Raw genomic sequence first — 72,089 nt, forward strand, 5'->3', positions numbered from 1 at the left:
TCTTTCCTGAAGTTGTGCTTTGGATTACTTGTAGCCCAAGCCCTGAGCACCATCTGCACTGAAGATTGTGGGCCTACACTCCACGAGTGTTCCGTGAGCCGGCTTCTTGCATTTCCGCTTGAGGCTCCTTTGCGATCCCTGGTCTGTCAACTGGTTGTCCCCTTGAAGGTAACTATACTTTTTCTTGAGCTTTTCTGGTTGCTCCAGATGTGCCCTGACTCTTCACCACGTGGTGGGTCCCTCAGACCTTGCTCGTCTGCACCGAAGCATTTCTTTTATTCCTACGTGGGTTGCTGTTGCCAAGGCTTGTTGGGTCCAATCCGGGCACCAACACTGCAACACTCGACATCCTTTGTGGGACATCTCAAATCCAGATCCTGGTCATCATTGACACCTCCTGGTCCGCGTGGCTCAAGTCAAGCTTCACCTTCACCTGAAATCACCCGACATCGGAGGGCTTTCACCTTTCGTTCCCCTGGTCACTGGAAAGTGACCCAAACTCTGTTGCCTCTGCTTTCAGGTTCTTCTCATCTTCGATCCAGGCTTCAATCACAAAGGACACTTTCCACTTGGACGCCAGCAGCACTTTGCAGCAGATCGCCATTGAAAACGACAACAAAACCCAACACCAAAAGACACCTAAGCACCCGGCTTCCCTGGGTGAGGTGACTTGAGTACTCCTGTGCCCCTATGGGTGTTGGCTCTAGAACCCCCTAGTTCTAAAGGGATTTGCTCCAAGTCCTCTTCTAAGTGTCCTTTATCTTTAAAATTCCAACCGCGACTTTCCCCATAGAAGTTAATGGTGATTCGCGGCTGTGTTCACACACTGCACTCGTCCCCCGTGGGTCCCCTGTGTCACTACCTTGGGTGGTTTCTGGTGACCCCAGTGGTTCTGCAGACTCTATGCAAGTCGTGGTTCTTATACCACTTTCATAATATATGGTTTTGTACACCCCCAGGGCTCAACGTATATTGTGCTAATTTACTCTGTGACATTAAGTTTACTGAATGTACTTTTGCCTCTAGCCTCATAAAGAGATTAGAGAGATGTGTTTAGAATAAATACATATATTTTATATATATACCTGGTGTGGTTCTTCTTTTTTTGATCAGTCACGAGATTATAGACTGGTATAACAAGCTGCTTTACATTCCTCCAAGACTTAGCCTGAAGGCTGCTCTCCACAGCTACCACCAGGATGTGTTTCTATTAAGGTTGTCTTTAACCTAGCATCAATAAGGGTCGTTTGGACTGGTGCAAGGTGCCCACTAGAATAGTGGACAGCATATGCCAGGCTACTCATGCATGCTGATGTATCAGATCCCTCCTCTTTTCCTCTTTATTGGAGGAAAGAGGATGTGGTGCAGACACCCCAAGGATGCCCAGCTCTGCCCATGGTCCTGGTGTTCTTGTCTAGTCGGTCCCCTGAAATAGAAGGCAAACCAATATAAGGTTGGTATACACGTCACTGTACGATTTCTCCCTGGCTACTCCCTTCCTCCCCATATTACACTCTGTATTATGTCCCAGATTCATAAATCATTTTTTCAATGTTCCAGTAAAAAAATTGCTACACAAAAAAAAGTAATTACAAAGCATAGAACTACATGGATCTAGGGCAGACTTTGTTCTACTTGCCAAAATTATGCATACTATCACTGTGATGTCCTAAATGTACTCACACATTGACATCTTTCACAATTTTTGGAAGTATACACTTCTGTACCGACCAACCCTCACCATCAGCATTATTGTAATCAGTGTTTCCTGACAATTAAACATAGTCATCTTAAAATGTCGGTCTACAAGTGGAGACAGGGTATATTCTGGATGACTATCGGATGGATCAATGACTATCCTTTAATGTGTTACACTTACTATCAAATGTCATCTGTTGTTTAGCATTATCTAACACCACAAAAATGCTGGATTCTTAGTATGAATTTGTAGAGCGCACGTTCACCGCAGGGCTTCTTGGCGCTGTGTGCCGCTGGGGAACCCGTCCTGGCTTTTCCTGTGAGATGGTCCCTGTTGGGCATCCCCAAGGTAAAGCCAGGCATCCCCGGCAGCGAGGGGGCCGTTGTGGAGATTAAGCAAGCTATTGCCCACAGTTGCAGCGTGGGACCCATGGTTAGAGAGGCACCGAGGCATGATTTATAAAGCCCGCTGACATTGGTTCCGTACCCTGCCGCGTCCGGAATTGAACCCTGGTCCCGGGCCGACCTCTGCTTCTGGGTTGGTATACACGTCACTGTATGATTTCTCCCTGGCTACTCCCTCCCTCCCCATATTACACTCTGTATTATGTCCCAGATTCATAAATCGGGCCAACCTCTGCTTCTGGGTCTGCCGACTCTATCCGGTGAGCCACACTTCTCCACGAGAAGGGTGGGTGGGTGTACATACACATACAGGGCCTTAGATATGACTTTTGCTAACATGTGAACACAATTATTTGCATATCCCTTGACAGCATCAGGCCCTCTGCATGGCAAGTTCCACATTATGGTGTCATTTTAGCTTTGCTGGTGCTGTACACTGGTTAGCACAGGTGCATAGCTGGTATAGCTACCTATAGATTACAAATGACACACAAGTCATTATTTTGATTGAGACAAGTATCATAAAGTCAGCCTTTGCTTGATGCCACACAGTAATATACTTTTCTCTAAAACAACACACTCAAAAGGCATGTATGATGCAGCATCCAACATCCAAAGGCCTCTCGTCCCCACACTGGACATAGTCTGGAACATTTCTTCCCCATTGCGTACAGCAGTCATAAGGCCACTGGTTCAGCAGTCATGGTCTTGCCTGTACATTTATTCCTTCAAATGAACCTGAAAGGGCCATTTACCCATATGTGTTCAGAACACCACAAGTTCCAGAATGCACTCTGGTCAGTGCATTCAATATGCTCCAATGAGGCATTGGCATTATAACTGCAGCAGCAATCTCTCAGATTACGTGGAAGGAGACATAAGACACACAAATGGCATGCATGAATTAGATCCCGCACCCTTAGGCCTCTTGCCTAAACACTGAAAACCGTCTGGCCCACATCTACCCCATTGCAAACAGTAGTCATAAGGCCCTTGGTTTCCCGACATGGTGTTGACTGGGCATTTATTCAATCAAATGCAACATGTGAGTGTAATTTTCCCAGTTTTGCTCAGAACACTAGAAGGCCCAGAATGCACTGGGTCATTGCATTCAACGTGCTCCAATGAGAAATTGGACTTATCACTACTGCAGCTATCATTCAGGTTATGGAAATGGTGACATGAGACACATGATGGTACAGCTTTGTCACCACCCACATCATATTACCACACACATAATGCAGTTAATGAGCTTACCAGGTCTGTGCTGCTCATACACCTCCAGCTGAGCATGGAGGGTCGGCCAGGCTGTCCTCATGACCCTCCTTTATGGTTTGTAGGGAGGGTGAGCAACCAAATATACCCTTGCGGGCTTGGGCAATTAGTACGTTCAAGAAGATTGGGCCAGCAAGGGGTATTATTTGAAGTTCTTAGTATCAGCAAGTAAGGGTCTCTGGTTGATGGGGCACCCACACTACTACCAGTTAGTTGCTGAATATAATTTCTCTACAACAAATAAATAATGTTACCACACTAACAAAATGAAAATATGAAAAAAATACAATAACACAGCTGTGTTTTCCGAATACGCTGTTGCTGCCGACGTCGTCAACGCTGTTGCTTCGTATCTTCTAGCACACAAATCGTAACTTTCCACCAGCTGCCCCTGAAGTCATATTCACTATAGAAATCTGAATCTCTTCTGCTGCGTGGTTGTAATTTAGGCATAAGCATTTTTGTTGCCCTGAAAGCTCCTGACCCAATAACTGGCAGAGTTTTGTTGTTTTTTCGATTCATCTCACCTAACATCACTAACCCTCAAGGGAAGTGTATGTATCATAACTTAAATTTTCTCTTAGGGTCATCTATTATAGTGCACAAAGCATATGTCCTGATGATGGTCTTATGAAACAATCTCCTAAAGACCGAAACGTCGACTACTGAGTCTAATTCTGCTCGCTATTCATCAACCACCACTGATTTTCATGCTCGTTTTGATCTGAAATCATCGTGTTACTACTTGTTTGCAGTTTAGACTTATTTTGTGATGTATCATAGGAGTATATAGGAGACTCCTTTTATATCTCAAATGCATTTTTCTGTACCCTATTTTTATCATTGATTTAATTTCTCTGTCGTAAAGATAATAACAATCTTTTGACTCAAAAAACCTTTTTATTGTATTTTTTTCATATTTTCATTTTGTTAGTGTGGTAACATTATTGATTTGTTGTAGAGAAATTATATTCAGCAACTAACTGGTAGTAATGTGGGTGCCCCATCAACCAGAGCCCCTTACTTGCTGATACTGAGAACTTCAAATAAAACCCCTTGCTGGCCCAATCTTCTTGCACCTCCTTTACGGTGGCATAAGGTGGAGCCTGTGCACGGTGGGCTGGGAGGACAGACCCAATATTTCCTGCCCCTTTATTCTAGAGTAGCATTTTAGGTCTTTGCAGAACGTGCACATGATCTAGCCCACTGTTGCAATACGCCCACTGCACTGCAGCGCACAGCAATGCCAGACCACAGTCTTGTGTGTTCTCCACTGCGCAGCTTGCCCTCTAGATCACCATAAAGCTCTGGGTACTTATCACACCCTCTCAGCTAATACACTCAATTTTTCCTAACTGAAAGGGGGCACCTTCTCATCAAGTCCCTGTCCATGTTGGGGCAGTTTGGATGAACAGAGCAGCAGGATGGTAGAGGATCCTATGTAGAGGAGAGGATGACTCAGAATTACATGAAATGGCTGCCGGTATCTTCCTGTTGTCAACTTCCTGTTGTGCATTTCCAGTTTGTCATTTCCTCTACTGAAACATTGGATTCTGGCCTGTGTTCGGAGTCACTAGGAGGACAGACCCAATATTTCCTGGGCCTTTATTCTAGAGTAGCATTTTAGGTCTTTGCAGCACGTGCACATGATCTAGCCCACTGTTGCAATACGCCCACTGCACTGCAGCGCACAGCAATGCCAGACCACAGTCTTGTGTGTTCTCCACTGCGCAGCTTGCCCTCTAGATCACCATAAAGCTCTGGGTACTTATCACACCCTCTCAGCTAATACACTCAATTTGTCCTAACTTAAAGGGGGCACCTTCTCATCAAGTCCCTCGGACATGTTGGGGCAGTTTGGATGAACAGAGCAGCAGGATGGTAGAGGATCCTATGTGGAGGAGAGGATGACTACATGAAATTGCTGCCGCTATCTTCCTGTTGTCAACTTCCTGTTGTGCAGTTCCAGTTTGTCATTTCCTCTACTGAAACATTGGATTCTGGCTTGTGTTCGGAGTCGCTGGCCCGACTGCTGAGTTTAGCCATCTGGGTCGACTCTCCACACTGGAGCCGGAGACTCTAGAAACACACCAAAAAATAATGTTTTTTTCAACAGAAAGAGAGAAAAAAGTGGTAAAGAACAGCATCAACTTTAATTTTGGAAGACAAGAGGGTTTGGTTACAATCTACATCACTGCTCAACACAGTTTGTCCGTTTGCATTATAGTACATTCTGTCCATATTTTGCACTTACATCAAAGTTCTTTTGCTCACCACAGTAACCCAATTAGTACCCAGCCATATGCAAATCAGTCTTGACCCTGTTCCTCATGTGAACAGTCCAGCTTGACCTGCCAAGCCAGGTTCTGCCTTGACCAGAAACAAGCATTGTAGGACCAGTTTCGGGGCACCACCCCTCATCAGCCAGGCTAGCTTGGAATCCAGTGGTGAAGTGAGCACGGGACACATGTCTGGGCATACCCTTCCCACTCAGGGCAACAAAAACAAAAGGAACAAATGATGTACAAAATGCTGAACAATACAAACATTCACCACTAGCCACAAAGATCTGGTTTTAATCCATCGTTCTTTTGCTCACCATGCCAGCCCAGTTTTGTCCCAGCCACACGTAAATCACTCTTGAACCTATTCCTCATGGGACCAGTCCAGCCCGAACTGCCAAGCCAGAACATCCCTGGACCGGAAACAAGCACCTGTACCTGTTTCAGGACATCACACTATATCAACCAGGCTAGCTTGAATCCAGTGGCGCAGTGAGCATGGGACCCACGCCTGGGCATACCCTTCCCACTTAAGGTGACAACAGCAAAGGAACAAATAATGGACGGAATGCTGAACAATGCAAAAATTCACGACTAGTCACAAATTCTGTACTATAAATTGTACTTTTGCTCAACACGCCACCCTAATTAGACCCTGTCATATGCAAATCAGTCTTGACCCTGTTCCTCATGGGAACAGTCCAGTTTGAACTGCCAAGCCAGGTCTTCCCTGGACCGGAAACAAGCATCCTGGAACTGATTTCAGGGTAACACCTTTCATCAGCCAGGCTAGCTTGAATCTATTTGCGTAGTGAGCTTGGGACCCACATCTGGGCACACCCCTTCAAATTATTGCAACAAAAGCCATACGAAAAAATTATTGACAGAATGCTGAGCAATGCAAACATTTACCCCCAGGCACAAAGATCTGGATTTTGTCCATTGTTCTTTTGCCCACCACACCAGTTTGAACCCAGCCATATGTACATCAGTCTTGACCCTGTCCAACATGAGAACCGTCCACTCTGAACTGTCAAGCCAACTCATCCCTGGGCTGGAAACAAGCATCTTGGGACCGGTTTCGGGGCATCACCCATTATCAGCCAGGCTAGCTTGAATCCATTGGCGTACTGAGCACAGGACCCATCTCTGGGCATACCCTTCGCACTTAGGGCGACAAAAGCAAAAGGTCCCACTGAATGCAAAGAAAACAGATTCAGAGGCCACATTACATATTGAACATACATGATCTTTTTCAGAGCCTCATCTAGCAATGAAAGTCTATAGAGGCAATGTACCTGTCCTGAACTGAAAATATAATTTCTTGTCTAAAGGTACAGTAGTTAAATCCCAGTATGGTTCCAGATGGAATGTAGATTTAAATTTGTAAAAGCCTCCAATCAGTGAGTGGTCAATACTCGATTTAACTGCATTTTCATCTAAACATTGGCAGTAATGCTCCTTGAGCAGCCTTGCTAGTAAGGACTGGGTTAGGAGTGGGTTAAGCCAATAAACCTCAAGACGAATGGCTACAAGCAACGTGTGGATCTGTCTCAGCCATGGGATTTTACTAAATGTATCCACAGTCATCACATCCCTTAAGGCATCACCATATATTGCCAGCTCTAGCTGAAACCACAGACTCCTCCATAATAACATCTCCCAATGTGTGTTGCCCCATGACCATCATCAAATGATTAAGAAGGGTACTATGCGGTAAGTGAACAAATTCCTCAAAAAGTGATTTTTCAGCTAGGAAGACCTGCGAGAAACCATAGCTCTGAGCTATAAAACCAGGTACCAATGGCTTTGGCATCATAGATTTGCAAAGTGGGAGCAACGGGTTTTGTTAGAGAAGTCCATGAGAGGTACTAGGGAATAGTTACACCCAAATAGCTAAATCTATCTACACTATCAAGTGACTAGACCACTAAATCAAGCGTCCCTTTGAAAGATCTATGCTTATTAAAGAACATTATCTTTGTCTTAGTGCAATTGATTTCCAAACCTTTGGAGAAGCAAAATTCTGAAAAATTATCTAACGCGTGTTGCAAACCACTCAGGGTTTTTTTAAATCATAACGTGTCATACATGAAGAGGAGGATCGGTGTCTTGATACCCACCAGAGATGGAGCATCAGTATAATGGGAAGACAGGCAAGGGAAAACATCATTTAGATAAAGGGAGCACAAGGCAGGTTCCAGCACACACCCCTGGTGAATAACCTTTGTGATGGAAAATCGGTCTGTCATCGGTCCTTGAGATCCCCAGCGGAGCTGCACAAAATTTCCCTTGTGGAGGTGAATCAGGATAGCAAACATTTGTCAGGAAAACCCAGCCACCTGCTCACGACCTGCCATAGCCGGTCATGAGGTACCAGATCGAAGGAGGGCTTATGGTTGACAGAAGAAACATATAGTGTACCTTGCTGACAATCAAAGTCTTCCAATAAAGTAAAAGGAAATTGAAGATTTGATCAATTGTAGACACTTTCTTCCAGAAACCAGCCTAAAAGGGGAGATTAAGGTCTTTTCTCAATCCATACCTCGAGTTTGTTTTAAATCGGTCAGACAAAGATCTTCTGTATGCAGTCAATAAAACTAATCAGCCTGTAGTTCCCAGGGATGGATCTATCCCGCTTTTTGTATACTGGAATGATCTTTGCTCCATTCCATGAGTCTGGGATCGAGGCGCCATGTGCGATTGCATTTGCCAACTGGAGAATATATTGTGCACATATATTTCTTTCATACAAAAAATGGCAGCCAGTATGTCATCCAAAACAGAGGCTCTGACTCTATTTATAACACTTAGCGCATACATACCCTCATTCATGGTGAAAAGCAGGTCCTTTGTGTCAATAAAATCTTAAATTGTCTCTATTCCATAACAAAACTCTGTACATTCAATGAGACAGTACCAGAATAAAGACTAGAAAAATGCTCAATCCATAATTGTGGGGCTATATTAATGTGCATGGGTTCCAAAGATACATCCCTCCCTCATTGAACAAGGGCCCAAAACCTAGTGGAGTTCTTATGAGAGGAGGCCTGTTTAAGACCCAGCCATCTAGCTTCATCCTGGGCCTTCTTAACCTTAAACTGAGCCCTTTTGTATCTTTTCCTGGCCAGGCAAATTTCTTCCACATCCTTAGTTCTTAATGCTCGTGTGAGATATCAGTGAGAATGTCTACATTCTCTGTTGAACCACTTGTGCTCTTTATAAGATTTTTTTCCATGATTGGTGAAAGGAACCAAAAGATAGGACAATATTTTCATGAAAAACACTATATGCAGGGCAATCGTGGTCATAAAACTACCTGATGACAAGGAGACCAGAAAGCTCAGTTCAGAGACAGATTCCTTTAGATAAATACTTATTTGATCTAAGACCAGCGGGGACTCTACTACCTGGGACAATTTGAGCATATCAGTCGTTTGTACCACAGACCTTGTTATAGCTGTAGACGAACAATCGTTTTTTTATTTAAAACAAAGGGAATTCAAGGAAAGGCTCAATGGATCATGATCTTTCTCAATCCTATTTATAATAGACAAGTCTATGAGAGATGACCAAAGACAGAGGTCTAAGAGGGTGTAATCATTCAACTAGACTGGAGTGTATTGTTATATGTGGCAGCACACAGTATATCAGAGGTCTCCAAATCATCATTGACTCAAAGTGGTTTGAAAAGTGGGATTAAAAGCAGTGAAGGCTTTCATTGATAAGCTAGCTGATAGCCAATAAATGTTTGAATAGGCTTAGGAATGGTTTATGGCTAATTTTCAGGAATACAGAGAGGCGTTGTAAAAAGTTATCCAGGCACAATCTCAACAATTAGATATAGTGACTCAGAACTAGGATATCACCTTAGGAAGACTTGCAGATAACAAAGGACAACAGAGGGGGCACAGCTTGCTGTCAATAGTGTTACAAAAATATACTCCAGAGGAGGATCTAGACTTTTTAGTAATCCAAGAACTAATTGCCTAAGCAGCTGCCTCACCAGTGGATCACTAGGGCCAGTATTTAGAGCCATTATTAACTGGTGAGCTATAAACTGTGTACCAAGAGGCCAAACTGAGAGGCTTCAACCCTTCTCTGGAGATAAAAATAACCATCTTTGAAATGTTGGGTATAGATGATGAAACTTATAAAAACCATATGAAACAAGTAAGGGTGGTTGTAGGAGGACCCACACCAGCGCTTTATTTTATAGAGTAAAGGACATAACAGATAGAAGAATAAGGACAGAAACAGGAGGAATTATTGTTTTAGAGCAATTCTTCAACTCTCTACATAACCCTGTACATAAATGGGTTAAGCGGCATAGCAATTTGACCCTAGAAACAGCAGAAGAAACTGTGGTGGCCTACAGAAGGGCACAATCAATAGAATTCTACAAAAAGCGTTGAGGGTTAAGGGGAAAATAAGTAGCATAGAACATTTTTCAAATCAATATTGTTGAGGAGAGGGGTAACACCAACTGCCAGTTGTGGTAATCTTATGACCTCCACAGGTCACCAATGTTATGGATGAGGGACCTGGTGCTATATAGCTCAGTTTTGTCCTCAAAAGAAGAAGTTGTAAACCATTAAAATTGGGGTAGAAAATGTTACTACTACCTCAAGGTTAATGGATCTCCAGTAACTGCTCATCTGAATTCCAGGTGTAGACAATCAGTTATGACACTCCAGCTAATGCAAGACAACCCTTTCCAATTACAAGGGAAAGTGAAAACTCATTGTGTATGTGGTGAACAATGAGAATATCCCATGGTAGAGGTGAATATTAAAAAAGAGGAAGAAAAAACTGCTTCTATGAAAGCAGAATTAATCCCACAATTACCTTAATCATTGATATTGGGAATCAATTATCCTGGACTGGGGTCTCTGGTAGAATACACATTCAAGGAAGAGGATGTATGGAGCACAGAGGCACATTATTCCAAGGACAGTATAGTAGAACTCCCTATTCCTAAGTAAATAAGTAAAAGTTCAAATAGAAGGGATACATATCTAGGTGTGCCTACCCTATCACTTTATGGCCAATAACGAGTTATGGGAAGAGATAGGATTTTTTGGGCAGCTAAAAGAGAGGCAACTCTGTTCTTCAAGAAGAATGGGCCAGAGCCGAAGAAAACGATATGGTGGAGGTAGGTAACAAGTAAGCATGGGCGTAAAATCCGTTCCGCTCGCGGATTTTGCGGATTTTTGGTAAATTCGCAATCCGCGAGATTTGCGAATTTCCCGCAAAATCCGCAAATTTGCACGCAGCAGATTTTTTTTTCTTGGTGATACGATTTTGCGGCGCGCGGCGTTTACTTACCGTCATTCATCGTTTGCCGAGTTATTTTTCTTGATATTTTGCGAGTGCTACGCCATTTTGGATCTTGCTGCGGGATCCCGCAGAATTTTGCAAGCGCGATTACGTAATTGCGGCTTGCCGACTTGTACAGTGGGAGTTTGTCAACGCGAGTACGCCGTGATCACGTATCGCGGTAATTCGCAATTGCGAGCTTGGAGATGCGGCGAGCAGCAACAATCTCGCACTCGCGAAAATACAAAATTTGCAATTCTGCACAAGAAATCCACCAGCAAGCAGCATAGACCTTCTGGAAATGATGATTTTTATCTGAATAACTCCTCAGGTTGACATTTGCCTGCACTTTTTTTGCGAGGAGTCCATTTTGGGGAGGGGGGGGGGGTTGGGAGGAAGGAAGTGCCCCACAGTCTTCAACTTCCTGTTCCTGTCCAGCAGGCTCCTCCCAGTGCTTTGTCCATCTCCTGGTCACTTTTCATTTGAATCTGGAGCTGGAAGGATTACTTTTTGTGGATGCTGCTGGATATTTGGATTTGAGGCCTTTTTGACTTTCTTTGGATCACTTTTGGATTAGAAATTTCACAAGTAAGTTTGTTTGGGGCATTACAGTTGCTGCAACTACAATTTTGGAATTTTCGATTTTTGGGCTGTTTTGGGGCCTTTTGCCCAGGGGTACTCAGTGGTGAGTGCACTGAGTCTTTCTGTGGGGTGTTTTGAATTTAAACATCATGGAGGGGCTGGATGGCTTGGGATTGTGCTGATTTTTCTGTGATTTCCGTTTTTTTGGCCTGTTGTGGCCTTTTCACCAGGGGTAGTGAGTGGTGCATGGGCCTAGTCTTTCTGTGGGTTGTCTTGAATTTAAACATCATGGAGGGGCTGGATGGCTTGGGATTGTGCTGATTTTTCTGTGATTTTCGTTTTTTTGGCCCGTCGTGGCCTTTTCACCAGGGGTAGTGAGTGGTGCATGGGCCTAGTCTTTCTGTGGGTTGTCTTGAATTTAAACATCATGGAGGGGCTGGATGGCTTGGGATTGTGCTGATTTTTCTGTGATTTTCTTTTTTAGGCCTGTTGTGGACAGACCATGTGGTTGGGGGCCATTTTGAGTGCTGCTACAGGCCCTGGCCATGTGCTGTGAGGGAGGGGGCCATTTTGAATGCAGGCAGTGTTCAGGCCTGAACCCATTTTGCCTAGCTTTCATCCATTATGCCCAGGGGTAGTGAGTGGTGCATGTGCCTAGTCTTTCTGTGGGTTGTCTTGAATTTAAACATCATGGAGGGGCTGGATGGCTTGGGGATGTGCTGATTTTTCAGTGATTTTCGTTTTTTTGGCCTGTTGTGGACAGGCCATGTGGTTGGGGGCCATTTTGAGTGCTGCTACAGGCCCTGGCCATGTGCTGTGAGGGAGGGGGCCATTTTGAATGCAGGCAGTGTTCTCAGGCCTGCACCCATTTTGCCTAGCTTTCATCCATTATGCCCAGGGGTAGTGAGTGGTGCATGGGCCTAGTCTTTCTGTGGGTTGCCTTCTTGAATTTAAACATCATGGAGGGGTTGGATGGCTTGGGATTGTGCTGATTTTTCTGTGATTTTCTTTTTTTTGGCCTGTTGTGGACAGACCATGTGGTTGGGGACCATTTTGAGTGCTGCTACAGGCCCTGGCCATGTGCTGGGAGGGAGGGGGCCATTTTGAATGCAGGCAGTGTTCTCAGGCCTGCACCCATTTTGCCTAGCTTTCATCCAATATGCCCAGGGGTAGTGAGTGGTGCATGGGCCTAGTCTTTCTGTGGGTTGTCTTGAATTTAAACATCATGGAGGGGCTGGATGGCTTGGGATTGTGCTGATTTTTCTGTGATTTTCGTTTTTTTGGCCTGTTGTGGCCTTTTCACCAGGGGGTAGTGAGTGGTGCATGTGCCTAGTCTTTCTGTGGGTTGTCTTGAATTTAAACATCATATAGGGGCAGGATGGCTTGGGATTGTGCTGATTTTTCTGTGATTTTCGTTTTTTTGGCCTGTTGTGGACAGGCCATGTGGTTGGGGGCCATTTTGAGTGCTGCTACAGGCCCTGGCCATGTGCTGTGAGGGAGGGGGCCTCTTTGAATGCAGGCAGTGTTCTCAGCCCTGCACCCATTTTGCATAGCTTTCATCCATTATGCCCAGGGGTAGAGAGTGGTGCATGTCCCTAGTCTTTCTGTGGGTTGTCTTGAATTTAAACATCATGGTGGGGCTGGATGGCTTGGGATTGTGCTGATTTTTCTGTGATTTTCGTTTTTTTGGCCTGTTGTGGCCTTTTCACCAGGGGGTAGTGAGTGGTGCATGTGCCTAGTCTTTCTGTGGGTTGTCTTGAATTTAAACATCATGGAGGGGCTGGATGGCTTGGGATTGTGCTGATTTTTCTGTGATTTTCGTTTTTTTGGCCTGCAAAGAGAAAAGAGAAAATCATAGTTAACATGTATGCTTATCATTCTACTGGAGACAGCGCTTTTATGACACAATCAATTATCCTTTTGAGAACAGCATTGACTAGTTTTATCAAACAGTGTTCAATTGGTAAAAGGAGATTTAATCTAAACCATAATATATGACAAAATTTTGATATTATAAAAAGAAAAGCATTACTAATTGTAGACATCCGTTGGTTATCTATTAGTCAAATTTGTACATTTTAGTGAAAAATCAATGATAAGGTCAGTTTGTCACCTTGAATTTTCATCTGAATGCCAAATAAACTCAGGGACAGCAATGGCGTGGAGCAAGAAGTCAACCACAGGGCATTTGCTGAAAAGCAAGGGATCGAATAATTTATTCTGAATGAATCAATGAATAAACGTGTGGCAGTCGAATTGAATGGCAGGGTACATACCAGGGATATGTGGAGATAAAACCACTATGGTCAGCAGTGTTCCAAAATATTTAAAAATCGAGTAGATAGCATTCGGATGTTCTGAAAGAAATAGCAATGTATGTCTAATCAGTGTCGCACAAAAAAGCATTGAGCAGGGTAGTTTTTGATCAATAAAGCCCCCACTGTGCCAGCAATATATATATTGCCTAAAATCCATAAGAACCAAACCAACCCTCCCGGACGTCCTATTGTATCAGGGTGCAATTCCATACTCAAACCCCTGGCACAATATGCGGATTTCTTTATCCGCCCTTTTGCAACAGAAAATGAGAACTATATTAGAGATACGATGGCAGTCATTAATAAGGTTGAAAATATTTCATTTGATAGCAATGTAGAACTTTTAGTGTCCATGGACATTGAAAGTTTATACACCAACATTCCTCAAGAAGAGGCTTTGAGCATTTTATCTTCATTGCTTGAGAACAGACCTAGACCCCATCGGGTTCCATCTGAATACATCATTGACTGTCTACGAATTCCCCTTCGTGAAAACTTTTTCATCTATGAAAAAACTTTCTTCCAACAATTAAAAGGAGTCGCCATGGGCGCAGTTTTTGCGCCCGACATAGCAAATATCTATGTGTCTAATTTTGAAGAATGTTTTGTCTATAACACTAACAATCCTTTCGCAGCGCATCTTAGATGCTGGCTGCGTTACATAGATGACATTTTCTTCATATGGCATGGAAACTCTACAGAACTTACCAATTTCCATGATTGGCTCAACTCTAAGAATCCTAATCTACAATTCACGATATCTTTCAACAATCAAAGCATTGACTTTCTAGACATTTCCATTAAAGTTAATGAAGACAATACCCTCTTCACCACTTTATTCACCAAACCAACTGCTAAAAACACTCTTTTAAAATACAACAGTTGTCATCCGCAAGCACTCCGCGACGGACTACCATTTGGTCAATTTCTACGCTTGCGTAGAAATTGCAGCAGACGTGCTGATTATTTTAGAGAAGCACAAATACTCAAACTGAAGTTACTAGCGCGAGGTTACCCAAACAGGTTATTGAAACAGTCACTAAAACGGGCTTGGTACAATAATCGTGACCTACTTCTACAAGTCAAAGAAAAAAGCACTGAATCAAAACTAGTATGTGTTACCACATTTGGCACATCAAGCAACTCGATTAAAAAAGTGATTTCAAAAAATTGGTCGCTACTCTCAGATCTTCCAGAGTTTGTGGAAAAACCCATGTTCGCCTTTAAGAGAGGCAGAAACCTGAGAGCCAGGCTAGTACATGCATATAAAAACAAAGACAGTGAACTCATTGACAACATGAGACAACTCAGTCCACTCATAGGACATTACAAATGCAATCATTGTGCTGCTTGTTCTTCTACGGCCAACACAAAACAATTTAATTTGAACAACAAGAACTTTGTTTTAAAGAACTTTTCCAATTGCAACACGACCAACGTGGTTTATTGCATAGAATGTCCTTGTGGACTAAAATATTTCGGTAAAACCACTCAGCCAATAAAAAAGAGAATTCTCCAGCACCAATCAAGAATCCGTTGTCGGACAGAAAATGCCCCACTAGTTGATCACTACTCTCTGAAAAAACACAGTGAAAATGAACTTCACTGGTATGTAGTTGAAGTCATCAAACCTACAATTAGACAACCGAATGTAGACCATATACTGACTCTTAAAGAACAACGCTGGATTTGCTTGGCAGACTCAGTGAAAAATGGTCTTAACTCATGCACAGAATGGCATTCTTTAGCTTGCCTTTAGTGAGACATAATGGGCGATTAATTGACTGAGGCATCTTTAGGACGCCACCAATACAAAGTCATAGTTAATCACACTCTCTAGAAGAATAAAAGTGCTATAGTCACAAGTTTAATATCTTTCACTGTCTCTGTTCTTTGTAAAAACTTGTTGTGTACTTATAACAAATGGACTAATGCAGCGAAGTATATGTTACATAGATCCTGTAATACTGGTTGACATATTAATGTTATGGTTGTCTGATAGTCATTATGTCACGATGAACTTTCATCTATTTACATTATGTCAAATGACATATGACACATAACTACTTATGCCTATTAAATACCTACTCCAGGTCATCATTTTAGGACCTTTTCCAATTTCCAGTCCGTCAGCTAACATTAATTGTGCAACTTGCATTCATTTTATTCACTGCGAGTATTAGCTTTTTGCAACCCTATCCAAGATGGCAACCGCTTTTTAGACTTTGAACCCATTTCGAGCGAACGCCGGTTTTTTCCGTTTTTTGTGCTACTCTCCAACCATATTACACCACACAACCATTTTGCCTAGCTTTCATCCATTATGCCCAGGGGTAGTGAGTGGTGCATGGGCCTAGTCTTTCTGTGGGTTGTCTTGAATTTAAACATCATGGAGGGGCTGGATGGCTTGGGATTGTGCTGATTTTTCTGTGATTTTCGTTTTTTTGGCCTGTTGTGGCCTTTTCACTAGGGGGTAGTGAGTGGTGCATGTGCCTAGTCTTTCTGTGGGTTGTCTTGAATTTAAACATCATGGAGGGGCTGGATGGCTTGGGATTGTGCTGATTTTTCTGTGATTTTCGTTTTTTTGGCCGGTTGTTGTGGCCTTTTCACCAGGGGTAGTGACTAGTGAGTGTTGCATGGGCCTAGTCTTTCTGTGGGTTGTCTTGAATTTAAGCATCATGGAGGGCATGGGATTGTGCTGATTTTTCTGTTTTTTTTTCGATTTTTTTGGGGTGTATAACTGAACTGATGTTCCTCTGTCTTCCATTGCTTTTAGGTGCACAAGACTCAAGAGAACCACCAGTGCCAGGAAGAAGTCCTTCAGCGGTGTGTGTGTGCAGCATAACGTCACGCGACGTCACGTCTGACCTCAGACAACTCTGCAACTCGTGCAACTGCGGCCTGCTGTTCTGACCTGCTCTGAAGAAGATGGCCCCAAAAAAAGGTCTCCGTAGCTCCTCTAGCAAGAAAGTTGCTAGTAAGGAGCAGAAGAAGCAAGTTACCAAGGAGGCTGGTGTGCCGGCCGCCACGTTTTTTGGGAGTAAAAAAAAAAGTACGCCTGCAGCAGCAGCGGGATCTGCTGGGGACCAAGCTGGGAGCAGCACCCCCGCTCAATTGGGCTCAGTGCCTCCACCACCACGCCAACTTAAGTCAAAGCCCTTGAGTGCTTCAGAGGCAGTCAGTGTACTTCTTCAATCACCATCGACCAGTGATGTTGGCTCATCGCAAGAAAGTAGCAGCAATGTCCCTGAATCAACACAGGTTGTCGTAACTCATCTGACAAGTGTTGAACTACCACAGCCGCAACAACAACAACATGTGCAAGTACAAGCACAAGTACATGTGGAAGGAGAGGCAGCGCAAGGAGATGCGCAAGCAGAGGTGCATGGAGGGTCACAAGTGCCCACAATAGTTGTTCCTCCCGAAGTAGGGGCACATCAGGAAATTGACAATCAAACCGAGGCATCATTTGAGGAAGCCACTCCTCCTGATGATCATTCATTGTCTTCCACATCCCTAGCAAGGAGAAGATCAAGGGGGGTGTCTACATCTTCTTCAAGCCCACCTCCTTCTGCTGATCTGGATGAAGATTGGGAACCATCACGGCAGTCAGAGAGTGAGGCACACCATGATCTGACAAAGATACCTAAGCGTAAAAGGAAGGTCGTCGAAAAACTCATAGCTATGGAGTGTGATGAGGCTCAACAAGAAGTGACGGATACTGCTGCTGATGAAGCCTCTCTCGACGACGAGCCAGTCATCATAAAGGTCACTGCAGCCCCAGCGGGCATGCAGCAAAGAGACATTTTGACCCTATCCCGAGAAGCTGCTGAGCGTGATGATGATGTCGAAGAGGAGGCAATGGAAGAAACACCACAATCATTGGAGTTAACTAGTACACCAACACTTACCGCTTCCATATTTCTTAGTCGCCAGAAGGGACCTCCATCCACCTCGACCTCAATTAGTGGTGGTGAAAGTGCAAAACGTACTGAAGTTCGGCAATCCACATCCTCCACTTCATCTGGCATTAGCAGCAGGACCACCACCACCAGTATCGCCGCCTCCTCCGGCCCCCAAAGACATTTCAAGTCTGCAGTTTGGGACTTCTTTAGTGTTTGCCCAAAAAAGGAAAACGTAGCCATTTGTAGCATTTGTAAGCTTCGAGTTAGTCGTGGTAAGTTTGGTTCCAACTATGGTACCGGAGGCCAGAGAGGTCATCTTAAAAGAAAGCACGCTGTCAAATGGTTTGCGCACCTACAGGCGATCAAGGAAGCCCGAATTGCACATAATGCTGTTTCATCTGATGATGACGAGGAGGAAGAGGACGTGTCAAAAACTTCACTTACACCCAGTACCCCTGTCAGCAGCACACCCCATGTGAGCCACACTAAGAGTGTGGGAGAGAGTGATACACCAATGTGAAAAAGTTCATCAGCGAGCATAACTGGGTCGAAGATATCATCATCATCATCCCGTAAATCCTTGGTCCAGGGCAACATTAAAAAGATGTTGTTTACAGAAGCGCAATATGAACGCAACCACCCACTGACACGTCTGTATAACATTAAGCTGGCTAAAATGCTAGCTCTGGACCTTCTCCCTTTTTCTTTTGTAGAAGGGGTTGGTTTTCTAGAATTAGTGGCAGCACTCTGCCCTAAATGGAACGTTCCTAGCCGGTTCTATTTTGCCCGAGTTGTGGTTCCAGCACTACATGAAGATGTTCTGGAGGTGATTGGGGCAGCTTTGCAGAAGAGTGCTGCTCACACTATACATCTGACAACAGACATGTGGACCAGTGGCGCAGGTGCTGATTACATGTGCATCACTGCACACTGGCTCTCTTTTTCAGGGGTTAAAGCAAAGCTAAACGCAGGTGTTGACCCAGACCAAGTTTTTAAAGCTGCTCGGAAACATGCAATACTAGCCATGTTTGGTTTGGAGAAACGTCACACAGCAGAAAACATTTTGGATGTGTTTAACACAAAGGTCCTTGACTGGCTGTCCCCCAAAAAATGCCAGGTTGGTTATGTTTCCACGGATAATGGCGCCAATGTAGTTAAGGCCATGGAGCTGGGTGAGTATTTCAGAGTGCCGTGTTTGGCGCACTGTATAAACCTGGTTGTCAAAAAATTATTGAGTGATAAAGACAGTGCAGCGTACAGGGTAGTGGACACCTGCCGAAAAATGTGCAAACATTTCAGCCATTCTTTTAAGGACCGGAAGCATCTGAGGAGCCTGCTATATGAACGTCAAATGCCAGTGAAAGCACTCATCCAGGAGGTGGCAACACGTTGGAACTCAACCTTCTACATGCTTGAGCGTCTGTATGAGCAGTATACGGTACTCGATCACTATTTCTTAACACAGGGTACAGCTCAGAAGGAGGACCTGAGGATGGGTGCGGCGCAATGGGACATAGTTAAAAGCCTGACACGCATGCTTCGTACTTTTGAGTTCTTCACGTGTGCAGTCAGCAAGGAGGACTGTAATTTGGGAAAAGCTATCCCATTGTTGTACATGCTGGAGCACCAACTGAAGGAGGTGTGTTCTGTGTTTCAAAAAGATGAAAAAAACCAAGACCCTTTTGTTCTGGCGGAGAAATTATTAGAGCGCCTACAAGGTGATGAACGTCTTAAAATGATCCACTCAAACTAGCATTACATTTGTGCTACTATTCTGGATCCACGCTACAAAAAGGCGCTGGCAGGCCAAGCATTCTTTCCTTTTGCTGATGAAGATGTTACAAAGTACAAACAGTGGCTAGCCTCCTCAGCCAAGAGGATTGAAAGAGAACGGCAGAACATTGAAGGAAAAGGCAGTACATCAGCATCAGCAGGCCATCCCCAGTCACAACAATCCACTTCTGCACCTGTGGCTGCGGCACAAGTGACCTCTCAGCCATTAAAGAGACCGGCAACCAGATCATCTGCACCACCAGACATAACAGTAACATTGGAGGCTGAAGAGGATTGGCTAGCTCGGCTTGGGTTTGGTTCTCAAAAGGTCACAGCAACAGCTAAGCAAAGTGGAGGAACCTTGAAGGAGCACCTTGAGTTGATGGTGAAGGACTATCTGAATGACTCAACAGAGGTCTATGTTAATGCTGACCCATTGGCGTATTGGCATGGGAAAAAAGAATTGTGGCCACAGCTCTCCAACCTGGCTTTAAACTACTTGTCTTGCCCACTCGCAAGCGTGTCTTCTGAACGTGTTTACAGTGCTGCTGGTGGCATTGTAACTTCCAAACGGAGCCGCCTCTCGCCCAAAAATGTGGAGAGGTTAACAATGATCAAGATGAATCAGCACCTCATACCACCAGATTACAGATCATAGATGAGGGAATTTCTTCTCTGTCAGGTGACACTGAGCTCACCCTGCCTGAATTCGCAGAGTATGATGACGAAGCCTTATTCTTATTTGTGGACCGTGACACCGAGCCCTGAAAATGAGACAATGAATCAATAACTTTCTTTTTCGTCCTTATTCACTTTTATTCCTGTGTGTCTGTCTTTCTTCGTTGTGCACAGTTAATATAATTCAAACTTTAATCACCTAATCACAAAAACAAGCCCATCAGCAGAACTGTCTTCACTTGTTTGCTTATTTATTTGAAGGTGCCGCAGTCTGCATTCCTCAGGTTCACAATTTCAGAAGAACATGCTCCTCTATCCTCCTCCTCCAGACTCCTATTTCCATCAAAGCAGAGGGCTGGTTTACGCCCAATGAAGAAAGACTCAGCACTTGTGGGGGTGTTGTTCTACCTCTTTGCGGGTGAGTTGACGGCTCTGGGGCCATTTCTGGGAAGCTCTAATACCGGATAAAAGTGGTTTGGACCAAATCCGAGGTGGAATTTTTTTTGTCTTTTTGCTGACTTGCTTGCCTTTGAGGTGCTCTTTGGGGGGGTTCCGGCTGTTTGTGGGTGAGTTTCGGGGTCTGGGAGCACTGCTGGGACACTCTAATCTTGATTGCATTTGCTTTTCAGGAAATACGTGGTGGTAAACCGGACTTATGGCCTAGCTACACAGCGCGTTTGGACCGAAGGCCGAGAAATATTGTAAGTATGAGATTTTGCTTTTGGCCTGTTTGGGGGTGTTATGCTTTTTGGCGGGTGGGTTGCCGGGTCTTGGGGCATTCCTGGGAAGGTCTAATACCAGATAGAAGTGGTTGGGACAAAATCCACGCTGATTTTTTTTGTTGCTATTTCTGACATTTTGCTCAATGTAGCGTTTTTGGGGGCCTGTTTGGGGGGCTTCCTGGTGTTTGTGGGTGGGTTTCGGGGTCTGGGAGCACTTCTGGGACACTCTAATCTTGATTGCATTTGCTTTTCAGGAAATCCGTGGTGGTAAACCGGACTTATGGCCTAGCTACACAGCGCGTTTGGACCGAAGGCCGAGAAATATTGTAAGTATGAGATTTTGCTTTTGGCATGTTTGGGGGTGTTATGCTTTTTGGCGGGTGGGTTGGCGGGTCTTGGGGCATTCCTGGGAAGGTCTAATACCAGATAGAAGTGGTTGGGACAAAATCCACGCTGATTTTTTTTTTGCTATTTCTGACATTTTGCTCAATGTAGCGTTTTCGGGGGCCTGTTTGGGGGGCTTCCTGGTGTTTGTGGGTGGGTTTCGGGGTCTGGGAGCACTGCTGGCTATGGATACTTTACTTTGCAAGAGGTTTGAAGCAAATCCATGGTGGCAGAGGGGAATTAGGGCCTAGCTGCAGAGCGCGCGCGGAGTGATTTGGGAAATTGGCAAAAAAATGACTAAGTCCCCATTTTTGTACTTTTGCTCTTTGGCTGTTTGGGGGTCTTCTACTCGTTTTCTCCTGAGTTGACGGCTCTGGGGCCATTGCTAGGAAGCTCTAATACCGGATAAAAGTGGTTTGGACCAAATCCGAGGCGGAATTTGTTTGGTGTTTTTGCTGACTTGCTTGCCTTTGAGGTGCTCTTTGGGGGGGTTCCCGCTGTTTGTGGGTGAGTTTCGGGGTCTGGGAGCACTGCTGGGACACTCTAATCTTGATTGCATTTGCTTTTCAGGAAATCCGTGGTAGTAAACCGGACTTATGGCCTAGCTACACAGCGCGTTTGGACCGAAGGCCGAGAAATATTGTAAGTATGAGATTTTGCTTTTGGCCTGTTTGGGGGTGTTATGCTTTTTGGCGGGTCTTGGGGCATTCCTGGGAAGGTCTAATACCGGATAGAAGTGGTTGGGACAAAATCCACGCTGATTTTTTTTTTGCTATTTCTGACATTTTGCTCAATGTAGCGTTTTCGGGGGCCTGTTTGGGGGGTTTCCTGGTGTTTGTGGGTGGGTTTTGGGGTCTGGGAGCACTGCTGGGACACTCTAATCTTGATTGCATTTGCTTTTCAGGAAATCCGTGGTGGTAAACCGGACTTATGGCCTAGCTACACAGTACGTTTGGACCGAAGGCCGAGAAATATTGTAAGTATGAGATTTTGCTTTTGGCCTGTTTGGGGGTGTTATGCTTTTTGGCGGGTGGGTTGGCGGGTCTTGGGGCATTCCTGGGAAGGTATAATACCGGGTAGAAGTGGTTGGGACAAAATCCACACGGAAAAGCCTTTTGGCACTTTTTGTAACTTAGGGTTCGTTAGGGTTAGCCCTAGCAGCAGGATTGCATGTTTTCAGGGTGTTCTAGATTTTTGCAACTGAGTTCTGGGGTCTTAGAGCACTCGTGAGAATGTGTAATTTTGGTTGCAACAGTCATTTGAGGAAAATCCATGGTGGGAAAGGGGGGATTTGGCATAGTTAAAGAAAGCCTTTGCCACTATTCTTAACTTAGGGTTCGTTAGGGTTAGCAGTATTTCTATTGCATGTGTTTGGGTGGGGGGGTTTTCGAGTCTTGGAGCGATGCTGGCTATGGATACTTTTGCTTGGTTGCTTGCAAGTGGTTTGAATACAATCCACGGTGGGTAAGGGGGTATTTGGGCCTACTTTTACTTTCAAAGTATGTTTTGTCACCAGTTTTCTGCTAGGCCTCGTTTTTTGAGATTTGATTGGGAGTCTTCTACATTTTTGCAACTGGCTTTAGTAAGGGTCTGGGTGGGAGCACTGCTGGGAAGATCTAATTTTGTTCTAAAACACAGTTTACAGTACACCTAGCTTGAGGGAAAAGATCCGCTACATTAATTTGCCCTTACTTATTTATCCTTCAAAAGGTGACTCAGACAGAGTACGCACTTTCAAAAATGTTGTACTGTCTACTAGGAAAATCAAAGTGTGACTTTTTGGACTCCACAGCCTATATACCTTATATTTATTTATCAGTGGTGTTGTAATAATATATCACTTCCTGTTTTTCGTTGAATAATTACAGGCCGGGTTTCAGTCTGTGCAATGGGGAAAAAAGGATGGAGTCAGGCTTCACATTAGCGAGCCGCAATTCAGCATCCGCCAGGCAGGCAGTGGACAGGGTGTCACCAACATTGATGGACGAAGCGTCAGATGGAATGGAGGAGTGCCGCTAATAAGAGGAATTTTTTTCTGCATGCAACTTACTTACCAATTTCAACAGGACAACTACAACAACATACAGATACAGTATCCATTGTTTTTTTCTATGACTGTGACTGCATTTCTTGGATCTCTCTCTGCTTCTAAATTGATCCCTTAACACATCACTTAGTCCACTCCACTATCACATCTGCACCACACATAGTCATTTGTAAGTGCTCCTACGTAATTCGCAAGTCGCAGCACGCCCCAGCCCGTAGAGGACTGGGATGGCCCCAATGATGAAGCATGTCACCAAGGGGCAACCCTGGTGAGTGAGGGGACACCTAGAAAAAGAGCAATTTCTCCTTTTCTATCTACTATACCTTCCAGACCAACCCCATTGAGTGTTGTGAATGGATTTATAGTGACCAGCAAGGCTCTCAGGTATCTGGCAACAGAGACCTTATGTTGAATATAGTTATCAATAATTCCACACACGCCCTGTACTGTCGCATTCTTTCTTCCACAGTTGTCGAAAGTACTCCTTACTTTTCACTGACATGCATGCAGTAGTGCATGCACTTTCAAAGATTGATGGATAGGTTTGTACCCAAAAATTTGTTTATGTTCAGGATTGTTTTTCCATGCTGTGCTATTTTTTCTTGTCTCCCAAAACCTTTCCCAAAAACCCCCGTACCCATCCATTTTTCAAACCCTAACCCTCTTCCCCCGGGCTGTGTGGTTTTGATTGATGTGTGACTAAATTACAGCAATAAATCCACACACTTGCTGGGAAGGATAAGGTGATAGCAACAGGCTGGTGAAGAAATCCGAGGATATATTCTTACTCTGCTTGACAAAGACCCATGGCTAATGTCAAAGAACTTCAACCGAATTAGTAGTTATACTTTACCATTTGTTAGGCTACAATGTGGCACTGTTCTAGTGTACTGTCACCTGCTATATTCTCTATTGTACCATTGTATTGCTCAGGAGGACAAACCAGATTTCATTTTCTTTTTTTTTCATAGGCATGCAACTGCCACTGTGTCACACCACTAGTACCACCGCTATGAGGAAATTTCATCCGCCCAGGATTGCCAACCTTAATCGCCATTTCCCGTGGAGCCAGCCCTGTGCCTAGCCCTACTTTGAAACACAAATTACAGGTAAGATAAGCGTTTGGTGGGAGGGAGTATAATGGAGTATTAGGAGAGACGAGAGACTGGCGGTAGTACTACTAAAGTCCTAGGACTCTTGTTTGGGCATTTACACTTAAAGGAAGAAAATGGAACTAAACTTTCAGGAAAACAAAGTTACTGTTAAACCCCCACCCACCAGGCAAGCAGTAAAAACAGGTATGGTCAGATAAAGTTTCAAAAAGTATATTTTTATAGCCGTAACAAAACAATCTCCCGCAAGACCCTCCCTAACCCCAACAGTTGTCCTTTAAAAATCCCAAACCCAACTCCCGATTCCCACCCCCCAAAAGTCTCTAAAAAAGGGGCAAGGGGCACTATGGGTGGATGCTGTTGACTTTTTGGGCCAGGGCATCATACTCCTCGTGGAGCAAGGCGTGCTCTAAGCGGAGCCCCTCCAACACGTTGGTAAAGTGGTGGAGCTCCTGCTGAAGGCGGGACACCCTCAGAGTACTGCGGCACAGGCGTGCCTTGCAGTTGCAATGGCTGTGAGAGGCAGCTGTTGTCCTTGCTGCTCGGCGTCGGCGTTTGGCTTTGGCAGCCCGGCTCAGTCTGGCTGGAGCACTGTGCTGGGTGGCAGCCCGTGGGGGCACGGAGCCCGATGCAGCCGACGTTGTTGTCGTGGTCGACTGCGCACTTTCGTCGTCCTCCAGGGCCACCAGTCGCCGATATTCTGCAACAGTGGCATTGATCCTCCGTTGCCGAGCCGCTCTAGCCAGCTCCTTCCTCCTTGTTGGTTTGGAAGGAGCATCTATATGAAGAAAGAAAGACATAGTCTGTTGTGGTAAATTTTAATTACCTATGCGGAATTTTATGCGGTAAAGTTCAATAAGAATAACTCAGTCAAAAATAAGAGGCAGAGTCCGTGGCATTTGAGGTTATAAGGGGTTTTATTCCTTAAAAAGGAATTGGTTCGAACCAGGTATCATGTTCCATCACCACAAGGGTTCAGGACGGGAAATGGACATGGACATGGACATGGACATGTACAATGATTTATTAACGGAACATCATATATATAGTCAATGCATTTACAGTAGAGATTGATGCAGAAGGCGTAACAGCTGAGAGAAACGAGATAAGAACAAATGTGCGTAACAGAAGGCGTGCACGAGGGCGTACACGGAGGTGTGTGCTAGACAACGTCACTTGAAAAACGTAACAGGTGGGTGGATCCATAGAAGAATCCTGCAGAGTCAGCAGAAATGTGTGGCAGAGATGCGTGCGCAGCAGCATGACGTGTAATTGACGTGGAACTGGAGGGTAGGGGGACTTGACATTTAGCCCTACATGAGGAGACAGAAGTCTGGTGTGTCAGAACAACCTAAACCCAAATCATATCCATATCTTGTGTTTGAGGAACTGTATTATCTAGAAGGAAAGGTCTCTCGGGCAGAGGCTATTCTATACTGACTGCTAGTGCGTGCATATGCGACTACGTGTCTACGTGTAAAGCAAGGGGACCATGAGCCTACCATGGTAACAGGGGCTATGAATTACTTGCATGGAGACAGAAAAGCCGGGGCCTTTTGCTCTGCAGCTGGGAAGGATGTTTTCCTAAACTACTAGACAGGAATGTATTTTCGAGGAGCGGAACAGATAACTTGAAGGCTGAATACAGTCTTGGCAGGCAAGTAGGCCGAGCCAGGCACCGCTAGCCGCGCAGGGAGTAAAGCAGAGGTCAGGAAGCAGCAGACTGTAAGTTTTCAGAAACAGAAGGCAGAAAGGGCTCGATGGCAGGAATCAGGGCCTAACTCATCAGAGCTAGTAAAACATGAAAAGTGCACCATGTAAAGACGTTGGCAAGGCACACTTAGGAACCGAATATCCGACCCATTCATGGTGGATCTGAAAGAGGACATGTTAACGTTGGACGCAAATGTATTTGCGTCTTCATAGCTGGAAGTGGAGGGAACATACATGTACTTGAAGCACGATAGGGGACACAATTGACCATAAAATTCATATTACCTCATTCCCTCCTTGTCCCCTACAGACCCTTCATGATATATCAATCTTCATTAATCTATCAATCTGTTCATGTAACATCATTTGCTCTTCTTTCTTCTTACAGTGTTTTGAATGAGGACTTGAATGAGGAATACATGATGTGGCACACAAGCCGCAAATCGCTGGCCCACATTGTAGACATAGGCAACAACTGAATACTATGAGAAGGGCAATACCTAGGAAGGATAGGACCTTCCATCCCCAGGCTGATAACACGCTCCAGAACCAACCGGACCAAGTCCAAGTGCCTGGATTCTGGTGTATCTGACTTGCAATCTTATGAAGACGGGTTATGGCTCTATATACTGATGGCGCGTTTTCTGGAATGAAAACACAGCAGCTCGATCCGATGACTCTACAGGCTCCGCCCCTATCGGCCAGGATGACGTCAAGGACGAGACGATTTTGAAGAACAACAATCCGCATAGCAGACTGCTCCTCTGTTAAGTTACCTAGGGCGGAAGTAGTCTCATTCACTACTGCTTCAAGGGTTCTAGTTAATTTTCGTATCAGTTTACTATTAAAGACAGTACCTAAGTAGGGAAAGAAACCTTTATTGAAATCTGTATACTGCTCCCATGCCGTTTCAGTATAGTCAACAATCGGGAGATCTCTCTGTGGCCTATTGTGTACTAGATGGGTGTCCCTATGATAATCAGGAGGGGCTAGGAAAACGGGTGGCAGAAGGAATGCAATGTAACAGGTGCCATCCCAATCTAAAGGAAAACGTATATATGCGGTATGACCACAAACGAAGTAGGAATGACGGGAGGCTTTAAATGTGGACTTGCCCTTATCACTGAATTCGATCACAGTAGTACATTTACTATGACCCAGGTGTACTGAACCATTCTTTCTGACACATAATTCACCTTTGACTGGTAACACGGACATAGCGGGCAAGACTGGTCCGGTTTCGGATTCAACATTCAGAATCATGAGGTTAAGTGTAAAGTTACCTAATCCATATACTTCGTTTTCTAGATCAGTCCCTATCCTTTTGGGAAGACCCTCCTTGTCAGGGAAACATACTCTATGCAGAACTGTGTTCAGGTTTCCCCATACCCAGTTGCCCTGGTAAACGACAGAATTGGAGTCTAAGGAATTAATTAAACTAAACCATGCACCACAGGAACCATTGTGTGTGAACGGGTACGGAAAGAGGGGCAGAACTCCCTTGTATTTCTGATAGGGAGGGAGTCGGCCACATATCCAACAATTGGTAGCATTGCTGGTCTGATGGGAATGATGTAACATACTAATGAATGTGTTGTTGCGCAGCGCAAGTCGATAAGATAACTCATGCGGGGGCAGTTCACTGAAAGAGTGTTCGGCAGTGTCATTTAAAGAAGAATGTGCACGTTTGAAAATAGGGTGATATATGTGTAACAGCACACTTGCAGCAATAATCATAAGACTCAGAAAAAACATAATCAATAATGTCACTATACAGTGACTGCGAAGAGATTTACAATATTCACGTTTCTTGAGCTGTTTCTGTCTATCTCTCTCTCTGTTGGGGTCTAGGGGATACATGTCAGAAACTCGTCTAACCGATTCACCTAGGGGAGGACTTAAACAATTAAACTGTCTGACTTGCTAGACCTCAATTTCAATTTATATTCTTGGGAAGAATTTTTTTCGGCCAAGGGGAGTTTTGAGTCAGTCTGTGGAGGAGGTCAGGGCTGGGAGTTTAGATCTGGCGGCAGTCCATGGAATTTCTTTATATGACTCGAATGAAGCCAACCCTTGCGGCCCTCGACTTTGATCGCTGTCCATGTGGTTAGAAGTACTAGCTTCGGTGCTTGCCAGCGGGGCTCCAGCGGACTTCTTCTGTCGAAGTTCCTTACGAAAACGAGGTCTCCCGGAACAACTTCATGCGGTTTCACCTCGGTGTTGTCGGGAAAAGCTGCAGCAACCTGTGAACGACATGATGGTAGTGCAGATATCAAGGAAGCAAGGTAATAATAATAATAATAATAAAGGGATTTCTAAAGCGCCTGGTGACGCCATCACGGCGTGTCCCCGCGCTGTGGAGTAAGAGTCAGAAAGGAGGAGAAACAACTATCACTCTAGGGCAAACAGATGTGTTTTCAAGAGTTTCCGAAACGTGGTTTCATTGTTGGCTAATCTGATTCCAAGTGGAAGGCAGTTCCACTGGGTGGTAGCCAGCACCCGAAAGGAGCGGCCTCCCATCCTAGCCTTTCTAACACGAGGAACTGTCAGGAGACCCATACCTGCCGAGCGAAGTGCTCTTAGGGGAAGATAGGGGATGGCAAGATCCTTCAAATACCCTGGCGCTTCTGCAGAGGCTATCCTGTAGCAAAAAAGGAGAGCTTTAAAAATAATTCTTTTCTTCACAGGCAGCCAATGAAGGGCAGCCAAAGTAGGCTTGGATGCTGTTCTTTTAGGGAGTCTGAGAGCTAACCGGGCCGCCGTATTTTGCAGCACTTGCAGTCTCCTCAGATTCTTCTCCGTGGTCCCTAATAGCAGCACATTCGCATAGTCCATGCGAGAAGTGACCAGAGCTTGGATCATAATACGTCTGGCCTCCAGTGGCAATAGGTCCAGAGTGCGGTTTAGGGTCTTCATAACCCCAAAGCATTTCCCCACCACTTTGTTCACATGACTCTCAAACGAGAGTTTAGGATCTACCCAGACCCCCAGGTTCTTGGCCTCACTGCATGGGATGGGCAGAGAGCCAAGGCATGGCGGCCACCATTCCTGAGTCCAGCTCGCCCCATCTCCCCCTATCACTAGCACCTCCGTTTTAGCCCCATTGAGCTTAAGGCAGTGTTGATTCATCCAGCCAGCAAGCTCCTGCATGCAAGATTTAAAATTGGCTGCTGCTAGCTTCGGGGACTGTGACAGGGAGATGAGCAGCTGCGTGTCATCGGCATAAGATACAAGATCTATGCCGTATGACTGAACAGCTGTCAGCATATTACAGTCAACATCAGTGATTTTGCGAGGCAGAGGCGTCCCCCACATATTAGGTGGCCTAATAAAGACCACCTCGTACGGGGATAGCCCTGTTCTAGAGTGTGCGACCATTCTCATATAAAAGAGTGCAACTGGTAAAGCTACTATCCAGTCAACACCTTTCTCTCTACAGATTTTGGCAAGACGAATTTTCAGAGTCTGATTATGTCTCTCTACGAGACCTGCTGCTTCGGGATGTCGGACACAGTGGAATCTCCACTGATAGCCTAGCAGGAGTGATACCTGCTTCATAAGCTCGGACGAGAATGGCTGACCGTTATCGGAGTATACGATGCGGGGCAAACCATATCTGGGGAAGAATTCATGAACCAGTTGCTTGGCAGTGGTCGGAGCAGTGTAATCCGGGACTGGATATGCTTCTGTCCAACGGGAAAGTGCACATACAACTACGAGGACATACTTAAATCCTCGACAACGTTCCATCTGGATATAATCCATCTGGAGGACTTCAAAAGGGTGATCGGGAGGATGGAATCCACCTTGCTCTACGGGAATGCTTTTACCTGGGTTGAACTGACAACAGATCATGCAAGTACGCACTTTCTGTTTGGCTGCTGCTCGTAAATGTTTATTGAACCAGATGTTTTGAATACTGTCTAACATGGCTTTTTCTCCTAAATGTGCAGGACTGTGTACTGTATTAATGATAACTTGGACCATAGAGTCAGGGAGAAACCATATAGATTTTTCCTTCGTCATCCATCCCTGTTCTGTCTGGATCCCTCCTAGCTCAGTCCATTTCTTGATTTCATCTGGTGTAGCATGTGTCTGTATATCAATTACATCTAGGGCGGGATCTTTAACTGTCATGCAATGTGTCGGTATCTGGACTATTGCCTTTGTCAGGTCAGTTGCGTAAGTCTGAGTCTGAGCTGTATGCTTGGCTGTTCGGTCTGCCAGGTCGTTACCCTGGGAAATGGTATCTGTGACTTTCGTATGTGCCTTGCACTTCATGATGGATATCGCTGTAGGCAGATGTATTGCGTCTAACAGAGTTTGAATGAGGGGACCGTGCTGTATTTTGGTTCCGTGGGGTGTCAGAAAACCTCTCTCTCGCCAGAGTACACCGAAGTCGTGTACAACTCCGAATGCATAACGTGAGTCTGTGTATATGTTAACTCTCTTGTTCTTTGCTTGAATACAGGCTTGAGTCAGAGCAATGAGCTCTGCTGCTTGAGCTGACAGGGTGTCAATACAATTTGTTTCTATGACTTCAGTTTCTGTCGTGACTGCGTAGGCTGCCACTAACTCTCCTGTACTTGTTCTCATGCATGAACCATCCACATAAAGTGTCAGGTCTGGATCTGGTAATGCGGTGTCTGTCAAGTCTTGTCTGGGTTTCGTCGTGATGGTAATGACTTCAATACAATCATGTGCCAATGGATCTGTCTCACTTAATGGCAGAAGTGTAGCAGGGTTCAATGTGTTGCAACGTCTGATTTCTATGTGTGGCTGAAACAATGTCAATTCATAACCTGTCAGTCTTGCTATAGTCAAGTGCTGAGTCTGTGTTCGGTTTAAAAGAACTTCCACAGAGTGTGGAACTTGTACTGTCAATTGATGTCCTAACACTATGGAATCACTTTGTCTGATTGCTAAAGCTGTTGCTGCTACAGATTTCAAGCACGCAGGCAGTGCCTGGGCTACTGGATCCAATGTACTAGAAAAATAAGCACACGGTTTGTATGAACCTGCTTGATCCTGAGTGAGTACTGACAATGCAGTACCTTCACGTTCTGTGACAAAAAGTGTAAAAGGCTTGCTGTAACATGGTGTCGCTAAAACTGGTGCTTGACATAAGGCTTTCTTTAAGTCATCAAAAGCTTGTGTATGTTCCTGAGTCCAAGGGAGGACAGTTGATATCGCTGCCTCCTGGGTTGTCAACTGTATGAGAGGTTTCGCTAGAAATGCATACTGAGGGATCCATTGTCTACAGTAAGAAGTGAGGCCTATAAAGGCTCGTACCTCCTTTTGTGTCTTGGGTTGTGACATGTTTATAATTAACTGAATGCGGTCAGGTGTTAGCTGTCTCCCCCCTTTGGTCAGCAAGTGCCCAAGGTAAACTACTTGCTGAACACAGAATTGCAGCTTCGAAGGGGACACCTTGTGTCCCTTGTCAGCCAGGAAATGCAAAACCGTCAGTGACGCTTGCTCACATTCAGGTTCGCTGCGGGCGGTGATCAGCAGATCATCGACATACTGTAACAGGGCAGTGTTGTCAGGCATGTGTATACTGTCTAGTTGTCTTTTCAGTGCTTGGCTATAGATGCTGGAGCTTTCTGTGAATCCTTGAGGTGCGCGTGCAAATTTGAAGCTTCGGCCATTTAAACAGAATCCGAAGAGGTATTGGCTTTCCGGATCAATCGGGACACTAAAGAAGGCGTTCTTCAGATCAATTACAGTAAAGAACGTTGCTTCGGAATCAATGGCAGTCAATAGAGACGAGATGTCTGGGACCACAGGGTACTGTGGCACGATGCATTTATTCAATTCGCGCAGATCGATAACTAATCGATAAACTGGGGGTGCATTTGGATCAGTACGTTTAAGAATTGGAATGATGGGGGAGTTACATAGATTCGAGTCGGTTTCTACAACCACTCCTTGTGCAATGAGCTCGTCAATGATTTTCAGTAAAGCCACTACAGCATCTGGGGGTAACTTGTATTGTCGGATTCGTGGTAAGACTACTCCTGGTCTGAGTGTGACTCAATATGGTGTAATGTGCATACAACCTACATCAGTGGGGCCTTGTGCCCATAAATGTGCAGGAACATTCTGTAATCTGGGATCAATATCTCGCAACACATAGTGACCCTTAAAGTCACATAAGAATAATCTTACTCCTTCCGGAGAACAACATATCACAGCTCCTAGAGCTTTCAGTGTCTTGATACCTAACAAGTTTTCTGGACATGATTTCGTTAACAATAAATCTGTAGTACGAGACAACGGACCAACTAAAAGAGGTACTGGTTTCGAAACTTCATTAACAATAGGTTTGCCTGAAAATCCAAGGGAAACATTCTGGGAGCCTGAGAGGGGTGCCCCTGGGACCTCGTCATGACTTATCGTTGTTCGGCTTGCCCCTGTATCAATCAAAAACTTCCTATCTTTTCCCAATACTTGGCTATGTACGTAAGGACCCTCTTGATCTACAGGAACCTCAATAAGAGGCAAGCCAACCTCCCTCTCTAGGCTGTTTCATGTGTATCGCTGATAATCGGGATAATCTGTTTGTGCATACTGATACATCTGTTGCGTTGCATGTTGTGTTGCGGCAATGGGCTGTGGAACTGCTACGGTCTGTACTGCCTGTTGTGAAGCTTGCATAGGCTGGATATTCTGTGATACTTGTTGTTGGACCTGGTCCTGTCTAGGAGGACGCGGTCTTTCTTTAGTTTTACCTGTAGCTATATTGTGTTTCAAAACTGCACAATCGTTTATATAGTGACCTGGCTGTTTACAATAGTTGCATGTCCCTTTAACAGGAGCTGCTGAATTATTGGACTGTGTCATACCCTTTTTCTGGCCGTCAGCTGGAACTGACTGAGCAACTAACATTTTCATTTTCGTGTCTTTCATACGTCTTTGTTCGTGATCATGTTCTTCTCTAATTCTATTCTGGTGGTACTGTAACATTTGTAACATTTGTGAAGGCGTGTTTGCTTGCCATGTGCTCTCGACCTTCAGAACACGACTCTTGACTTGGGGCAGAGAATTTTCAACTAATTTGGATACAAAAAGATGTGGGTATGACTCGCTACTTGCTTTCAGGCCACTATTAATAACAAAACATTTCTCAAATCGGGAATAAAAATCACTAGTGTCTTCATCGGGTTTCTGTTTGCAGGCTGAGATTGCATCCCAGTCTTCCTTTTTTGTTGCTAATAAACGTGGCAAGACCTGTACTAACAATCCTGGTAATGCTTTAGTTTTATCCCCAAGACCTAGGCCTGGGGTTCGAGTATTTTCTTCGTTCTCTAATGCAGCCCAATCAATCTTTGCGTCTCCCACCTCCCATTCCTTTTCCTTGAGTTTCTCGTAAGTACCGGCAGGCAATAATACTTTCAATATTTTCATGATGTCGGGATAGGTATAATCACCCATAAGTAACATGTCTTTTATTTCACGGTGGAAACCTGCAGGGTCTTTATCGTGACTGGGCACTAATTTCTTCATTTCCAATAATTCCATTTTAGTTATGGGCGTGTACACAAACATACGTCTAAAGGTATTATCATCATTCCTGACTGGATGCACTTCTCGCAAGGGAATCTGTCTGTCTATGTAATACATTTTTCTTTCTACGGACGGAGCTGGAACAAACTGTGGATTCAGGAAAGCACTATATCTGTGCCGATATTCTAGAATTACCTTTATTAAGTTAGTACCTAGACCTCTCCATCTATTCGAGAGTAGCTCTATTAAGATATCAGGTAGAGGACCTGGATCAGAATGTTTGCCTTTATACAATATAAGGAGATGCTGAATCATGTACATTCCAGTTAATTTCTGTTCATCAGGGGAAAGATTCAGAAAGGTCTGTGCTAAGGTGTCATCACTATATTTATCGGAACTGTCAGCCCATTGTACTGCTGACCTGGCTAATTCTTGTTCATCCATGGAATTGAGTACGTGGTACCCCATTCGTTCTTGAAGTACTTTATCGGTAGCCTGAAACAAATATTCAGGAGTCTTTGGATTTGACATGGCAGCTTGAAAGAGTCTCTTACTGTCTGGACGTACCGGACGTATTGAATTATTAAGAGTTCTTCCCTTACCTACATATGCTATAGTTTCTCTAGTTGGTAATTGCAATGTTCCTGTTGTCGTTTCTGGTTGTTCCTCCTCCTCCGAGGATTCATTTTTGTCTGTATCTATTTCTCTTTCAGGCTGTCTCCTTTCATGTATTAGCTTTACTGCTTTTTGGATCCTTCGGTACATATTTTCTATACAACTCTGTTTATCATGTTTTCCGTCTGCTATATTCTGACCCCATTTGTTAAGTGCTTTCATTTCTTCCTTGTCTACACCAGGCCTATCTTGGTCTCTTATCAAGCAGTTTATGAAGAAACGTAATATCATGCCTTGAGTGTCAACTTTCTGGTATGCCATGGCCTCGCCAATACTTTCAGGACCTTCCCCCGTTTGGACAAAATGATATATTCTGTCTAGATGATCAATCATTCCAGGTAGTAACATTAAATAGTTTGCAACTCGTCGTAGACGTACTGATGATAGCATCATTCTGTCGTCTTTACCGGGTACGGGATCATATCTACAATCTGTAAGAGGCTCTTTAAGTATGTCGTAACTCGCTGTTTGAGGTGTACGTTGTTGTGCTAAATCTCTATAAGTCAATCGGTGTGTTTGTGGCGGTGTTTGAAAACCTCCTGCTGCACCTCCCGACGTGCCAGGTCCAAAAGGATTTAGTGGGTTAATGGTAGGGAAAATAGGTGCCGGAAGGGCTGGAAGAATAGGCGCAGGATGTGGAACGGGAGGAGGAGTTTGTTGTTGCGGAAGTGGGTGAAGATTATCTCGGGTGGGGTGCCATCATCGGGTGGCACAGGAACACGTGGATTTGTATATGCGGGAGCTACGTCGTCTAAATAGGAAGAAAGGAATATATCTTTTGTGGTCTTGTGATGTACTTTAGTCGGGAACAATGGAGGGGGCAGATCCTTCGGTATTTCCGGAGTGGCCTTAGGTAAACCCTCGGCCAGAAGAGGATACATACCATTCATAAGAGTGTTTCGTTGTCGGTCTACTTGTTCTGTTTTTACTCATATCCCCTCTTCAACTAATACGTTTTCTCGGGCTTTGTCTGAATCCTCTCTACTTTTCTCTGCTTTTCTGAGTGCTTTTTCTGTCCGTCTGTGTGATTCTTTACGCCATAATTCAATGGCATCTTTCTGTGACTGTCTGGCTTTCTTTTTCCATAATGCTTCTTCTACTCTCATGATGCACTCGGCATCTCATGTCCCTGTAACGGGCCATCTCTGATTCTCTGCTAGATCTTTGGTGTAATCCACCCACAAATCGAGATATAATACAGCATCTAAGCCGTGTTTGTGGTACATAAAATACCCTGGAGTGTCCCTGGGTGGGATGGGAACAGCTTCCTCGAGTATCCCTTTTCTAGTTCCTATCTGTTTCAGTTTTGAAAACAGCGGCATCTTTCAGCCGTGATACTTGGTACTTGATACTTACTCGGATTTGGACACCACTAATACAATAAACACGGTAATGAAAATCAAACACTCACTCATACCACGACATTAAAACACATTTAAACATTTTGAGAACGAACAACAATAACTAGAATAAAACTAGCTACCTCCATACTCGATATACTGCTAAACAGTACAGATACACTGCTAAACAGTGCAGACCGGGTCTGCGTACCCAAACCCGTCTTGACCGGACACAAACTAATGCACCCGTCTAGATACGTCCCCAGCAACGGTACTCACCGGGAAGCACGGAACGGAAGGCCTCGGAAAACTCGATACTGGACTGGACCCTGGACTCGACTGGACTGGACTGGACTCGATTCGTGACGTAGGTACTTCGGAACTTCGGAACTGGTGGGCCTCTGAATACCTCGGACTTTGCTCTCTCAGCTAGGCTCTGGTCGGGATCCTCCGCACTCCTCACCGCCTCGTCTGGGTGTCGATCGCAGCCTCAGTCACCTCCGTTGGCCTGAGGGAGATGCAGGAAATCCTGCGGGTACGCGTTGTTGTCCTTCACGGCTGTGGCAGGGGACCGGGCCTGCAACGCACCGCCGGTGCGTAAGGTGGGGGAGGGGACCCTGTTCGGGCGCCAATTATGTGGTAAATTTTAATTACCTATGCGGAATTTTATGCGGTAAAGTTCAATAAGAATAACTCAGTCAAAAATAAGAGGCAGAGTCCGTGGCATTTGAGGTTATAAGGGGTTTTATTCCTTAAAAAGGAATTGGTTCGAACCAGGTATCATGTTCCATCACCACAAGGGTTCAGGACGGGAAATGGACATGGACATGGACATGGACATGTACAATGATTTATTAACGGAACATCATATATATAGTCAATGCATTTACAGTAGAGATTGATGCAGAAGGCGTAACAGCGGAGAGAAACGAGATAAGAACAAATGTGCGTAACAGAAGGCGTGCACGAGGGCGTACACGGAGGTGTGTGCTAGACAACGTCACTTGAAAAACGTAACAGGTGGGTGGATCCATAGAAGAATCCTGCAGAGTCAGCAGAAATGTGTGGCAGAGATGCGTGCGCAGCAGCATGACGTGTAATTGACGTGGAACTGGAGGGTAGGGGGACTTGACATTTAGCCCTACATGAGGAGACAGAAGTCTGGTGTGTCAGAACAACCTAAACCCAAATCATATCCATATCTTGTGTTTGAGGAACTGTATTATCTAGAAGGAAAGGTCTCTCGGGCAGAGGCTATTCTATACTGACTGCTAGTGCGTGCATATGCGACTACGTGTCTACGTGTAAAGCAAGGGGGCCATGAGCCTACCATGGTAACAGGGGCTATGAATTACTTGCATGGAGACAGAAAAGCCGGGCCCTTTTGCTCTGCAGCTGGGAAGGATGTTTTCCTAAACTACTATCAGAAAACTTGGAAGTCCCTGTTAATCCCAGAAATGGGCAAAGCCTTCCTGTGGCTTTCACTATAGAGGAGGTCTGGCTGAGGGAATAGTTTTTCTATATATTGCTAGACATTATGCAAATGCATCACATAAGCTAAGGAAGATACTGAATTTTGAATCAACAGTTAAATATGACGGACAAACACTTGTAGTAAAATTAAAAAATATACAATTTATTGCTTTCCTCCCATATGGGTTACAGTCTAAAACGATATCATAAATTCATTAAAAAACCACAGACCGTGGTTCACATAGTATATTACATTCAAAAAAATGGTTTAAAAAAACAGTCAAAACAGTCTAAACAGTCGACGCAGCGTTTCGGTGCTTTCTTTCTTTTGACACCTTCTTCAGGACATTTGGACTATTGACGCCATATTATTCTGTATCATGAAACAGATGATTTTCAATGGGTTTTCTAGCGGGTTGCTAGCTGCTCAGGTTATTCAATTTTCCTAGAGCTTTACAAAGCAACCGTGGGCTATTATTCACACGGAGGAGCCACCGTCAATGAGGGAGAATTCACGTGGTCTTTGGACCTGTAGGTATATCTGTATTTATCTGAAGAAACGTACCGAACGTTTTGAATTGCTCGGGTTCTTTTGATTATATTCTTTGTACATGAGCCTATTGAATGTAGAGCGGCCTCCCTGCTCCTCCGTGTAGTCGTCTTCTCGGTAGTGGAGAAGACGACTACACGGAGGAGCAGGGAGGCCGCTCTACATTCAATAGGCTCATGTACAAAGAATATAATCAAAAGAACCCGAGCAATTCAAAACGTTCGGTACGTTTCTTCAGATAAATACAGATATACCTACAGGTCCAAAGACCACGTGAATTCTCCCTCATTGACGGTGGCTCCTCCGTGTGAATAATAGCCCACGGTTGCTTTGTAAAGCTCTAGGAAAATTGAATAACCTGAGCAGCTAGCAACCCGCTAGAAAACCCATTGAAAATCATCTGTTTCATGATACAGAATAATATGGCGTCAATAGTCCAAATGTCCTGAAGAAGGTGTCAAAAGAAAGAAAGCACCGAAACGCTGCGTGGACTGTTTAGACTGTTTTGACTGTTTTTTTAAACCATTTTTTTGAATGTAATATACTATGTGAACCACGGTCTGTGGTTTTTTAATGAATTTATGATATCGTTTTAGACTGTAACCCATATGGGAGGAAAGCAATAAATTGTATATTTTTTAATTTTACTACAAGTGTTTGTCCGTCATATTTAACTGTTGATTCAAAATTCAGTATCTTCCTTAGCTTATGTGATGCATTTGCATAATGTCTAGCAATATATAGAAAAACTATTCCCTCAGCCAGACCTCCTCTATAGTGAAAGCCACAGGAAGGCTTTGCCCATTTCTGGGATTAACAGGGACTTCCAAGTTTTCTGATACTACTACCCCCCTCCCTGCTATACACAACAGGGGTACCTCCAATTTGTTTTGAATATTCCTAAACTACTAGACAGGAATGTATTTTCGAGGAGCGGAACAGATAACTTGAAGGCTGAATACAGTCTTGGCAGGCAAGTAGGCCGAGCCAGGCACCGCTAGCCGTGCAGGGAGTAAAGCAGAGGTCAGGAAGCAGCAGACTGTAAGTTTTCAGAAACAGAAGGCAGAAAGGGCTCGATGGCAGGAATCAGGGCCTAACTCATCAGAGCTAGTAAAACATGAAAAGTGCACCATGTAAAGACGTTGGCAAGGCACACTTAGGAACCGAATATACGACCCATTCATGGTGGATCTGAAAGAGGACATGTTAACGTTGGACGCAAATGTATTTGCGTCTTCATAGCTGGAAGTGGAGGGAACATACATGTACTTGAAGCACGTACATGGAGCCGTTGGGGTCTACGATAGGGGACACAATTGACCATAAAATTCATATTACCTCACTGTAACCAATGCTCTTTAAGATTAACTCAATCATTCAGCAGAAATTTGTGTTGCAGTACAACTAGCAACTTGCAAGCGCATTACATAACTATTGAGGCCAGTATCTATCTAACCTCCCACTTCTTCATCCTTGCTCTAACATTAGTGGGAGTTTAAGGAACAAATTCTATGAGCACTATGGACTTCCATTGGAGTCGACTATGAAAGTACACCAGTCTTATTCTTCTTCTTGTCTCTTGTTTAGGAAAATTGGTACGTTATCTTCTGCAAGCCGGCATAATGCCAGCGCAGTGAACTTGCACCTGAGAAAAAGAGACGCACGCCATGATGAGTGACCTAGACTTGCGTTACTGTACCGGTCCAGTACATGCAGGTGGTGAAGCTCTTACTTTTCTATTACGGGTGGCACTGAGAATACTCTGTTACAAGGGCTACTGCTTAATTAATTTAACTTTCACCCTACAGTGCAAATGAGTACTAGAAATGGAAAATGAAGAAGATAAATAATCTGATTATCTATCACTTCACATGGGATGTTTTTGCTTACATATGGGATGACTTTAGGTGCTTTGCTTTTTATTGAGTGACCAGTGATACATCCACACATGAATGACTGAGTACTACTAAACTTATTAAGAGAGGTAGGGAGTGGCCACCGTAATAACCGGATCTATGCTGTGCTTGCAATACAAACTACTGCTACTATTGATGGTAGTATTTGGACAAAATTACAACTTCTTTTCCTTGCCTTTCCTACACTGGAACGGACGTGCGGGTGCAGTGTTACATGCTCTTCAAAGTTACACTTAGTTCATCCACTGACCGTCTACTCTCTCTAGATCATGGGTACTCACAAACTTTCTCTCAGGGGCTAAATTTACAGTGTAGTTTGTGGCCGAGGGCCGCACTGGTGGGGGCGGAGTCAGAGGGGGCGGGGCTAAAGCAAAACAAAAACTTGTGACCATGAGGTTGCACACAGGTCCCTGCAGCAGATGCCTTCATCCACTGAGCCACCAGAACCAGCATTTACATACATCTCTCTCCCTCCTGCTCTCCCTCCTGCCCTCCCTCTCCATCTCTCTCTCCCTCCTGCCCTCCCTCTCCCTCCCCCTCTGTCATCTCACTGTGTGTGTGTCTGTCTGTGTCAGCCTTCAGCCCGGGCTGAGACAGCTTCCTCAACGCGCACACACAGACAGCCACACCAAAGTACTTAACATATTATTGAGGCTTTGTTTGTTGTAGCGCCCCTGCATCTCCACCCTGACAATCACTGCTTGCCCGGCCCCACAGAGCAGAGGCTTTGTTCTATTTCACTTCTTTGTGGCCCTGCATCTCCACTCTGCTCTGTGGGGGCCGGGGGAGCAGTGATTGTCAGAGTGGAGATGCAGGGGCGCTAACAGGTGAAATACAACAAAGCCTCTGCTCTGTGGGGGCCGGGGGAGCAGTGATTGTCTGCAAGGTCTGCGCACCGCCAAGGTAGGCTTGCCGGGCCGCCACCGGCCCGCGGGCCGTACTATGAGTACCCCTGCTCTAGATACACATACGCTATCTAAGAGTCAGATAAAAGCATGATCCAGGTATATGGACACATACAGTTTCTGTGTCACCCACCCAGGCTGTTGTCCTTCCACCAATCATTGCTTCATCATTCACCCAGCCATGCATCTCATATTCTTTCCTTCCCAGCCACGTCTTCAATCTCAATAAGTAAGGAATATATAAGAGCATACCTCTGCCCGCCACCACCACCGTCTCAACTCTCACAGCCGGCACTGGAGCCGCCGCCTCCTCCCCTGAAGAATTGCCCTCCGCCTCCGTGTCGAGCACCACCACCTCCGCGCTGGCCCCGCCACCAGATTTTCTACCTACAAAGTACATTTAAGAATGTTAGAATAATCCACTCACTAGTATTTGGTCTAGGAATGAAGACATGTGAAAACAATGTAATTTGTGACTCTGTACTCTAAAGTAAAAAAAAATGTCCCTTTTTCCAGGGAAGGGTGTTGTCTTGCTACACTTTTTGGCACAACTGATGAAGGCTGGCTTTTTAACACGCACCATTTTTCTCCACACAGACAGAAGATGGACTTCTAACAACAAGATCAAGTTGAAACCAGGTGAGAGCTCGGCTCGACCACAAGAAATATCTTCAATTAATCGTCAGCACTAACCACTTTTCCATTCTCAGTTAAACGTTTAGTTTTTTTATTATGACTTCATTTTAATAAATGTGTTTACTTTTAATAAAGCTTTTAAACGTAATTAGACTCTGTGTTTTTTGGTCCAGACTAGAGTGACTGAGCGAAAGGTTTTGCAATTTTTGCAAGCATGAGTCCGTGCCTCTGACACTTCTTGACTCTGACTCCGTACTCTTGAGCTACGTTGGATAATCATCATTGGGGATCAATCATCAATGAATTCGGGAGGTAAATGACTGTGCCACACTATGTAGTCAGTCAGTAAGGACATTGGGGGTTCAAAGTCTGTTATCACAGAGGTATGTGGAAACTCTAACAGCGCCTATTATAATTGATAAGCAATGCACTATTTATTGTCCATAGTTCTGTTTCTGCAGAAGAATTGTCCCCTCAACAGTAGTGGTATGGATTGTCCTCCTATCCAAACCAAAAGGTAGTATCTTATTCTTTCTTGGTGGTCATTCACATTTTATAGTTGGGAATTTTCAAAGCAGATAGAACACTTCAAAAGACATTATGGACAATCCCAGAGGACTGCACTAAGTTGATAGAGCTATTGCTGACTAGAATGGGAGTTTCGCCAACCGTGCAATCTTAGTTAGCTACACAGACAGACTAATAAGAATAATCTAGTAATACCACAGGGAGTCATAGTAGAGGCAGGATAAGAATTTAGATACAGTCTACAAGAAGATCAAAGACGATCTTGAAAAAATCAAATGAGGAACGCTAGGAAAAATAGGTACTACTCTAAAATGAAAACTTACTGGGGCCAGCAAAGGAGCCCTTGCCTGCCCGATCCTGGCTCTGTTCAACAGCATCCGCCGCCGCCTGCTGCTCCTGTGTCCCCTCGCCCCTGGGGGGAGCTGACGTACAACATGAAAGAAAGAACAGAAAACATGGATGATTGTTGCTTGTCAATGTCAACCAAATCAAACATTTCAAAACAACAATAACAAAATATTTCCGCGAAATTATATTGATTAGGGTTAGTTTTCATTGATTTGCGGACCTGCGACTTCGAAAGTCACGTAACTCACTAAACAAAGTACTGAAAGGATCACCTAGGACTGGCAGGCAGCAGTCCGCAGGCAAGACGCAAAGTGACAGACAAACTCCATTGTGATTTCAGTCAGATCAGTGACAACACTAACAGTTGCCTGCTACATAACCAGTCTTTTAAATAGTCAAACTATCAATCCACCGCCACTATTTTTCTTATTGTCAGTGGTACAAAGGAAGGGGTAGATTTAAGCCCCTTGCGGCTCTTTTGCTCCGTTCTTGCGTGACTTTTGTGACGCAGCAGCTGAACAAAAGAGGCGCCATGGTGCGGCGTATAATATTATAACAACGTGACGCATTTGGAAGATGCATCCCGTTATAAAGCCCTGCGTCATCAGGGGGCGTTCCGGCGCAAGGAAGGGCATTCCTGCGCTGGAACACATCCTAAAAGTGGCTGAGGGAAATCTACAAAATTTCAATCAGTCACCTTTAGGACAATGATGCGTCACACAAAACCTGCACCTGCTTGAAGCAGACGTACGGCTTGACCCAGCATTGGGGAGATAGGATACCCCAGAGCATTGCTGGAGCTGCGCCATCGTTGCGACGCAACTCCAGCAGTAAAGCTTCGGTGACGTTTTGGGCCCATGGTGCGCCGCATTGCAAATACGGCGCACCATGTTTGGTGGTGGTAGCAGGCCGCACAATTACTGGCGCATCCCTGCTACTTTGCAGGGATGCGACGGTAATTGCAATTCTGCACCTTAGGGGCATACTTACTTACGCGTTCTGGCGCATCTCCAGAGATGCGCCAGATAAAATGCGTCACGCAAAACTACCCTTGCGACACGGCAGATGCGCCTCATTTACAATGCGGCGCGCCCTGGCGCAAGGGTAGGCACTTGCGTGACGCATCTCGTCACGTAGGAGCGGCGCATCGCTGGAGTCACGTCGCCAACGCAATGCAACTCCAGTAATGCTCAGGGCCACCCAATACTTAACATGCTGTGTCAGTTGTTACGCCTGCTTCAAGCAGGCATAAGGAATTGAATTGACGTAGCAGCGTCGCAGAAGTGCCTGCGTTAAATCTTGTAGATTTCACGCAGGCACTTTTGCAAGGCGCACAGCCGCCGGACCGCCCACCCTGCGTACTAGGAACGCACCCATTGTGGCGCAGGCCCATGGCTTTATAACGTGACGCATCTCCCTAGATGCGTCACGCTGTAAATGACTCGCAGGGATGCGCCACGTTTACGCCGCTGTTGCGTCACGCAAGGCAACGTAAACGTGGCGCAAGGGGCTTGTAAATGTAATCTGCCCCCTAGTGTCTAGCATTACGCAGTTCTGTAAAGTACACTCATACATAATAGTTACTCAGGCCAATGAGACCACAAAATAGAAAACAAATAAGCATAGTAGCAACGCCACTGAGAAGGAGAGCAGTGCACCTGAAATGCACAGAAGATTTTGAAATATAATTTAACTACAATGTAATCGTCAGCAGCATTATTGGCTTGCTCCATGTAAAAAACAAATATGTGCAATACAACAACACAGAGCAGGAGAAAACATAGTAGTGAGTGATGAAATAGCTACTACTACTCACCAAGCCCGGGGATCTCCAAGCCGAGCTGGTCCAGCAGGTCGCGCTCCCGGTCCAGGAGGTCCGTCCAGCGGTGGGTGGCCTGGCTGTAGGTGCGCTGGACCCCGGAGAGTTGGGATATGGCCCAGCACACCTTCTGCCACCGCTTCCGGCGCTCCCGGATGTTGTAGCTGTTGCCGCGATCCTGCCACCTCCCGCGATGGTCCTGGGCAGGCGGCGCTGGACGAAGTAGACCAGCGCGCCCACTTCCTCTGGGCTGAAGATCTCCCGTCGCGTCACCTGCTCCCCCCTTAATCGCCCGCATGCTGTCCTGGCACGGGGTCCAGGACTCCTCCTCCCCGCCGCCGCTGCGGCCCTCAAGTGCCTGGGCAGCTTCACGGCGCCTGGCTTCACCATGGTCTGGGCAGGTAAGGTAGGAAGTAGAAAATTAAGAAAGAATAGGATAGGGAAGAAGAAAAGAAAAGAGTTTAAAAAAGTAGTTTAAAAGTAAACAAAAATAGCAGAAAAGACAAAAATATACAGCTAGGAAAAGAGAGGGATAGATAAGAAGCAAAATCGTTCAAAAAAAAACTGAAAACAAGCAAAGGATGGCAAAGATAGCAAGAGGATAAACACCATGCCCAGACACAGGAAATGAATGAAAAACAAGATGGCCGCCCGTTCACGAGCGCGAAAGTAAGTTCGCACGCAATTTTCCTCGCGATCTCGTGCGAACTTGTACTCGCAATGCGCTTACTTCGCGAGAATATACATAGCGGGCGGAAACGGAAATACGTCACGCAAACAAAATGCCCGCGCCCGTACTCGACCTTGGGGTAAATTCGAGTGTTGCGCTGCAAGCGGCTCACGAATACTGCAAAGAAACTCGCGAAATAACCTGCCGCAAAAAAATATAAAGCTCATTCGCACGAATTGGCGGCTTCCGCGGTCGGTTTCGCACGATGCCGAGCCTCGCAAATAGCGCGAAATTACCGAAAAACGATTTTTGCAAAAGCAAAACAAATGAGCAGGTGCAAAAGGTCAATCTCATGATTTGTAACGATTCCCTGTTGTGCTTCCTGAGGGGGCCCGCCAGAATTCGGTTGCCTACTTATAACTATTGTGTGACCCTGCTCTGACCTTAACTGTATGCCACAAAGGTCCTGATTTACAGCTAAGGGAGCAGACAAGCAGGTGCCAGGCTGGAACTTCAAATTCAGTGACACATTAATTAGCCCCTAATTCATTATTGTCAGTTGGGGCAGGGCAGGTGTTGTTAATAAACTAACCCCAAATTAATTCATGTCAGTTGAAGCAGGGCAGGTGTGCTTGCTTTTCCCCCCCATCTTCTACAGTGATGATGAACCAGAGGGTGGCATTGATGTAACAGAGGGTGGCATGGGTCAAAGAGAGGGTGGCAGTGGTGAAACAGAGGGTGCTGGGAGGCTGTGATGATGAACCAGACGTAGAAACAACATAGTCGCGACCGTTGCGAGCCGACAAGTAAGTTCGCAATTGCGAACTAGTACCAAATCCTCGCGAACTGGCAGAAACACTTGCGAACACACAAAAAAAAATCCTCAAATTTGCGGGAATTCGCGGATTTTGCGGATTGTGAGTTCGCAAATTCGCTAAATTCGCGAACGCCAGATTCGCAAAATTCGCCAAAGCTTAGTAACAAGTTCTTTAAAATAAACATGGATTTTGATATAGGAAAAAGGAGGAAAATGTGTCTGTACAGCTCTTAGTTTGGAACCATTCAGAGATAAAATTATGTCCCAGGCCCATAGTCATTTCCTGGGAGGACATTTTGGGAAAGAAAAAGTGAGAAAGTGATACTAGAGAAATTCTATGGCAAGGAGCATCTGCTGTATAAAAAAAATTGTAAAGAGTGCAAAGACTGCCAAATCAAAAGAGTTGACAGAAAATGTAAATTAAAATTAAAAAATAATTAGAAAAACATTTACTTTTTGCTTTCCGCATTTCTGTCATATCTCGACTACCCCTGCCCTACCCTCCCCCTTCACTCCTGACCACCAACCCACTCTAACCTGTGCTGGCTGCATCATGCCTAGCAGGCATGAGCTTATGGAGAGGTATAACTCCGCCCTTGAGCTTACTCTAAAACATTGACTGGGGATGGAGTTTAGGCAATGGGACCAAATGCTTCCCCTTCCATTGTATGCCATTAGCTGTAGGGAACTAAAAAAGACAGGCAATTCCCTGTTCAGAATAAGTCCTAGAACTTTGTTGGACATGGCTCGGGAAACATGGGAAAGCAAATCGGAGGAAACCAGACAGATGTAAAATATGTAGGTCAATTAAAAAAAAGATTGGGAAAAAATTAGTAAAATTTAGCAGAAGAATGTAAAGAAATACAAGAAAAGGCAAAATTCCTAAATTATAAAAAAGTTGAGTTAAAAAATATGTTTTACATTATTACCTACGTCAGAAAACAAACTGTTAAGGGAATGGCAGGGACCCTAAAGAGTAATGGAGCAAATAACACAAGTAAAGTATAGAATCAAGGTTAACAAAGCACTTAATGAAACACAGATATATCATGTGACCTCTTAGTTATATGGGAAGGCCTGATATCAGTCTTAATGGCAGGTACTGGCGATACACATGTCCATGAACTGAGACATGTACTACTGACAATCTAAAATTGATTTTTTTCTAAAGACCTGATTAATGCTTTTAGTGCCCTTCCTGAAATATTTTTATCTACCACTAGATGTACTAATATTATCCAACACCGTATAAATACTGAGCCAGGTAAAGTAGTAAGATTGAAACCATGTAGAATCCCAGAGCAGGATGAAAGACCATTGAACAGGAAGTGAAAACTGTACTACAATCAGGTGTAATCGACCACTCTGTGAGTATTTGGCATTCATCTGTGGTTTTGGTGTCAAAACCCAACAGGACTAAAGGATTTTCCATAGACTTCTGCAAAGTAAACAAAATATCCAAGTTTGAAAATTTACAAACACAATTTATTAGCACCTTTGCTGACAGACTGCACAGACTCAATGGTCATGAAGCCAGCTCTCAAGATACTGATTTCTACGCTTAACGATCAGGTCCAAATATGTAATGATTTTTGCGGATCTTTTCTTTCATAATTGTCACCTGCCCAGCCATCTCTTCTCTTGGGTGTGGCAACTGATGGTTGGATAGACTTGGAACTAAGGGGCTTCTGATAAGATCTCTTCAATATTTCACTCAACAACGTCTTTCCTTCTCCTTTTTGTGATTATTATGAATATTATAGACATAGGTTTATAGATAAGTAGGGACTTTTGGTTGAAGAGCTTGTGTGAATTTGTGCATCTTTCTTATGCTGTACTGGGCAAGGAGGTATTTTTTTGCATTACTTGATTCATGATATTATATCTTGACATATTATTACTCTGTAAATAGATATGCATTGTCTATGTATGAATGTTATTTGTTTGTCCATATAAAAATCCTAATAAAAATATTCCAACATAAAAGTTACTGTGAATCCCAGAATGAATCGTTTAAATCAACAGTAAACAATGGAATCTGGGATAATCTTCTGTGTGCTAGTTTCATATTGTATTTAGGAAATCAATAATTTCCCAAATACAATATGAAACTCATACACAAAAGAATAGAGACCTGACTGATTTACAAAACAGTGGTCACAAAATAATATTTGCAAATTGCAAACAGTATTTGTGTTGAATTTTGTAAACCACCCTAGCTGTTAATGGGTTAATGTACAAAATGTCCGTTTGGAGTGGATCGCAAGCAGATCTACCTCAAGAAAATTAATGAGGTAGATTTCAAATTGTGACTTACCCCCAAAGAATGCCACAAAATTAATGAGGTCCTCCATATCTGAGATTTTATTTCAATAGATATTTTTATTTGTTTTGCTTTTTAAAATACAGTACATTGGGGCGTGGCCAAGATGACAAGCAGAAAGAACATGTTTATCCTTGTCTCCCGGCTCACCACCGCCCGCCACTTCAGGGGGTCTCACAGATTGATTCCAGAGGGGACAACCGCCTGGCACCATTACTTGGAGTGAGATTGTGCTGGTGGGAGTGACTGCAGCATCGTGAATGAGATGAGACAGAGATGTAATGGCGGACGCCACAACTAGCTTCAGGCCACATCCGAAAGGAAGCAGCTAGAGCTCCAGCGGATGCACACCAGAGAAGTCCCCAGCTGGAGCCGCTGGTTACCAGGGGCTCATGGTGGGGGAAAGCTGAGCCTTTGACAGTGGCAGAGGTGAGCAGAGAGGTGAAAGGGCAGACGGAGTCGGGGAGCGATAACACTCCTGAGGCCTGCGTGACACAGCCCGCATGGAGGTAAGAGCGGCATTGTGAGAAGTTATGGCTGAGCTCACCGGAACTACAGGAGTGGAAAGCACTGAGATACTGTGATCACATGCCCACAAGAGCAGCCAGCAGCCAGACCAGGGTGATCGTCCCCATGGGTGCAGAAGGCGAGATTGGAGAGTGCAGCGCTTGTGCCGCAAGGCCTACCATTGGCAACATGCTACTACAGCCTGCATGGGAGGTGGGAGCTGCACTGCCAGGGGCTGAGCTCAGCTGACACTGTGGGAGCTAAAAGCATCAAATCATTGCGACCACATTCTCACAAGCTCAGGCAGCAAAAGCAGCCATGCAGAGTGTTCCTGTGTGTGCGGAGGGGGAGGCAGAAGGGTGCGGTGCCTGAGCCACAAGGCATACCACAGCAGGGCCCATGCTAGTAGGGCATGCTGTGGCCTAGCAGAGGAAGTCTGAGGGGCACTTCAGGCCAGGAGGAACCTTGCAAGGCAGAGCAGGAATTTGGGGACAGCCAGCCGAGGCCTGCCACGGACACCAGGGAGTAGGGGTGAAGAAGGAGAGCAGCGGGGCTCCCACCTACCACATATCCTGATCTGCGGCACACAGAAGGATCCTGCAATCGTCCCCTGGGAGACATCCAGTGGAGTGGCCAGTGGAACCCCGAGCCCCACATGAAAACAGTGGAGCCCTGGCTGGGTGCTACAACCTGAGTCAGGGCTATTGGACCTCAGAGGTTCCATGAGCTAATTTTCTGCACTGCTTCGGGCCCCCGACTGCCGAGGGGCAGGACGAATGCTGTGGACAACTCGGCTGAGACTTGGCCCTCAGAGTTGAGGAAGGGAGTGCAGGCCAGTCTAGCTGAAGAGGATAATCTTGAACCCTAGAGAGATTCAGCGCCAAGAAACTGTCCGGTGTATGTTGCGCTCTACAAATCTTTTTTACATTACATTACATTACATTACATTACATCCCCCTAAGGCAAAGAACCCCAACTCAACAAGGGTAACAGCATCTGGGGCTTGCAACGCTTGCCAGACCATATCCCCAATATGGAGGCTGCAAGGGGGAAGAAGTACTGTATTATAAAAGATATGCTGACCAGGCTCACTCCGGGGCCGGAGTGCACCAGAGTAGCCAATCTGGCCAAGAGTCAGGAAAATCATAGAAGCCAGTGACTCACTCATTCCTGGAGTCGCATTTTGCCTTACTGAGAGACAACATTCAGACTCTTCGAGGGGAACTCTACAGTGACATCAAAGTAGTTCATAGAGGTAGCATGGCAGCTGTGGAAGATAGCGAACATGCATGAGATGAGGAAGTGGAGTTCCTGCAACAAGAGGTGAGTCGCCTCCGGGAGCAAGAAATTGAGCTACAGGTGCACATTGAGGACCTAGAGAAATGCTCTAGATGCCATATTATCCAAGTAAAAGAAGTTATGTTGCCGACAGATGGCTCAGATATCTTTCGATATATAAGGAAACTCTTTAATTATATGTTAGGGGCACCACATAACAACAAAATCAAAATTGATCGGGTACACAGAATGGGCCTTCCTCTGCGCCCTGCGGCTCTGCCTCCGGACATCCTAGCATACCTCCCAGACTTCCAGCTAAAGGAGATGATCCTGTGAAAAGCAAGGGAAAAGCATTGAAGTTCTGGAGTTCTACTCCAACGCTATATCAGGATCTGGCCATGATCAGACTTCAGAAAAGACAGGAAATCCGTCCAGCCACTGCACACCTATGCAACCTCAGGATTGCCTACTCTTGGGGTCATGCTTTTAGCTCGATCTTTTGGTGGGAGAGTAAACTGCTCCAGCTTCAGTCCCTGCAGGAAACTTGTGACATCCTGGGGATATCGGAGGCCTCGGACAAAGACTCGGATAAGGGAGAGCCAAGGCTGCTGTGAAGGAGGTATCCTTGGATCTGAATGGGATGACCAAGGGAGCACAATGTGAAGCCACTATGGCGAAGGAGTGCATAGCAGTACTGGAGGCACTGTCAGGGGAACAACAAGACAATGCAGTAACATGAAATCCCTGGACCAGTAAAGCTAAACATACTAGTTTGATATGGTGGCAGGTGAGGGCTGCTGGGGGGGGGTACTAACAGGATGCCACATATCCCCAATATTTACTTTTCCCAGGGACTTGTGGAGTCGCCCCACAGGTCTCGGATTCAAAACATCTGCCATTTGTTTTCAGTCATGTTTGCTTCAAGTTTGGGTGAGATCCAGTACTCAGTTAAAGAGTGTAACACATGCACAAATGGGATGTTCACCCTGCATTAGTTATGGCACCACCGGTAATTAGGGTCCTCTCACTAAATGTTAAGGGCCTAAATATCTCAAGTCAGGAGGAGAGCGATGTTATCATTAATCAAAAACACATAAGCAGGCATATGCCTCCTCCAGGAGACTCATGAGCAAAGATTGATACTCCCTTAAAGCGCGAGCATTTCGGGGGCGTGGCCAAGATGGCGACCGAGTAAGACGTCTTTCGAGTCCCTCCGGCGCCGAGCCCAGCTTAGCTTTGTTTAGCACGTTTAGCGACATGCTCTACGGTCCCACTTGGACTGATTCGGCTCCCTGAAGTGTGGGGGTCAGCTCCGGTGCCACGAACGGTTCCCTTGGAGGGCTGAACGAGGTCTCTGGAGCAGCGACACCACGTGGCCCTGTAATCCCCGGCCTAGCGTATTGGAGGGGCTGGACTTCCGGATCCCGGACGCGGCTGCACAGCGCGGTTCCTGAGGCAGAGCGGGGTTGGCTTCGACATTCGCGGCCCCGGCTTTGTTGCCTACCAAGACTGCTAGTAAGGAATTGGAGAGGGGAGACGGCGCTGGAATCGGGGGCCACGCCACCACGTGTCCTCCAACGGTGTGGTCCGGAGGAGTGACGGCGCCTTGCCCCCCCTCCTCCCGCTCTTTACCGACTGCTCCAGCGATGCTGCTGTGCCCGGTGGCTTCCCCCCCCAGCGACGGAGATCCCTAAGGTGGTGAGATGGGATTTAGCATTGTGTACGGTCCCAGCGACGGCTGAACTGGGCCCGTGGCGCTCTGAGATCTGCAGGCTTGTGATCCCCGGCCTTGCGTTGCTGCCGGGCCCGGTCTTCCTGCGCTGCTGAGGAGAGTGCCGGAGGCGGGCGCGGAGTGGTGACTGGAGGAGTCTACGGATTTTGAGCCTCGGCTTAATGATTGCTGGGGGGTCTGTACTGCGTTGGATGCTGCGGAGTGACCACGCTGGAGCGAGGCCTGTTGGAGTGGAGAAGTGGGCGCTTCCAACCTAGGAGCAGAGTGGACTAGGTGACTGCATGGACTCTTCCTCACCACCCCTGCCTTGGCCTGCCTCGACAACAATGGCTGCCTGGCATTTGGGGGGGTCTCGCATGGGGACTGCCGCGCTCCCCCACTGTGGCTGCAGATGAAGGTTCGCGGAGCCGCGCTGGGCCCACCCTGAGAGAGCTAGTGCATGAGAATTGGTAGCACGGCCTGTTGGGTGCACTTGCTTTAGGCATCGACAGGAGGTGGCGGATCATTGGGGTGCCGGACGCGCCACCTGAAGCTAGGACACCGCCGCATCCGGATAAGTGGTGCCATATGTCAGCCGCATCCCGCAGCAAAGGGAAGCCGGGGAAAGATGGCGCAGCGAAATCTACTCAGCAACCGGCATCCCCTGGACCCAGCACGTCGCCCAAGAAATCGGATGAGGAGGCCCCGGCGACTAAGGCCTTTATGACGGAGCTCTTTACTTCCATTAAAAAAGACATTTCGGAACTGTGTGCCCAACATGCGTCGGACCTCCGTGAAGTGCGGAGGGATGTGGACGGTATTGGAGAGAGGGTGCCTACCCTGGAGGATCACGATTTAAGTATGGCAAACGATGTCCACCAGTTACAGCAAGACATCATTCGGCTCACGGAGCAAAACCTGGACCTCCAGTCTCACACGGAAGACCTGGAGAACCGTTCCCGCCGGAACAACATCCAAATCTGCGCGGTACCATGGGACGGAGGAGCGGGTGATCTGCGGGGATATGTCCAGGCCCTTTTCCTGCAGGTGTTGGGCGATGATGACGTCCAGGAAATCAGAATGGACAGGGTGCATAGAGTTGGTCTTCCGAGGAGAGGGGGGCCGCCCCCGGACATACTAGTCTGTGTTCACGATTTCCAACTAAAAGAACGCATTTTACGGAAGGCACGGACCATCACTTCCCTGCAATTTAGGGAACACCGGACGCAGCTCTATCAAGACCTGGCAGCCTCGACCCTCCAGAAAAGGCGGGAGTTACGTCCGGTGACCGCCTTCCTCCGGGAAGGCGGCATTTCCTACTTGTGGGGTCATCCATTCCGCATCATCTTTAGGTGGGAAAACAGGCTAGCGCAGATTCGCTCCCTCCAAGTGGGGAAGGACCTTCTGGCCCCCCTCACAAGGAGCTGGCGGCTCACCGCCGCGGAGACGTAGGCGTTCCTCCTCATGGCAGAGAGTCAGCACAGATATGGACAGCAGACGACCTGACCGTTCGGCTAGCTTGCTGGAGAGGGGGGATGCTGTGGCCTCGGTGGCTTCAGCGACTTTGGCATCCTCCCAGCAAAGCTCAGGAGCTGCCTGATCTTTCAGCCGCCAGCTGGTAGGTGCCGGAGGGGCACAAGATTTCAGGTACCGGGGGTTTGATTGTACTTTTGGAGAAGACACCCCGGCCCGTGGTCTCTTGGGGTCCCAACTATGGTTCCCCGGCCCCAGCCCAGGAGGATTTTCACGAACTACTTGGTTTTGGTTTTGGTATTGGGGGGGGGGTGGGAGGAAAGTTGGGGGTCTTTGCGGGGGGGTGGTTGGAGACTGGGGGGAGCTGGACTGAACGGTGGTGGCGTCTGGAATGAATGTGTAGTATGCTTTTATCTCTCTTCATCTGCGTTGATTGTGATCTTGCTTGTCAGGCCTTTGGGAGGGATTGCTAGCTGGGTGGAAGCTGTTGCTGAGCTTGGGTACCCGGGATCTGGGAGGAGTACAGTAATCAGTGGAGACCCGGTGCTGAATGTGGCTTGGGGGTCTACTTGGCTGTCTTTGAGGGGATGGGGGAGGGGGCAGGTTGTTGGGTCGTGCATGCAGGGGTGGGTTCTGATTTATTCCCATGCCACTTAGTATTGGGACTTGGAATGTGAAGGGCCTCAACTCACCCCAGAAGCGCCAGAAAATTTGGAAATATCTATCCGACCACCACTTAGATATTGTGGGACTCCAGGAGACCCACCTGGCGCGTAAAGATGAGCTTCGATTGCGTCATAGGCATTTCCCGCTCATTTATAGATCCTCTGCATCTACTAAACATAGAGGGGTAGCACTCCTATTCCGAGCGTCCCCACACTTCCAACCCATGGGGATCAGCTGTGACAAGGAGGGGCGTTGGCTGGTGGTCAAGGGAGTACTTCATGGCACGACCTGTACGTTTGTGGTGGTGTATGTTCCTAACTCGGGGCAGAATGCTTTTCTCCACGATCTGTTGGACAGGGTGGGGGATTTTGTTGAGGGGCATGTGGTTCTTATGGGGGATTTCAACATGGTATGGGACAAGGACTTGGACAGCTCTCGAGCTCAGAGAGCGGGCACTGGGGTTTTTTCTACTGAAACTCAGAGTATGGTTGGGGACCTTGGTTTGATTGACAGCTGGCGATTCCTGCATCCACAAACGCGAGACTACACGTTCTTCTCTAAAATTCATCATACCTATTCCCGACTCGATCATATTTTTGTAAGCCAGGCCCTCAGGGGAGATGTCCGGGATTCTAGTGTTTTCCCTCTTTCGGTGTCTGACCATAGCCTACTGGTGCTAGGGCTCCGCTGGCCGACTGGAGGGGATGGGCGAGGAAATGGTATTTTCCGCTGGCGCTTGTTCGGGATGACACCTCCTGCAAGGAGCTGCGTAAAGCGATAGGGGAGTTCCTGGCCCTCAACCCGGCTTCGGACACTTCCCTCTTTAATACTTGGGATGCGTGTAAGGCCTCCCTGCGGGGCACCTGCCTCAGTCTCAACACCAACCTCAATAGGTTGAGGAGGAAGGAAGGAGAAGACCTAGAAGCGGAGCTGGCTGTTTTAGAGCAAGCCCACAAAACCAATCCGTCTAGATTGACCCTTAGACCACTGACTGCCGTACGGGGCAAGTTGAAGGCCCACTATAACAACCGTGCAGAGTTTACCCTCCTTCGGCTTCGGCGTATCTCCTACTCACAGGGGAATAAAATAGGCAAGCACTTGGCTCGTCAGCTTCGGGACAAGAGGAAGAGGGACTATATCGGCCACATTCTGGACCCCACTGGGTCGTTACACCATAGAGATGTGGAAAAGGCAAATATCTTTGGCTGTTTTTATGAGGCACTTTATAGGGGTGATTCTCTGGATCAAGCGGCTCAGGATGGCTTTCTGGCTGACCTTCCCATCCCGCGGGTGTCGAAGGAGTGGAATGAACATCTTCCTGCCCCTATCTCCAGATAAGAGGTGTTGGATGCTATTAGAGATCTGAAGCTCCACAAGGCGCCGGGCCCAGATGGCTACACGGCGTTGTTTTACAAATCATTTGCATCGGAGCTTTGTGATTTTTTGGTACCCCTTTTCAACGAAATGGCAGTCACAGGACGAACCTCGGGCTCCATGGCTGAAGCTTTGATCACAGTGATTCCCAAGTCGGGTAAAGACCTGTCTCACTGCTCGTAATACCACCCGATAGCCCTTCTCAATGTTGATGCTAAACTATATTCCGCCATCATTGCGCGCAGGCTCCAGGACCTGATGCCGGCCATAATTCACCCGGATCAATCGGGGTTTATTAAGGGCCATCAGACGCATGACGGAGTTATACACCTCATAGACAAGGCCTCTCGGTTCCGTGTCCCGGCGGTATTGGTGGGGTTGGATGCAGAAAAGGCCTTTGACGGGGTGGACTGGGGATTCCTGTTCCGCACCCTGAGGCCTTTGGCTTCTCGCACCACTTTATCACCATGATTTGTGCGAACTACAGCACTCCAAACTCCAGGGTGGTAATTAATGGTCATCGCTCCTCCAGTTTCGCTCACTCCCGGGGAACTATATAGGGCTGCCCTCTTTCGCCCCTCCTCTTTGCTTTAAGCATTGAACCACTGGCCCTTGCAGTACGTGAGAGAGAGCAGATAAAGGGAATCCCCTTTTCGGGTGAACAGCATAAAATCTCCCTTTTTGCGGACGATGTGTTGCTCTCGGTGGGGGACCCGGCTCAATCTCTGCCACACATGCAATCACTGCTGTCCGAATATGAGGAAGTGGCCGGATTTAAAGTTAATTTTGACAAATCGTATGTCTTAAATTTGACGCTCCCGCCAGCCGAGTTGGAGCGACTGCGCCCACTTACGCCGTTGGCATGGGCGCCAGCCTCCCTGCTATACCTGGGTGTCCGTTTGACACCTTCTATTGGATCCCTGTTCGCGGCAAACTTCCCTCCTATGCTGTCGACTGTGCGCGGAGAACTGGACCGCTGGAAGCCGAAATACATCTCTTGGCTGGGCAGGATCCATGCCATTAAGATGGTTCTCCTCCCTAGGTTTTTGTACCTCTTCCAGGCCCTCCCCATCCCTATAGAGATGGACTTCTTCTGGCGCCTTAAGACTCTATTGCTGAAATTCATCTGGCAGGGAGGCCGGGCGCGCCTTTCCTTTGCGACTCTGCGGCGCCCGCAAGAGGAAGGGGGAGTTGGACTCCCTGATATGCACCTGTACTATAAAGCCGCACAGTTGCGGGTGTTGGTGGAATGGTCGCAGCAAGAGTCTGAGAAACACTGGCTGCATATGGACAGAAGTGTGGCTGGAAGGTCGATCTGGGAACCCAAAGTTGACAGGCCCAGAAACGCCTACATCAGCACACCCACGGGCACTGTCCTGAAGTCTGTGGGACACGTTAACGGGAGATGAACGCTGGACGAGGTTCCCCTCCCCCTTCACTCCTTTGTATTTTAATCCGGCCTTTCCGCCGGCGCTGCAGGAGGGACCGTTTCGGGGGGTTGTAGAGCCCTTACGCACTTATTTCATGGCACAGAGCCTCTCTCATTTCCTAACTGCATGTGTGACTATGGCCTTCTTTCCACGGAGCACTTCCGATATGCCCAGCTGATCCACTGGGCTACCTCGACGGGATAGAGAAGCAGCAACTAGACCGTTCTCACTCTTCGAGGCCTTTCTCTTACGAACTGCCACGATGAAGGGGACGATTTCCTTTATATATAAACTCTTGCTTCATACGGTAATCTCTCCTCGTCCCCGCTACATGAACCACTGGGAGGGCCTTCAAGGTAGGGACATAGCGGAAGGAGAATGGAAGGGTCTCTGGCGAGACATTAGGACTCACAATCACTCAGTGGACTTACGGGATGCCCATTTTAAAACTATGTTCGATTGGTACCTCTACCCCTCAAAACTGCATCACATTTTTCCGGCGACCTCGGACCGCTGCTGGAGGGGCTGTGGTCTGTTGGGAGACTTTAGCCACATTTGGTGGGATTGTCCGGTCATACGGCCCTTCTGGACCGAGATTTTGTCTCATATAAAAGACATATTGGGATATCCGATCCCGGATTCCTTGTCCTTTGTCATCTTGGGCCTGCGGGATCCGCTATTGGAGCATCAGACGAAGGCGGACAAACAAATTTTATGGCTCTGTCTGGGAGCGGCTAAGCTTACATTGGCTGCGGCCTGGAAGAAACGGACGGCCCCTGCTCTGTCATTATGGCACGCGAAGCTGTGGAGGTTGATGAGCATGGAGGAGAGAATGGCGGACATCTTCCTGGGCAACTTTAAGAACTTTATGTTTCGGTGGGGACCTTTGGTCCGATTTCTATCGCGAGGTTTGCCATCTGCGGTCTGCCCATCAGCCCTAAGAGCCCTTCACCTTTTCCAGATTTAAGTAAGCTGCGTGATAGTGCGACTGTGAGTGAGAATGTATATTGGTGCCACCACCTTGGGGGGAGGGGGAGTAGTGAGAGGCGGGTTGGGGGTGAGTTGGGGGGGGTATTTTGTACTTGTTGCGGCACTGCATAGCTGCTGGAGGATTTTGCTTACACGGGGGCCCCCGTGACGCTCGAATTTTGCTGGATTGATTTTCCCTTTGAAGGAGGCAGCCGAGGCATTAGGAACCATCTGAATATAAGACCATTGACTATTACTGGCTCTCCTTGCCTCCGGGACTGCCCAGATTGCTAGAGAGCATCACTGCAGATGCTTATGTCTGAGACTCTTCCCACATCCTGCATATGTGATACTACAATATTGCCGTCTGTTTTTTCTCTATCTTTCTCTCTCTCTATGTTTCCTTCTTTCTATTTACTATGCAATAAATAAAAAAATTCACAAAAAAAAAGCACGAGCATTTCAAACCAATTATTCTCCTCCACCCAGATAAAAAAGCAGGAGTGGCTCTGCTCGTGGTGCAGAGGTTTTAAGGGAAGGTTGGTCCCAAAATAGTGCAGAAGTGTGGCTCAATGGTTAGAGCGGCAGACCCTCCTGCAGTGGTCTGGCCTGGGACCAGGGTTCAATTCCCGCCTCGGCGGGTCTTGGGCTCAATTTCCTCGGACCTGATAATTCTCGCCTCAGTGCCTATTCTAATGATGGATCCCACTCTGCAACTCTGGGCAATAGCTTGCTTATTCTCTACAACGGCCTCAACAGCGATGGGATGCCTAGCCTCACCTTGGGGGTGCCCAGGAGCCCAGGAATGGGCATTTCACAGGGAAAAGCCAGGAAGGGTTCCACAGCGGTATGCGTACAGCGCCAAGACACCTCAGGGTATAAGTGGGCTATACAAGTACAAATTCATTTCATTTCAAAATAGTAGAGTTCAAAGGCAGATATTTAGCACACTCAGTTGAAATTGGGGCCACAACCTTGTAGTGTGATCCCTTTACACCACGAAGACGGGTCAAGGGTAGTTCCTCAAGACAGCGGTTTCAGAGGTGATGTTGAAGAACAACCGCATGACACTGGTGGGGGGGACTTAAATCTGGTCCTCGACACTGTCAGGGATAGGTCTGGCAAAAGGTCTTCTCAAATGAGGGCTCGTTCTAAGTGAGTATGCAAGTGGCTGCAGGAAATGGGGTTACTAGACCTCTGGAGGGAAGCACACCCACAATCTACCCAATTTACATTCTACTCACATGCCCAAAAAACCTTCGTCCAACTAGACTGCATACTAGGGACCAGGGAGATCCACCTCATCACACAGGGCATAGAGATAGAGCCTGCCACAGAAACATCAATATGAGACCTGACGACTAAGGGAGACCTTGCTGTAAAGGCCCCCAGTTGTACAGCAACCTACAGATGCCACCCACAATTATCTTACACCGAAAGATACCCTGTGATATCACAATCTCCACACTCTGGGAGGCCAAGAAAGCTGTGGTTAGGGGGTACTTATAGCGATATCAGCAGCTGGCAATAAGACACGTAGAGAGAAAAGGGACCAGCTGACAGCCCAAATCAGGGAACTGGAACGCATCCATAGTCACACAGAAGCTCCCAGGTTGTGGCGCCAACTACGCTTGACACTGGCTCAACTGGCGGAGATTGACATTGTCAGTGCAGAGTATGCTGCCCTCCACCTGAAACACTCTTTTTACATAGGGGGGACAAATCTGGGAGGTTATTAGCAAACAAGTTAAGGGCCCTGAGACAATGAACGAGTGTTAAGTCCCTGAAATCTCAGGTGGGAGGTGGGATACTGGGAGATGAGCAGATAGCAAACGAGTTTTGCAATTTTTATGCCGACCTATACAAGAGTCAAGCACTAGCAACGCAACACATAGAGATTTATTTGGAAGGGACGAATACTCCAAGTTTGAATAATTCCCAGGCAACCGCATTAGATGCCCCGATCAGGGTGTAGGAGGTCATCTCCACTTTCTCCTGTCTGAAACCATTTAAATCCCTGGACACAGATTTATTATCTGCTAGTTTTTGCAAAGCATGGGAGAAGTTCTGCGAATTCGCGGATTTCCCTGCGAAATCACAAAAAGAAAACCGCAAATTCGAGAATTTTCCCGCGAAATCGCGGATTTTTTTGCGATTTGCCCTGGAGTACTTTCTACTGGCTAATCCAGTAAGTACTCCCTCATTGGGTAAATGTATAATGCTTTTACTACACTGCAGATGTGTAAAGGGCCAGAAGATGTGTCTCCAGTGACCATGTGTGCCTGTAACACAGGCACAGGCACACATGGTCACTGGAGATACATCTTCTGGCCCTTTCCGCAGCTACAGTGTAGTAAAGGCACTATGGGGCAGATTTTCAAGCCGCTTGCGCCTCTTTTGCGCTGCAGTTGCGTGACTTTTTTGACGCAGCGGCAGCACAAAAGATGCGCCATGGTGCTGGATATTAACAACGTGACACATCTGAGAGATGCGTCACGTTGTAAAGCCCAGCGCCATCAGGAGGCGTTCCGGTGCAGGGGAGGGCTTTCCTGCACAGGAACGCCTCCTGAAAGTGGCTGAGTGAAATCTACAACATTTCACTCAGTCACTTTTAGGCCAATGCTGCATCAAAACCCTGCCTCTGCTTGAAGCAGGCACAAGGCTTGATGCAGCATTGCGGAGATAGGGCCTCCCAGAGCATTTCTGAAGCTGCGTTGCGCTTGCGACGCAGCTCCAGCAATGCGCTGCTTTTACGGCACAGATGCGTGACGCATCTGTGCCGTTTTTGCCACATGGTGTGCTGCATTGTAAATGGGGCGGACCATGGGTGGCGGAGCTGTGGAGCACAATAACTGGCGCATCCCTGAGGATGCGCCAGTTATTGTAAATCTGCCCCTATACATTTAGCCAACGAGGGAGCACTTGCTGATTAGACAGTAAAAAGTACTCCACTTGAGTAGAGGTATTGCACAAAATGGTGGTATCTTCGTGGACAAACACGCACGGCGGGATTCATTCTGCTCCCTGTTAGACTAGTTTTTGGTGCCCTTCTGCCCTCTGTTAGACTCGTTTTTCCGTTGTTTTTCTGCCCTTCTGCCCTCTGTTAGGCTCGTTTTTCCCTTGTTTTTCTGCCCTTCTGCCCCTTGTTAGACTCGTTTTTTGTGACCTTCTGCCCTCTGTTAGACTCGTTTTTTGTGCCCTTCTGCCCTCTGTTATTCCCTTGTTTTTCTGCCCTTCTGCCCCTTGTTAGACTTGTTTTTTGTGCCCTTCTGCCCTCTGTTAGACTCGTTTTTGTGCCTTTCTTTCCTCCTGTTAGACTCGTTTTTTGTGCCCTTCTGCCCTCTGTTAGACTTGTTCTTCCCTTGTTTTTCTGCCCTTTGTTAGTATGCTTTTTGTGCCTTTCTGCCCTCTGCATTACCACATATTCACTCAGCGCTACCCCAGCATCACACAGCACCACCACATTATCACTCAGCAACACCACATTATAACTCAGCACCACCACAGCACCACTCAGCACCACCACAGCACCACTCAGCGCCACCACAGCATCACTCAGCACCACCACAGCATCACTCAGAGCCACCACAGCATCACTAGGCGCCACCACATTATCACTCACCACCACCACAGCACCACTCAGCAACACCACAGCACCACTCAGCACCACCACAGCATCAGCATCACCACAGCACCACTCAGCACCACCACAGCACCACTAAGCGTCACCACAGCATCACTCAGCACCACCACAGCATCACTCAGCACCACCACATTATCACTCAGCACCAACACAGCACCACTCAGCACTACCACAGCATCACTCAGCGCCACCACAGCATCACTCAGCACCACAGCATCACTCAGCACCACAGCATCACTCAGCACCACCACACAGCACCACCACAGCATCACTCAGCACCACCACAGCACCACTCAGCACCACCACAGCACCACTCAGCGCCACCACAGCATCACTCAGCGCCACCACAGCATCACTCAGCGCCACCACATTATCACTGAGCACCACCACAGCACCACTCAGCACCACCACAGCATCACTCAGCACCACCACAGCACCACTCAGCACCACCACAGCAACAATCAGCATAACCACAGCACCACTCAGCACCACCACAGCACCACTCAGTGCCACAACAGCATCACTCAGCACCACCACAGCAGCACTACCACATTATCACTCAGCACCACCACTGCACCACTCAGCACCACCACAGCATCACTCAGCACCACCACAGCACCACTCTGAGCCACCCCAGCATCACTAGTCGCCACCACATTATCACTCAGCACCACCACAGCACCACTAAGCAAAACCACAGCACAACTAAGCGCCACCACAGCATCACTCAGCACCACCACAGCATCACTCAGCACCACCACATTATCACTCAGCACCAACAAAGCACCACTCAGCACCACCAAAGCATCACTCAGCACCACCACAGCATCACTCAGCACCACCACAGCATCACTCAGCACCACCACAGCACCACTCAGCACCACCACAGCACCACTCAGCACCACCACAGCATCACTCAGCGCCACCACAGCATTACTCAGCGCTACCACATTATCACTGAGCACCACCACAGCAACACTCAGCACCACCACAGCACCACTCAGCACCACCACAGCAACACTACCACATTATCACTCAGCACTACCACAGCACCACTCAGCGCCACCACAGCATCACTCAGCACCACCACAGCATCACTCAGCACCACCACAGCATCACTCAGCACCAACACAGCACACTCAGCAACATCACAGCATCACTCCACAACACCACAGCATCACACAGCACCACCACAGCATCACTCAGCAACACCACAGCACCACTCAGCACTACCACAGCATCACTCAGCACCACCACAGCATCACACAGCACCACCACAGCATCACTCAGCAACACCACAGCACCACTCAGCACTACCACAGCATCACTCAGCACCACCACAGCACCACTCAGCACCACCCCAGCATCACTCAGCACCATCCCAGTATCTTTCAGCACCACCACAGCACCACTCAGCATCACCACAGCACCACTCAGCACCACCACAGCACCACTCAGCGCCACCTCAGCAACAATCTGCGCAACCATTCAACAACAACTGGTTCAAATATGTTCTCTCAATGTTTCAAGCTTTATTACAAATGTCACAAAAAGATGTTAATATTTCACTTCTGTTCTTGGATTTTCGCCACAATAAAATACACTGAACATAATCTTCACAAAAGTTATTTACAAAAGTTTAAGCTATTGCCATTGTAAATTAAAATCACTTTTATTTAAGTATTAGTTATTTAAAAAAATTAAAAGCCATTGTAGTTTGTAATATCAATACATCTAAGTCACGTAAATACAGAACATGTTGCATTACAAATGCTATAGGTGTCACATTTGCGAAAGTTATAACTATTGGCATTGTAAATGACAAAGCTATTAATTTAGCTATTTTCAAAACCAACACATAAATAAAATAAATTGTCATTTACAAGACCAATAGCTCAAATTTTCCTAATGCGAGACCTATTGCATTGCAAATGCTTGTTTTTATATCTGTCAGTGCTTCCTGTTGAGGTTTAATTTTCGTGACAGGCGCCTCATTGCCTACTTGTAACTATTCTCTGACCCTGCTTCAAGGGTCAGAGCATGGTCAGAGAATAGTTGCAAGTAGGCAACGAGGCGCCAGGAAGCACTTACAGGCTTACAGCAGGAGGTGCCCAAGTTGAAGTTAATTTCTTTGTAACCCTTTTGTAAAAGGTTACAAAAAATTAGCTTCAACTTTTGCACCTGCTGTTGCAACCCTGTAAGTGCTTGCTGAAAATTCGTCCCGCTGATTCGCGGGTTTTACCGCGATTTTGTGAGATTTGCGGATCGCGAAATCATGGAAAATCCGGAAATTCCGTGAGCGGAACGAATTTTCAGCCCATGCTTAGATTTTACAAGTCATTCTGTCGGGTCCTGGATTGGTACACTTGAATATGTTGGCAGCAGTAATTGTAGCAATCCCAAAGCCGGGGAAGGATAATAAACTCTGTGGCTCCTACAGCCTGATATCATTGTTAGACCTCAATTCTAACAGCTTGGCTGGGTCCTATGATGCTGAACAGGACCTGCATTGACCAGAATCAAACCGGCTTTATCAAGCCAGGCAAAGCAGTGAGAACACGAAGCACATTCTGCTCCTCATAGATAAGGCGGGTCACACAAGACTGGAATACATTCGCCTGACAGTTGATGCTGAGAAGGCATTAAATAGGGATCACTGGCAATACATGGAAAAGACCCTAGCCCACTTCGGAATTGGTGACCGCTTCCAGGCTTGGGTGGTGAGCTGTTACGCCTCCCCCATGGTGGTGGTCAAGGTAAATGAGGTTTCTTCTCTTCCTTTCCCCAGCAGGAGAGGTACTAGACAGGTGTGTCCCCATCACCCTTATTATTTTCTTTAAACATAGAGCCCCTAGCACAGCAAATTAGGGATAACCCAAAGGTTGAAGTCATCCCCTTTGTAGGCGAGAGACACACAGTCAGCCTGTATGCAGGTGACATCCTGGCCTCCCTAGGCAACCCCGCCACATCCCTTCAGGCTTTTCCCAGGGAACTGTCCGCCTTCGGGTTAGCTGCGAGACTCCAGTTAAAGGTGGGGAAATCTCAGGCTTTGGGCTTACTAGAGACGGGGGCAGACTTGTCTACAATTAAAGAGAGCTGCTCGGTGAAATGGGTGAAGGGGTCCATACCCTACATGGGGATCCAGCTGGCCCCTTACGTAGCACTTACCACTATGATTAACTACAACACAATCCTGCAACAAATTAAAGGGGAGCTGAACAGCTGGAAGAACCTCAGCTTCTCCCTCCTAGTGCGGGTCGCAGCCTGTTAGAAATGGGGTTTTTGTTTGGCTAGGGTATGCACCTAAGCCAGGCAGAACTCACCACTCTAGTCAGAGCAAGGGAGTTACATGCTGAAGATAATCCCTGATCACCACCTTGGTAGTGATGGAGCAAGGTAAAGAACAAAATTGTGTTCAAACTTGCGAAGTTAATCTCTCCTAATAAAAAGTAACCTGACTAATAAGCTTGTGGTGAAATTATTAATCAACATAGTTTTAAAGATACACACATGAAATACATGCGGGTCTAATATGCTTTTTGTTGCAAATGCAAAGAAAAAATTAATAAACTAACCTTGTCTATTGTCCTTGTCAGTATTAAATGTGGTTGTTTAACTAATGGCATGTGCTTCTTTTATGTGCTTATGTTATGTCTTTCGTGATAAAAGCTTTAAGATTTCCAGACATTCGATAAGGATTAGTGAATATAACTCTGCATTCTTGTGCTAAGCTAGGTAACATAATTAATCCTGTTAATTAGCAAAGGGGGAGGGTAACAGAATGGATCTCAATTCATTAATTAATTGATGTCTTGTGTTTGTTTAAATAATAGTTTTCAAAGTGAGCCCTGAAAAGTTGCTCAGAAAAATATGGCTGACAGAGATGCAGACGTGAAACCTTGTCCAGAGTGGAGCCTTGCATTTACGCAGTAGTGGAGATTTTTGCTTCACAAACATTATTAATTGAAAAAAACAATCCTTGCTTGAATAGAATATGCTCACGGAAAGAAGGCTCAAGGACAGGAAGAAAGTGTCTGCCAAGATTAGGAAGTAATGTTCTGAACTCAAGGGAAAGTAACATTTTAAGGAAGCCGAATGTCATGGAAGAAAAAGACAATAGAGCTTATGTGTAGGCCGGACTTGGTCAAAATTCAAAAATGACCTAACAGTGGACTGACATGGGTTAGCCAATGAGAAGTCTGAATTCCATTGAAAGAATGTAGAATGTAGAAAGTTTGGCTAGAGAGAAAGGTATAAATTATGACACCATGAGAGGAGAAAAAACTCTTACTTTCCGATTCCTGAATGGTGCACGTTATGCTGATGGACCTTTGGCGCATGTAAGGACAGCTGACTTAATGACTTATTCCTTTTCAGGTTAAGACAGATTGAGACAGGGAAATAGATTCAGGGAAAAGAAACTGTTATTTTGCTAATTCTTCATGTTTCTGAGCTTACTTTAAAATGTCAGTTCTAATTTTCACTTCTTTATTAAAAATGCTGTTTTTTTATTTGCTTATTAAATAAAGATTTTAAACTTAAAATGCTCTTTCTTTTGAATGATGAAGCTAAATAAAATTAGATTTTAAATGACAAGCTAGTCTTGTTTATTCATGGTCTAGTTTCCATTAGTTGATCCATCAACCATTGTGGATTGATTTAAATGATAAATCGTTTTATATTATGATTATGAAAAATAAACTGCAGTTGTACATATTAATGTAAATAATATGTAATTAGTATATAAATCAAATCACTTGATTCAGCTGCTCAATAATTGTCTCAGTGGTGTTATGGGCCTTTATTAGTGTTTTATTAATAATGGTGAGTATTGAGGTGATATGTAGCGTTTGTGAGACAGTTTTTCAATAGGAGCGCTGGATCAGTAGCTTGTCATAGAAGGCAGTCTTCCAAGAGGAAATGTGTAACACATTTGCACAACACGCTCCCACAGCAGTGACACACGAGGCACACCACACAAGAAAATCTACACAAGGTTATATAAAAATTGCTTTTGAATTAGCCATAAAACACATTAGATCACAATCAAATATAGGACACTGTGCCACCAGGCACTTGTCATGGGTTGACAGAGACTTACATAAATCACTGAGACCAACCGGGCCATTATCATAATCATCACAATTAGGCTGGCTGGCAAGTAACTACTGGTGAGATTGCACTACATGCTATGCATAGACAACATCAGCAGTGCACTACAGATGAATAAACCTGCAAAATGCACACATTAGAAATACATATCCACTGTGAATATCCCTTCAATAGGCAACATTTCATCAGGGCACAAAACGTGAATTACCAGAGTGCACACTTTAGAAAACCATTATAATAAACACTTTTTGAGAGCATATATCACCTGATTACTTAGGCATATACAGATCACTGTTGTAAGGCATAGGGTATCAGCCTTGGCAATAAGCCCAAAATATAGGCAAACATCAGGCCTTAGGCTGAACCCTTAGCACTGAGCCTGTTCCACCAAGTGATTTATTTATTTATTTTATTAATGCAATTTACATAGCGCGCAATTACCCTGGGGTGTCTCAGCGCTGAGGAGTGAATAGAAGAGCAGTTAAGATGGGTAACTACTGGTTGAAGAGCCAGGTTTGTACTAGCTTCCTAAAGGTCAGGAGTGTGGGACTGGTTTTGATGTGAAGGAGGAGGGAGTTCCATAGTCTAGCTGTAGCAATAGTGTAGGTCTATCTCCCCATGACGTTTTCTTTGTGTGAGGAATGCTGCGAAGATGATCTGAGGATGAGTGCAGGGGTCTGTTGGGGGTGTTGGGGCAGAGGACTTTTTTTAGGAACTCAGGTCCAGAGTTGTTGATCGCTTTGTATGAGATGCAAAGTGCTTTAAATTTGGTTTGACTTCTAATCGGCAACCAATGAAGATGGCCTATGACTGGAAAGATTGATTTGAACTTGGAGGTGCAGGACAGAATTGTGGCGGCTGAGTTCTGAACTGGCTGCATTTTGTTCAGGGCATTTAGGAGGAGTCCGTTATAATAGTCGACTTTCAACATAATCAGTGTGCACATGAGGTTTGTCCGGCGCTTGGGGGGAATGGTAGAAGTTTTCTTATCATTTTAAGGGTGTAGAAGGATGAGGAAACCACTGCGTTTGCATGGTGGATGAACAAATGTTTGTCATCAAACATTACGCCCAGATTCCTGACCTTTGTGACTGGTACTGGAGGCGATCCCAAATTGGTTGGCCACTAGGTGGGGGGAATTCAACTTTAGGTAGTTAAGTGCCATCCAGGAGCTTATGGTTAGCATTCCCTCCTGGAAGCTGGCCGCAACTGCTAATCCATCATTGTGTACTGCCAGCACCAGTTGGATGTCATCGGCGTACGAGGTTAGTCTCATCCTGTGTGTTTTAATGACCCTGTCCAAGTCCGACACGTAGATGTTTAATAAGGTCGGACTTAGGGAGGATCCTTGGGGCCCACCACAGGGGAGAGTGAATATAGGGGAGTAGAAGTCTTCAAGTTTAACTGACTGTGTACGGTTGAAGAGAAATTAGTTTAGAAGGGCTTTGGCCTTGTGCTGAATGCCGATGGAGGAGACACTGTCAATCAAGATGGCATGATCTACCGTGTCAAAGGCCGCAGACAAATCCAGAAGGATCAGGACTGCAGCGTCGCCTTGGTCTAGGATCATCCTGATCTCGTCGGATGCCTTAATCAGGACCGTCTCGGTCGCATGGCCCATCCTAAACCCAAATTGGTTGTCATCCAGAAGATTGTTGTGGTCAATGAATTGAGACAGTTGAATGTTCATAATTTTTTGGAAGATTTTTGACGGAAATGGGAGGCATGCAATGGGTCTGTAGTTTTTAGATTATAGGGGATAGAGATTGGATTTTTTTAGTAGTGGTTTGATAATGGCCTTTTTCCAGACTGAAGGGTAGGAGCCTGTCTGGAACATTGAGTTGCAAATATTGGAGTGGGTGGGGGCTATGGAGTCCGGGATGAGTTTTAGAATGGAAGGGGGACAAGGGTCACAGGGGATCCTGATTTAATAGAGGAGATTCTTTCTGTTATCTGCTCGAGTGAAGCCTGACTGAATTCGAAGAACAAAGTGGCTGGGGCATTGGTGAGAGTGTTGCAATTAGAATGGACGGAGTTGACATGGGTAGAAAAGTTTGAGAAGATTTGATTGACCTTGTTTTCAAAGAAGTTAGCAAGAGAGTTACAGAGGACTTTTGAGGCTTCTATTGTTGAGCTTGTGGGTGGGCTGGATAGTTTGGTTACCACCTGGAATAGCTGTTTGGTCGAGTTTTGGTCTGACTCTATTTGTATAAGGTAGTATCTGCTTTTCTCCGTGACAATGAGATGTTTATATTTAGTCATCGCGTCCTTATATTATACTTTGTCATTGTTGTCATAGTGCTTGCACCAGCGTCTTTCTAAGTTTCTGCAGTGTTGCTTCTCGAGTCTGAGCTCCTCTGAGATCCAGGGGGTGGAGGGAGCGCTTTGGTTAGTGGAAACATACTTAGGAGGTGCTAAGGTCTTGAAGGCGTTGTATAGCCAGTGTGAGTAGTTATTGGAAGCTAGATCAGGGTCCAATGTGAGGTCGTGTTCAGTGGAGGAGAGGGTTGTTTGTAGAAGATGGGTGTCAATGTTCCTCCGGGCCCAGAGCTGTTAGGGAGGGCGGGAGCCAGTGTGCCAGCAGTTTTTCTGATCTGAACAGTGAAAGTTACTGCAGAATGGTCTGTCCGGGTCAGGGGGAAGACAGTAAATAGGGAGATGTTGCTATTGTTGGTGAAGAGACCATTGAGTGTGTGACCCGCCAGGTGAGTGGGTTTTGTAACTAGCTGTCATAGACCCGCTGATAGTAGGTCTGTTCTAAGAGAGGAGGAGTCCTTGTCATATGGGGATTCCAGGTTAAAATTAAAATCTCCCACTGGCTCTATCAAGCTGTCTAGAGCTGTAAAAAAAATCTTCTTGGGAGCCGGGAGGGCGATAGAGGAGGGTTCCTTTGAACGATTGGGTGTTTGAGAGCATAATAGAGAAGGTCAGGGCTTCACAGACCGGTGGGACGATTGTACCAATTTTGACAAGCACTTTGTCTCGATAACTAATCGCTTATCCCTGACCCTTCTTTAAAGGTCTGTTGTGTCTGAGTATGTAGTATCCATCAGGTGTGGCGGCGCAGACATCGGGTCCAGAAGAAGGGTCACCCCAAGTTTCAGTTATGAATAGGAGGTCTATGTTGTAGTTGGTCAATAATTTGTGAATTTCCAAGTTGTGTTTGGGAAGGGAGCGTGCATTTATTAGGGTGGAATAAATGTGTTCAGGGTCGAAGGGTTGGGGGTGAGAACTGGAGACTGGGGATTTAGGGCCAGATGTAGGTAATGAAGATTTACCGATTCTAAAATGCCGAATTTTACCGATTTGGTAATTTAGAATCGGTAAATGGGATGTAGGCATTTATTCGGTAAGTATTACCGAATCGGTAAGATTCGGTAATTACTGAACCAGTATTTACCGATTTGGTAATACCCATTCATTCCTATGGGCCTGAAGGCCCATAGGAATGAATATGAATTACCGAATTGGTAAATACCGATTCGGTAAAAGGGGGAACACATTGAAGGGTGGCAGGGTGTCACTTTGACACCCTGTTGCACCCCATAATCGTTCTTGTGTGCACATGTGGCCCACATATATGCCCTGAGGGCATGTATGTCTGCCACATGGCACTGCTGAAAATGCACAAATTTGCATTTTCAAAGGTATTCGGTATTTCCCACCAACTAATATTTGGTTGTAAATAACGAATCCTTAGAGCACATAAGCACTCTTAAAAGTGCTTCCTACATGCCATTTACCGATTCGGTAAATACCTAATCGGTAAATAATGATTTGGTAAATACAGAATCGGTAAATACCGATTCGGTATTTACCAAATCATCACCTACATAGCGAATGGCTCAATACATGTCGGTAAGCCTGAAATTTACCAAATTTCGGTTTTACCGACCGGTAATGAGCCACCTACATCGGGCCCATAGTGGGCAAAACCAGCTTGAACGAGCAAATGGGGCAAATGGAGGATAACTTGTTGGCGAATGAGTCCAGGCTGAAGTGGGGGCAGTGATGAGTGTTTGTGGTATTGTTGAAGTCCATGAGCTGGGAACTTGTGTATAATAATACATTTTTGCCTGCTGTCTGTGTTACAGGGACAGGGGGACTGGCCTTAGGCCCGGTCGAGGCGCAGACGGGCACAAATGGGCTTGCCTTTGGCACGTCAGCTGCGCGTTTGGAGAGGCATGTGTTTTTAAAGTTGCGGTAGGTCAGCTGCTAGACTGCTGAACTCCGTTGACACCGGAAGTGTGTGGGGACATTTCCGGTGGTGGCGATCGATCCCTCTACACAATCTGAATGCTGAGTGTTGGACCGGGGAAAAAGCCTGGGGAGACGAAAGAGGTGAGCAAGAGGAGGTTTTTTGAAATGCTTTTGTTTATATTTCCAAAAAGTAAAAACAAACAATTACGAAGCCCTATACCTGATGGGAGCAGCAGGTGAGTGCTTTTAACCCTTGATTCAGTTTAAAACAGTTGCGCGTTAAAATAAGTTGTTTTAAAATGCAATTTGCTAATAAAACAGTCAAGGAAGCCCTTTGCCAGGCGCTTCAGGCCGTAGTTGCAGCGTGCTGCTCTGTTACCTTGAATATGATGTCACATCCAGTGCGCGTTGGGAGAGGCAAGTGTTTTTAAAGTTGCGGTAGGTCAGCTGCTAGACTGCTGACCTCCGTTGACACCAGAAGTGTGTGGGGGACACTTCCGGTGGTGGTGATTGTTCCTTCCACACAATCTGAATGCTTAGTGGTGGACCAGGGAACATGCCGGGGGGGACTAAAGAGGTGAGCAAGAGGAGGTTTTTAGAAATGCTTTTGTTTATAGTTCCAAAAAAGTAAAAACAAACAATTCGGAAGCCCTTTACCAGGCGCTTCAGGTGGGAGCAGCAGGTGAGTGCTTTTAACCCTTGATTCAGTTTAAAACAGCTGCGAGTTAAAATAAGTTGTTTTGAAATGCAATTTGCTATTCAAACATTCTAGGAAGCCCTTCGCCAGGTGCTTCAGGCTGTAGTCGCAGCGTGCTGCTCTGTTACCTTAAAAATTATGTCACGTTCCAGTGCGCATTGGGAGAGGCATGTGTGTTTAAAGTTGCAGTAGGTCATCTGCTGTTGTATTTGAATTTAGGACTCTAGTGTAATTTTCCTGATTCCTGCCCATATATAGGTATAAATCACCCTATCCTTATGTAGGCATAGAAATCATAACCATATTTAGACTTAACCCATGCAGTCTAAATACGGCATGGCTACTTCCACTAGGTCCGAAAATCCACAGCGATTTCTTGGCATCTTCAAGGTATAAATATGTCCACACTTGCCCAGGCAAACACACAGTGGTTTGGAGCAGTTTGACTATCTACCTACATGACACAGCCCACCGCACCAAGTGCCAAAGGAAGCCGACCCTACCGCTGACGCACTGAGAGAGACGCTGTCTTTTCTCCTACCGAAAAATCCAGCTCCAATGTTTCCAGGCTACTTTTGCAGGTTGCTGGGAAATCGAGTCCTGAGAGAGAGAGATACCAGACCTCTTCATTCTAAACCAAGGTACGGAGCTGAATAGACCCTTAGAGAATTCTTGGAATAGATTATTGGCAAAGAATACTGGAACTAAGCTACGCCTCACTTACTTCTTCCCTTGTACTAGACTTAGGTTAGGTATACTGGGGTAGGCGTATTTTAGAAGCACCAGTTGAGTACTTTTAGTCATTATTTATTAATGTATGTATTTTGAATATTTATCTATGGCTTAGAAACAATACCATGCTATTACAATATTATATTGGAATACTCTTTGTACTGTACGCATTTTACTTCATGCTAAGTATTGCAATTGTAGCATTTCATTTCTTTTGCATGAGAAAGAAGACTGTTCAATAAATACCTTTTATTGAAAACGCCTGTCTCTCTATTTCTCTGCACTTCTGGTGAAACAAAGCATGCACGATTGACTGAGTGAAATAGCTGTCTATTGTTTCCGCGACTCTAGAGATACGTTTCTTATTCTTCGGAAACAAAGTTGTCATGTTTATGCGGCTGACAGAAACTAGTCCCTTCTTGTGTATTAGAGAAAGTTTCTAGTTACCTCTGAGCTAGCTGGCACTCACTATTAAGTTTAGTACATTCGATAAAGACCTAGTAGACCTCAGTCCTACGTCACATCTATAGTATATACTATTCCAATGCGCAGAGCCTTTTGGGAATATAGGAACT

This window comes from Lissotriton vulgaris, chromosome 2_1, assembly GCF_964263255.1.
Source record: "Lissotriton vulgaris chromosome 2_1, aLisVul1.2, whole genome shotgun sequence".
NCBI classification, from domain to species: Eukaryota; Metazoa; Chordata; class Amphibia; order Caudata; family Salamandridae; genus Lissotriton; species Lissotriton vulgaris.